This window comes from Cajanus cajan, chromosome 4, assembly GCF_000230855.2.
Source record: "Cajanus cajan strain Asha chromosome 4, NIPB_CcT2T_4, whole genome shotgun sequence".
NCBI classification, from domain to species: domain Eukaryota; kingdom Viridiplantae; phylum Streptophyta; class Magnoliopsida; order Fabales; family Fabaceae; genus Cajanus; species Cajanus cajan.
In genome coordinates this window covers 16,351,836-16,423,924 of record NC_138520.1, presented here as the reverse complement: position 1 = coordinate 16,423,924, position 72,089 = coordinate 16,351,836, and the positions used below count along the sequence as shown (strand labels likewise).

The 72,089-nt window shown below is 34.1% G+C and overlaps 4 protein-coding genes across 4 annotated transcripts; all 4 read right to left on the bottom strand.

Annotated features, from left to right (window-relative positions):
* Positions 1-19,855: 19,855 nt before the first annotated feature.
* Positions 19,856-22,868, bottom strand: LOC109815594 (peroxidase 55). The gene is made up of 3 exons (XM_083072325.1): positions 22,539-22,868; positions 21,015-21,206; positions 19,856-20,607 (listed from the first exon to the last, which is right to left on the bottom strand). The coding sequence occupies exons 1-3, from the start codon at positions 22,749-22,751 to the stop codon at positions 20,017-20,019; spliced, it is 996 nt and encodes a 331-aa protein (XP_082928451.1). The 5' UTR covers positions 22,752-22,868; the 3' UTR covers positions 19,856-20,016.
* An 8,395-nt stretch (positions 22,869-31,263) lies between these two features.
* Positions 31,264-34,054, bottom strand: LOC145956730 (peroxidase 55-like). Its single transcript, XM_083072323.1, has 3 exons — positions 33,709-34,054; positions 32,700-32,891; positions 31,264-32,103 (listed from the first exon to the last, which is right to left on the bottom strand). The coding sequence occupies exons 1-3, from the start codon at positions 33,967-33,969 to the stop codon at positions 31,528-31,530; spliced, it is 1,029 nt and encodes a 342-aa protein (XP_082928449.1). The 5' UTR covers positions 33,970-34,054; the 3' UTR covers positions 31,264-31,527.
* Positions 34,055-43,158: 9,104 nt separating this feature from the next.
* On the bottom strand, positions 43,159-45,269 carry LOC145956731 (uncharacterized). The gene is made up of 2 exons (XM_083072324.1): positions 45,034-45,269; positions 43,159-44,949 (listed from the first exon to the last, which is right to left on the bottom strand). Exons 1-2 carry the CDS (start codon positions 45,097-45,099, stop codon positions 44,656-44,658), a joined length of 360 nt encoding a protein of 119 aa, XP_082928450.1. The 5' UTR covers positions 45,100-45,269; the 3' UTR covers positions 43,159-44,655.
* Positions 45,270-47,896: 2,627 nt separating this feature from the next.
* LOC145957201 (uncharacterized) lies at positions 47,897-48,544 on the bottom strand. Its single transcript, XM_083073419.1, has one exon. It carries the CDS (start codon positions 48,542-48,544, stop codon positions 47,897-47,899), a length of 648 nt encoding a protein of 215 aa, XP_082929545.1.
* Positions 48,545-72,089: the final 23,545 nt, after the last annotated feature.

Below are 72,089 nucleotides of genomic sequence, written 5' to 3'. Positions count from 1 at the left end.
CGTTAAATAAAACAAAGAAAACCACAAGATATGGCTACTCAATCATTATAAACATATTTACAAATAAAAATCACATCCTTATTAAAGCTCTACACTCACTTAAGAAAAACAAAGCATGTGTACATCCACCAAGGGAACCAATCAAAATGTACATCCCATATAATAGCTTCTGTAGATGATTGAAAGTCATGTTGTAGTAAGTTCCAATTAGTCCAAGCATGTCGATGGGTCATGTGTCCAACTAGAGAATGAATAGCTAAAGTTGGACTTTGCTTTAAGCCATTGCCATGACACAATTTTTGTAGATTCCAACAATTTAGAAGACTCCTTACATCTTTCTTGAAATATTTTTTTTTCATTTATATTCTTCCAAAAACACCCAAATAACATTAAATCTCAACAATGTATAGTTGTATGGTCCAAATTTACTCGTTTTATTCTAATATAAAAGTTACTCTCACTAGATATGCCCCTAGATGTATAGGAAACATAAATAGTTAGGCGACCTTTTTTATACAAAAGTTAGAAGCATAAATGTTGATTGTTAGGGGTATATTTGAAAATTAATTAATTTGAAGTCAATTGGGATTGAAAAAAGTTGCGCTCACAAACTTTTCTTTTTCATTAGAATACTTGTTTTTCTTTTGAATATGACTATAAACAATATCCAAACATACACTAGATCTTATATGAATAACTAATATTAAAACAATCAAGTAATGTAAGAGTTTTAAAAAGTCAAATAACTTTTTTAAGTGTCATAACTTCAAATTTTGACCATCCAATTGTTGTGTGTTTCTGTTGTAGTGTTGTTACTTTGATATGTATCTTATATTTGAACTAAGCTACCTAAAGAGAACTTAAGAAAACACTAGAATACCATCATTCATACCCTCAAACACAAATTACAAGGTTTTATAGTAAGAGCAGGACAACATTATAGTAGTTTTAAAGTAGGAACGGGCCAACCATTATTGAAGTAAAACAAAATATTAGAAAGCAACTAAAACAGTATTAGCCTCCCATGCATTCAACCCATAACATAACCTATCATCTAACTTGGGGGTTGGATTTGCCTTACGAATGGGCCTAGATCTATAATCATTGTTGCCCCAAACAACAATTACCTTGCCTGCAAGGTTATGATGTGGCACAATAAAATTGGTTGAAACTCGTAAGTGTTGGATCACACTAGAATCCAATGATGAGACAAGTTTTGTATTTCTTTGAAGTTCATCCAATGGTGCATAAGAAACACGTGTGAGTAAAGCTTGAGTATTAGGAGAATGGAAAAGGTCAAAGGCATGCGAATGCGAATCACTCAAAATGGGTGAGTTCGGGAAATCAAACGCAAACGAAGGCAGAGGGTGAAAATGACAGAGAGGGTTTGGACCATCAAAATGACAAAGCTTTGAAACGTAAAAAATAGGATGGAGCCTTGCGGTGGCTTGTAAGTCCAGTTCATACACCACACTTTTGATTCAATGAAGCACGTGAAAAGGCTCATAATAACATCATGCTAGCTTCTATGCAGACCAACAAACTAGAGACTCCAGCGGTATGGTTGTAGAAGAAGAAACACCCAATTGCCAACCCGAAGGATACAATCATGACGTTGTTTGTAAGTGTAACACCCCAATTTTTTTATTATTATTATTATGGGTATTTTCGTAAATTTATTAAAAGTTTAGGGGTATTTTTGGTTACCAGAACGGGCCGTTCCAAAGATGGAATGGGACGTTCCAAAGGATGTAAATATGTTATTCTGCGTTGCTTCAGAACAGGCTTGGAACGGGCCGTTCTCCAAGTAGAACGGGCCGTTCTGCTTGGAGAACGGGACGTTCTCCTTGTAGAACAGGCCGTTCCAGAGGGAGAACAGGCCGTTCTACTGAGTTTTAGAACGGGCCGTTCCGGTTTTGGAACGGGCCGTTCCAGTTGAAAAATTTACGTAGGTTTTGTCGCCACCGGCCCGAAACGGGCTTTCGGCATTCGCGAAGGATGGTTGGACTCTTTTATTTGTTTAAAAATATGGATCGCTAGAATAACTTATTCTCAAACTGAGACCTCGTCAAACGAGCAATTTTATTAAAAGGCTCACCAATCCATGTTAATCCCAAGCGGGACCCTCCATGGATTAGCGGTTTTCATAAAAAGGAAGGGTTCATGGAGTCGCCACCAATGTTTTACTCAAAACATTGGAAAAAGAGATTTAAGGCAATCGATTCAAAAATCGACTTCGGCCATTACAACCAGAGTCGGGTAAGGGAGTCGGTTACGCGTGGGGAAGGTGTTAGCACCCCACAACGCCCCTTTCGGGTTCCCTATGACAGATTATTTAAAAATAATAGTGCGAAATTACTAAATTACCCCTATTTATTCTAAGCAATTATAAATTAACTATCTACATGATGACAGTTAAATATACACACAGAAAGCAGTAAAAGGAAGGTCTTAAGAAGAAACCTTTGAAGCGTGCTTTTTATATATCAAGTAAAACTGGGAAGCTTTTTGGCGTTCCCTCGCTCTACAAGCCCACTCGCTCCCTCCTAGAAAATTTTAACTATGGAAATCCGGAGGATTTCCCTTCGACTAAGTTCGAATCTCCAAGCTAAATGCTCGGAATTCCAGAACTTCGTCGGATCGACTCCCAGAGAGATTTCTAGGGCAGAACACTGCTCAAAAACCCCAGAATACTCAAGGAGGGAGTCAAAACTCAGTGGAAAAGTGTCCAATGACGTCAAATTGACGTCATATTTATAGGAATGAGGCGCAGTACGGCCCCTGGGGTCAATACGGGCGTATTGAAGTTTTTGAACTTCAATACGGCCGTATTGAATTCAGTTCGGCCGTATTGAAGTTCAAAGACTTCAATACGGGCGTACTGAGTTCGCCGCGGCCGTATTGCAGTTCAAAATACTCAATACGGCCGTAGTGAACCTCTGGGAGGCCGTATTGAGCTTCATTCCTCCCACTTTTCTTATTTTTGCTATCCTAAGACCTCTAGACCTACAGAGAACCCTCCTAGGGCCTTCCAGGAGTCCTTCTGGCTGATCTTCCTTCAGTCTTTGAGAGCCTTCTAGCTTTATTTCCGACCCGGACAATTTTAGGGGTCTACAGCTGCCCCCCCTTTACTTAGTCGGACGGCCTTTTGGTGTACCGGCTGACAAGTAAAGGAGTTGACCCAATTGTCCGGGTGATGTGCCGACCTTCTGACTTGTAATGTCTTCCGGTGGAAAATTGTTGAGTAGCCTCTCCAGGTGAGTGCATACCTCGGCGCTTCTGACATCCTCGGCAGCTGAGTTTACCCTCTCCAGGGTCAACTTCACTCGACGCCCGAGCCGGAAGTTGAACACCGACGTGCCTCTGGCGACGCTGGTGATTGAGTACCGTCTCTCCAGACCTAGCCTCACTCGACGCCCGAGCCGGAAGCTAGACACCAATGTGTTAACATCACACTGATGATTAAGTATTGCCTCTCCAGGCCCAACCTCACTCGCCGCCCGAGCCGGAAGTTGGACACCAACGCACCTCTGATGACGCTGATGGTTGAGTACCGTCTCTCCAGACCTAGCCTCACTCGACGCCCGAGCCGGAAGCTAGACACCAGTGTGTTAACATCACCCTGATGATTGAGTACCCGCCTCTCCAGGCTCTGCCGCTTAACATTTGGCAGTTGAGTTTGCCCTCTCCAGGGTCTGCGTCTTAACATCGGCAGGTGAGTTTACCCTCTCCAGGGACTGCGTCTTAACATCGGCAGCTGAGTTTGCCCTCTCCAGGGACTGCGTCCGTGTCTTCTGATCACTTCGGCAATGCGAGTTTACCCTCTCCAGGGATTGCGTCCGTGTCTTCTGATCACTTCGGCAATGCGAGTTTACCCTCTCCAGGGATTGCGTCCGTGTCTTCTGATCACTTCGGCAATGCGAGTTTACCCTCTCCAGGGACTGCGTCTTAACATCGGCAGCTGAGTTTGCCCTCTCCAGGGACTGCGTCCGTGTCTTCTGATCACTTCGGCAATGCGAGTTTACCCTCTCCAGGGATTGCGTCCGTGTCTTCTGATCACTTCGGCAATGCGAGTTTACCCTCTCCAGGGATTGCGTCCGTGTCTTCTGATCACTTCGGCAATGCGAGTTTACCCTCTCCAGGGATTTGAGATGATTTTTGTCTCCACAGTCCACTATGCTGCTTCGACAGTTTTTTTTTTTTGATTTTGTGCCGCTGAGGGCTGGATAACGCAGGGATCCGTCTAGGGGATGTGCAGTCATTCATAGGTTCCTGTGCCCCAACTTGCATTGCATTGTTGGTACCCATGGGGAATTTCTGAATCCTTGGGGTGTGGACACAGATGCTCTCTCTTTGAGTTGAGCGATGCCTTATGTTTGGCTGACGTCCTTTGACGTTGGTGGAGTATCCCGGTTGTCCTTATTCGGGTGACTCTTTTCAATTTTCTGATTTTGTAGCCTCTGTGTAGGCTGTTATCCACTAGGGAATTCTGTCATTCATTTCTTGACTGGCCTCTTCTGTTAGGCAGATAATCTTGATGTTCGGTGCTTGGCTGGATGCCGCATTCCGCTTGGGGAATATTTATTGAGATTTTTTATTTTTTCTCCTTTTGTAGGGATGCCTCTTGAGTAGGCAATTGGGGATTTGGGGACCTTGTGTATCCCAGAGTATTATTTAGGAAGCCTCTGCAGGCTTAGTCTCACTCAACGCTTGAGTCGGAGAGTTATCTTCCACTGAAGAAGTTTTAAAGTCCTTTGACTTGAATATACTGCTTGGATGATCATACTTCCATTGGAGATTTTGACGATCTTGCTTGATAGCTCTTGCTGGGGATTTTGAATCCAAGAGCATGAGTTGAGGTTCCCTCTGGGGAGTATTATTTCTGCGAGCCTCTCCAGGCTCAATTATTCTGAAAGAGTATTATTTCGGCAAGCCTCTCCAGGCTTAGTTATTCTGAAAGAGTATTATTTCGGCAAGCCTCTCCAGGCTTAGTTATTCTGTACGAGTATTATTTCGGCAAGCCTCTCCAGGCTCAGTTATTTTGTACGAGTATTATTTCGGCAAGCCTCTCCAGGCTCAGCTATTCTGTACGAGGCGATTGATTTTCTAAATCTTTTGCCTTTTTTGTCGTTTTTGGCTTTTTCTGTGTTTTTGCCTTTTTTTTTGGTTTTGGCTTTTTCTGTACAGAAATGTCTCTGAGGAGTATTATTTTGGCAAGCCTCTTCAGGCTTAGTTATTCTGAGAGAGTATTATTTCGGCGAGCCTCTCCAGGCTCAATTATTCTGAGAGAGTATTATTTCGGCAAGCCTCTCCAGGCTCAATTATTCTGTACGTTTTATTGATTTTCTGAATTTCTGCATTTTGTTTGCTGCTGTCATACACAAGCAATTTTTCCTATTTTTTCTATTTTATGCGACTGCCTCATGATGAGGTCTTTGAATGTGCAATTAATGTGCGTGATGCACAAAATGCAAGTTTAATTATTTAATGTTTTTAGAAAAAATGAATGGCTCCCCCTATCCTCTTCTTCTTGGAGGAATTTTGTCATCGACGTGAGGGAGGATTTCTGTTATTGCCAATACGGCCGTTATTCATTTCAGTATGCCCGTATTGAATTGAAAATTTGTTCATAACCCTAATTTTGGTACGGGCATACTGAACATGATACGGGCGTATTGTTTTTCTGAAGTTTATATATTTTTTTTGTTTTTTTTCAATAAACAGAGAATAAGTGATCTTCCATTACACCTATCATCTGTATGCATGTATGCAGTATGATGCACCTAATTCTATTTGATTCACTTTTCAAAAGAATTAACCGATGCGTTTCTCTGTTTGGATTTTTGCCATTCCTCTAGACGGGCTGTGTGCTGCCGATTTCTGTAACCGAGGAATGATGCATGTTATATTGAGATTTGGTGTCATCAACCAAATGATTTTCCTTTCCTTTAGAAGATGTGTCAACCCTCCTATTGACTACTATATCTCCATGTTTCCACTAGATTATTCAAAAATCGTTTGGGACAAGAGAGAAAAGAAGGAAAGGATATATTTTCAAAAGTTTGTGTTTTAGAAGGGATTATTTATTTTTTGAAAAATGGATTTTGTAAGAATGGCTTGGCCAATGGTAGGCTTAAGTGTTTAGGCTTGTTTGATTAAACACTTATGAAGTTAAGCACGTCTTGGTTATTAACATTTGTGATTTGATAACTTGGATAGCTTTTCTTGAGCCCCTTCGTTGAATTCAGTTGGTGGTACCATCATGGATTTATTCTGTTTTTCGATTGCCCTAACTTTTGCCTAAAACACCCATTTGTGGAGTTTTAGCGGGCTTTTGTTTTTGTTCATTGTAACCCTAATTTTTGCCCAGGTCACCCTTTTGTAGGATTCCTAGCGGGTCTTTTGCTCTTATTTTTGCGCAGTCCCCTTTTTTGGGTTTCCTGCCGAGCTTCTTTTATTTTTAGGATTTTTGTCCTGAATGGATTTCTTTTTATCCATGACGGCACTTATTGAGGCCAAGGAAAGGTGCTCCAAGTTGTCGTGCACACTTCCACACAAAATGATGTGGGTTTATTGATTATTAAGACGATTTTAACCTCACTTATGTTCATTCAAACAGGGTTAAATAATGCGGTCTAGAATTTTATTGCAAGCAAGAAAAGAAGCAATAAAGAATTAATAAAGAATGATTTTATTATAATCATAATGGAAACATGTGCCCTATCGAGGCTCGGGGGTCGGGCTGTCCCCGAGGAGTAATCTCTAATAGTCATCAGGTCTATACATCCCTATCGGAAGGAGAAAAACACTTGACGACGACGACCGGCCTTAACGCTTGTGAACTGGCCTTCCTAAAGATCTGGCTTAAAGAACGTCGAGAAGGATCTTGGTTTCTCTTCGTCCTTTGATCTTTATAAGGGTTGTATCCTAACCCTTGTTTCCCCGGATTATCCTTGATAATGGGTAGCTCCGGGATTCCTTGGGAGTCCTTGCCTAATCCTTGTCCTGGCAAGTATCCGTTCTTGGTGAGCATGGAGGCTACCTTCTTCATTTCTCGGGGAAACGTTTCGACATTGGCGATTTCCGATGCTTGGAAGGCGGTTTCTAAAGCTTCCTCCGCTGCATCCACGTAAGGTATGGTGGATGGTTTGCTGATGAGTATGTCATCTTCAGCTTGTACAGTCACCAGTTTGTCACCCACTATGAACTTGACTTTCTGGTGGAGCGTAGAGGGTACAGCTTTCGCATCATGAATCCAAGGTCGGCCGAGGAGACAGCTGTATGCGGGAGTAATGTCCATCACTTGGAATTCGACATTAAAGATAGTGGGTCCAATTTGGATTGGAAGATTGATCTCTCCCACCACTTCTCTTTTAGAACCATCGAAGGCTCGAACGATCATGTTGCTCGGGCGCATTTGGACTCCCTTGATTGCCAATTGCTTGAGCGTTCTTTTTGGCATCACATTCAAGGAAGATCCATTATCTACCAAGACTTTAGCGATGTGATACTCCTTGCACTTTACAGAGATGTGCAAGGGCTTGTTATGATTCGGTCCCCCAGCGGGGATTTCTTCATCGGTGAAGGTGAGGTGATCACTAGCCGTGATGTGACTAACAATCCCCTCAAACTTGTCTTGGGAGATAGTGTGTGACACATATGCCTCGTTCAAGACTTTCGACAGAGCTTGCCGATGCGGTTCGGAACTTAGGATCAACGACAACAGCGTAATCTTTGCTGGCGTCCTATGAAGTTGATCCACGATGGAGTACTCGCTCTGTCGGATAAACTTTAACAGCTCGTCTGTCTCCTCCTCGGATTCTTTTTCCTCGGTTTTCTTTTCTTTTTTTTTCTTTATTCTTGGGGGCTTTATCATGAAGATCTTCGGGAGTGTAGATCCTGCCACTCCTAGTCATGCCCCCAAGTCCAGCGATGTTAGAGATATCGCTGTCGGCAGAAAAATGGATGTCGTATATCCACGGCACAGCCTTATTCGATTCGTAGGGAAAAGGCCTTGGAGTAGTGATCCTTAACGGTGTCGGACCTTCCCCTTTATTCGTCTTAATTACCAACAACGGAGTTGACGTGTGTTCGCTTGGCGCGGTTGTTGGCTTACACTTGATAACGAACGGCGTGCGATCCATTCTTTGAACATACGCATCGATTAATTCTTTCTTTTTATTAATGTTTATTAATGATTTACTAGGAGGGATGTATGAAATGTAAACCTAGATCCCTCCATGATCTTTGATAAGAATGCATGATATGAGATGATGACGATGAATATGCATGCATTGTGTTTATTCAACTAAGCATTATCATGTTTTTAGGATGTCCCTAAGATGATGCATGATATTGCTTGGTTTGGATAAATAACCCTTTTTTCCTTCCTTTTTTTGGGTATTTTGTTTTTTGTATTTTTTTTTGGGTGAAAAGGGAAACTACCTATATGAATGTGATGAAGGTAGATGTTAACACCATGCAATGGAAGATTCTTATTCCTATTTATTCTTATTTTAAAAAGGAATGTTGTATGTTTAAAAGGTGCAATGTATGCTCAAACAATTTCACATAATCAATGCACAAACAATTCACTCATCCACGAACAGTCACGAGCGAATCACGAGGTAGGGGTATCCTGCAGAAAAGTGCATATTCAAGGTGGATCTAACTGTTCTCACCGGTCTGAGGCCCCCAAGGTGCCCCCATTATAGGGACCCAATTCCTCTCGTCGTAAGCCGATGGAAAGCTCCAACGCACTGTCGGACTCGAGTTCATGGTTATCACCTTGAGTGATGCTTTCCGACAACGGTCTACGGGCACCTATAGACCCATTCGACAACCGGCCGTACTAACATCCACTCCCTATGGCTTACCACTCATGCCCCCGGGTATAGAGGGAACTGTTGTGTGCAAAGGTTTGTGTGCAATTTATATTTCAAACAATTGCGAGAATTTAAACATACAACAGTTATTAAAGCCAAATAGATAAACATGTTATCATACAAGCAAGGGGTAATGAAGTAATTTTAACTATTATTTGTTAAAAATAATCTGTCACTAAATGGGACTGACTCTCGAAGCTTCCCCAGTGGAGTCGCCATCTGTCGCCACCGGCCCGAAACGGGCTTTCGGCATTCGCGAAGGATGGTTGGACTCTTTTATTTGTTTAAAAATATGGATCGCTAGAATAACTTATTCTCAAACTCAGACCTCGTCAAACGAGCAATTTTATTAAAAGGCTCACCAATCCATGTTAATCCCAAGCGGGACCCTCCATGGATTAGCGGTTTTCATAAAAAGGAAGGGTTCATGGAGTCGCCACCAATGTTTTACTCAAAACATTGGAAAAAGAGATTTAAGGCAATCGATTCAAAAATCGACTTCGGCCATTACAACCAGAGTCGGGTAAGGGAGTCGGTTACGCGTGGGGAAGGTGTTAGCACCCCACAACGCCCCTTTCGGGTTCCCTATGACAGATTATTTAAAAATAATAGTGCGAAATTACTAAATTACCCCTATTTATTCTAAGCAATTATAAATTAACTATCTACATGATGACAGTTAAATATACACACAGAAAGCAGTAAAAGGAAGGTCTTAAGAAGAAACCTTTGAAGCGTGCTTTTTATATATCAAGTAAAACTGGGAAGCTTTTTGGCGTTCCCTCGCTCTACAAGACCACTCGCTCCCTCCTAGAAAATTTTAACTATGGAAATCCGGAGGATTTCCCTTCGACTAAGTTCGAATCTCCAAGCTAAATGCTCGGAATTCCAGAACTTCGTCGGATCGACTCCCAGAGAGATTTCTAGGGCAGAACACTGCTCAAAAACCCCAGAATACTCAAGGAGGGAGTCAAAACTCAGTGGAAAAGTGTCCAATGACGTCAAATTGACGTCATATTTATAGGAATGAGGCGCAGTACGGCCCCTGGGGTCAATACGGGCGTATTGAAGTTTTTGAACTTCAATACGGCCGTATTGAATTCAGTACGGCCGTATTGAAGTTCAAAGACTTCAATACGGGCGTACTGAGTTCGCCGCGGCCGTATTGCAGTTCAAAATACTCAATACGGCCGTAGTGAACCTCTGGGAGGCCGTATTGAGCTTCATTCCTCCCACTTTTCTTATTTTTGCTATCCTAAGACCTCTAGACCTACAGAGAACCCTCCTAGGGCCTTCCAGGAGTCCTTCTGGCTGATCTTCCTTCAGTCTTTGAGAGCCTTCTAGCTTTATTTCCGACCCGGACAATTTTAGGGGTCTACAGGTTTGAAGGGCCCAGAACGGGCCGTTCTGATTTTGGAACGGGCCGTAGTGGTAGGTGGGCGAAAAATCCTATAAATAGGCCTCAAATCCTCTCATTTCTTGACACCTCTCATTCTCACTCTCTCTTCTCTTCTGTTCTCTCTTCCTTTCCTTTTCTTCTCTCTGAAGACCAAGAGGAACTCAGAGGATGACGTTCTGTCCCAGTTTTAGTTTCCGTTCCTGTTTAAGGAAAGAGAGGTGGAGGTTATGCCCTAGTTCCTATTTATCCAGGTACGGGAGAAAAGAGAATTATTTATATGTAGAGTTGGGTAGAGGAAGAACCCTAATTTTATAATTATTTCTGTTTGGAGAATTTTTGGTTTTATGTGATTCTATATGAATTTAGGATTATGAATGTATGATTTATTTGTAAAAATGATGCTCTAGGAGAGAGAACGAAATTATAGAAAAGTGCCTGTAATCTAGGTTTTGGGAAAATTGGAATATTTCTGTTTGAGAAATTGATGATCCTAGTAGATTTTGTATGTGTTGAGGATTAGAAATACATATTTAATTTGTAAGAATGATGATCTGAGAGGGAGAATGAAACTGTAGAAAAGTGCCTGTGAGTTAGGTTTTGGAACAATTGGGGGTTTCATTGTTGGTGTTAAAATTATATTAATTTATGAATGTTATTATTGTATTGATTGATAAGAATGAATGATCTTGATGTGAATTACTTGAGGGGTGTGTAAACCCTTATTTGGTTGGGCTTATCTGTTGTGTATGTGAGGTGGAATTGTGTACGTGATGTGAATTTGAATTATGAGATGAGATGTTGTATGGATGTGATTATGATTGTGATTGTGGTGCCTCACATCAGTGACTAGGGATGGCACAACCCCTGGGTAAGTGGTGCTACAGGGAGGGCGTGACCCTAGCATGGTGTGGGATGAGTAAGAGAGTTAACACACACCACTTATGTCAATTATGGCAGCCCTGGCATAGGATTAATTGCAAGAGATTGTGTGGATTGTAATGTGATTGTGGTTCCTCACACTAAAGGATCAAGGATGATACGAACCCTGGTAGTTGATGCTTCAGGGACGGGCGTACTCCTGGATAATCAGGGATGATACAAACCCTGGGTAGTTGTTGTTTCAGGGACGAGCGTACTCTCGGATGATCAGGGATGATACGAACCCTGGGTAGGTGATGCTTCAGGGATGATACGAACCCTGGGTAGGTGATGCTTCAGGGACGAGCGTACTCCTTAATGACTAGGGATGGCACGGCCCCTGGGTAAGTGATGCCACAGGGAGGGCGTGACCTTGGTTTGGTGTGGGAGGCAATTAACCTGTATCATTTGTGTCAGATGTGGCGAGGTCTTGGCATAGTGTTAATTGTAAGATTGGTGTGAAATATGGATGTGGAAATGATATTGTTAATTGTAAGATTGGTGTGAATTATGGATGTGGAAATGATATTGTTAATTGTAAGATTGACATGAATAATGGATATGGAAATGATGTTGTAAATTGTATAATTGGTGTGGATTATGGTGGATTGAGATATGTATGTGAAATGAGATATGTTAAATGTGAATTGAGATGTGAAGATGATGAATGATTGATATATATATATATATATATTATTAAATAATGAATTATGATGAGATTATATTGTGATGTGTTTGTATGTACTTTGCATATAGATATTTTCTTTTCTCACCGTATAAACTGTGGATATTTTAGGTGAAGAAGATCTGGTTACGAGTGGCATCTAGAATGCCAACAGTTAAATTATGGGAATGCTCTGATAGTGTGACATCGGGGCAGAGGATTTCTAGGACAGAATATTTATATGGATTTGGTATTGTAATAAATGATTTTAAAATTGTAAACTCTTAAATTTTACCTTTCAAGTTTTATTTTTCAGTCATTTTCTTATATTGAAGAAAGAACAGTTTTAAAGTTTTATGTGAACCCTTTTACGAACCCTTTGAAAGTTTATTCTTCTTAATTAAATTATATTATATATGTGTTGGGGTAGTAAGGGTGTCATAGTAAGCATAGTCTTTCATATGTTGTCTGGTTGTGATAAGGTGATGTTTGACCAGTAACAGAATCCCATCGTGTTGTTGTAAGATAGAATCAGTTGATGGAATAAAAGAAGAATGTTGGAGGAGGTCCAAAATAGAAAGGGGATGGCATTCATAGAGAAATTGAAATGAAGTAGTGCAAATGCTCGAATGATACATAGTGTTATACCAATATTCTGCTAAATGTAGAAAGGGAAATCAAGAACAAGGACATTCAAAAATGAAACATCATAGATAACCTTCCAAGCAACAATTCAAAATCTCTATTTGACCATCAATATGTGGATGGTAGGTAGAACTAAAATGAAGTTTAGTACCATAGGCCTTGAATAATTCCTTTTAGAATGCACTTAAGAAAAATGGGTCATGGTAAAAAATAATTGATCTAGTTAAATCATGCAACTTTCAAATCTCAACCAGGAAATAGTGAGCTAGTTGCAGAGGAGTGAACGTGGATGAAAGAGCCAAAAAATGAGCATATTTGCTCAAGAGGTCACACATATCCCAAATAGACATGTGACCAAAAGAACTAGGTAAGTGTGTGATAAAGTCCATCATGATATCTTCCCAAACATGAAACAGGTTGTGTATTGGTTGTAATAGTCCAAACTTCTTTTATGTCAAGTACTTGGCTTTTTGAGAAACTTCACACTAGCGAATGAACAACTTGAGATCAATAACCATGGAAGGATAATAATAAGAAGTAGTGAAATGACACGTGGTCTACTTATGACCAAAATGTCCAAGAGTGGGTGTTAGATGAAATTCAACCATTAATTGGTGACGCCAATCCTTAATATCAGGCACAAATAGACAACCTTGAAAATAAATCAAGTCATTAAACTAGGTAAAACATTCTTTGGTGGAAGAATTTGTCAATAATTTTATTTTTAAGAGTTAACCAGATGGATGAGAATGATAAACTGCTTCCATTGTGTGAGGAAAGAAGGGACTTGAGAAGAAATGGAGAACATCAAAAGGCTAGTAAGGTTTGGTCTGGACAAGGCATCAATGATTGCATTATGGTGACCAAAGCGATATACTATCTCAAAGTGAAAACCCTAAAGTTTAGTGATCCATTTCTGATGTTTAGGTGTGTGAATGGCTTAGGCTAGCAAACATTGTAAGCTCTTTTGGTGTTGACCCATCAAGTATTGCCTCCACTTCTTAATTATTTTAGTAACTAAAAACATCTCCCTAACATAAACGATTTGGATTGCATCTTTGTGCAGAGCTTTTTGTTGAAGAACGTTAATGGGTGACCATGTTGAGAAAGAACTATGCCTATAGCAATAGCAGAAGCATCCGTCTCCAAGAAAAAAGGAGAAGAAAAATCTAACAAGCCCAAAATAGGGGAATTATTGATGCATTATTTTTTAATTTCATAAAAGCAATTTAAGCTTCTGTAATCCATGTAAAAGTAAAATTCTTAAGTAAATCTATAAGAACGACAACTATGGTCGCATAATGACAAACAAATTGCCTATAAAATCTTATAAGACCCAAAAACCCATGATGGGTTATGAATGAAGTTAGCGAAAAAACACATAGAAAGGGGGTAGAAAATGTGTGTGCGTGTAAAGGAATTTTAAAGACATTTTCGCAAGAGTAATATACTTCGTCCAATGCATTTTTGAATATCAGATGGTTAGGCATAATTTGGTTAACACAAGGTCATTGCGTCTGAAGGGTTTATCGTCTGCTGAGGAAAATGGTTTATAATAATTATTGAAGTTCTTATATTTTCCTTTTTAAGATAGTTTCGTTTAAAAACAAGTAGTAGATAAATCTTTTCAGTGTAATATATTTGTTAAATGAAATTGCGTCTTCGTCTGAAAAATGGTTTTAACGATATGTAAATATTGGACGAAGTCTTTCACAAAGATTTAATCAGTAAAGAAGATTTGTTCCTAGTTAAACAAGAAAAATAATGCAATCATTTTATATTGGTTCGCTCAACTAAGCTACCTCCAATCTCCTTCAATTGAAGGGTTTCATTAGATATCAAAATTAAGAACATTGAGTATTGTCGTCCACTCCTGGACCTGAGTATTCTCGACCACTCCTGGCCCGTTAGCTTCACTCACCAACGCTAGTATTCTTAAACCACTTCTGGTTCTCCAAGTATTCTTGACCACTCCTGGCCCGTTGGCTTCACTCACCAACGCTAATATTCTTAAACAACTTCTAGTTCCCCAAGTATTCTCGACCACTCTTGGCCTGTTGGCTTCACTCACCAACGCTAGTATTCTTTGTTCAGCCACTTCTGACTCTCAGTGAGTATTCTTTGACAAACCCCTCCAGGCTTTACAAGTATTCTTTCCCTAGTCTCTTCAGGATTTTACAATTAGAGATTTTTGCTTTGGTCTGAGTGCATGAATGACTCTCACAGAGATGATTGGGAATTTCCTGCACTTTCTAAGGTTTTCTACCCTAGTCTTACAGAGACCTGTGTTTGAGAAGTTGGGTTACTCTCATGGAGAGGATACATAGGTTTACAAAACTCTTTAAGGTTTGTCCACAAGTGACATTTCGAGCACCTTAGTTTATTGAGATACAAATACAATATTTCATTGTACATATGACTATGAATACTCATCTCTGGTCTCTTTGTCTTGTGGGCTTGATATCACTATTTTTCTTCTTATCAAAGCCTAGGGCAAAGCCTATAATTATTCCTTCATTACTTCTTTGCCATCCTTTTTCGGTTTGATGTTATTGCATACTTATAGGCCTGTAAAATTTGCCCGTTGCATATGTCCGTTAAAGCAAATATAGTCGTTCATGACTAGTTTGATCCTTTCATTTAATACATTTGGTCTTGTATTAAATGTTGCTTCCTGTTCTTAGACATTGCTTGTATTCTTCTTTGTCCTGTTACCAGTAGTGTTTGACTTTATCTGAGACCTAGAAATTATTTGTCTTTTTCTAGTCATGCAGCAATATAGCCATTGTCTTTTTCTGAAAAAGTAATGCACTTTTTCTGACACATGCATGCTCTGCTTTTGCATGCTTCTTTTCTTCTTCTTTTCTTCTTTTAATAATGTTATAACATTGAGAATACTTATGTGATCGTAGATGATTCTTTGAGTAATCTTTTGAGACTTGATAAGTGCTTATGCGGTAGTCTTTGTCTGCGTCTGTTAATCTCATGCTTCTCACGTCTTGTTCTCCATCTGAGTATTTGACATAGATGCTTTGGCGTCTTATATGGTCTGGTCAACATTACATACAAACTTGTCTTCATCCAGAGTATCTTTTAGTTTGTTCTGCTCTTGGCCTTGATGCATGATTGACTTTCTTCTGACCTTAGAAATATGCCTCATCTGATTTATGCTTTAGAACAGTTGCACTTGATACAACTTTGTCTGGATATTTTATGATCATCTGGCGCATATTCGTGTTCCATCTATTCATCTTTTGATGCTCGGTTTCCTATGTCATTTGCTTCATCTGTCTTGACTTGTCTGGTCCGTGTCTTGCCTTGACTATTCTTCATAAGCTTCGTCTGATACTTCAGTGTCTCATTCTGGTGGTAGTCCTCTTCCGTCCGTGAGCAGACTTCGTTTTGATGCTTAACTAACCATCATCTGATTCTTTTATCTAGTTTGCACAATCTTCATGGATTATTGCATTTAATGCCTTTGATCTTGCATTAAATGTTTGCTTGCTGAATCTGTGCTTCACGAGGTCTTTTGTACCATTTGTTTGCTTCTATGACTGACATTAAGATATCTCTGTACTTTCTTGGTATTGTAGTGATGGAGGTGTTGTCCTTTGTTGACTGGTAGGTGTACTTGCTTTGACACACGCAGTTTTGATTTGTGGATAAGCGCTCGCCCATTTTTTTTTATCTTTCTTCTTCTGTTTTAATGTCTTCATGTGTTCTTCTAAGATTATATATGCTAGGTAGTTCGTCTCGTTGTGTCTTTAGACGCAATCCATTTTTCTTTATCTTCGTCTGTGTATTCGAGTCTCTGTCTGGTGTGTTTTAACTTAGTTTTTTCCATCATCTTGGTAGCTCATGTCCTTTTTCTTTATTTCTTTTGTGTCTGTGTTTGTGATTGTCTTTGTCTGATGTGTTCCCTTCATTTGCTCAGCCTTTATCCAGTGCTTAGCTCATGTCTCTTGGTCCTGGTATGGATGCATATCAACTTGCCTGTACTTATATCTGAAACACTAACACACTTGTTAGAAATAATAATACGTATTATATTTGTCTCATTCAAAACCTTGCTGGGAATTGTTTTCGTATTTATCTGATTCAACAGTGAATAAATGAGGAATGAGCTAGTCCAAAGTGGTTGTGAGCTTGTCTAGGCTAGGTGCAACACCCTGCCTTGAAATAATGTGGCCTAGATATGTCACTGATGGAACACCAAACACACATTTGGCATGCTTGGCATGAAACTGGTTATTTAATAGTGGCTATAAAATCAAACTTAAATGATCTAAATGGGTCATGAATTATTTTATATAGATCAAAATATCATTAAAAAAGTATGAAAAATTCTCTCAAATAAGGTCTAGGCAAATCATTCATGGTTGAATAGACAATGGATGGAGCATTTAATAAACCAAATGGCATAACTAAAAATTCATGATGGGCATCAAATGTCCAAAAAGTTATTTTATAAGTATCTAAAGGGACAACATAAATTTGATGGTAACCCAAATGTAAATCAATCTTAGAGAACACTTGGACAGTTCCAACTCCATCCAACAATTCATCAATGGTAGGGTTAGTGTTAGACTTTATAATTCCTTCCTTCCATACAAAAATGTCAAGAACCGTCTTTCTTTTTTACCAATAGCACCAAGGAAGATAAAGGGTTACTATTAGACTTTATAATGCCTTCCTGTAACATTTTAGTGATCAAAGTGGTCATAGTGGCTTTTTGAGAGTAAGGATAGCGGTAGGGCTTGACATTAATTATAGTGTTTGGTAATAAAGGAATATGGTGGTCATGTAGGTGGGAATGGGGTAGGCCATGAGGTTTTTGAAAAACACGGTCAACTTTAGAGATTAATTGTGTAAGGTGAGGATTAGTAAGAGTGGAAGGTAAAAAGATCGGAAGGGATATAGTAAAGGGTTCAACAATAATGGTAATAGAAAATAAATGACAAGAAGCAATATCATCTTGATGAACAAAATGACATATTTGATGGAAAGTAACTAGTGTTAGAGTTATTGAATCTCCTATGATAGTAATGGTCGACCCTTGATGAGTGAAGGTAAAGGAAGGAATAGAAAAATCTGCTTATATCGTACCTAATGTACACAACCATGCAACCCCTAAAAAATTTGCAACCTCAATAGGCAACAAGTATAAAGGTACATTGAAAACATATTCTTGGAAGGAAATAGAAACCTTAGGACAATAATCATGGCATGCAATATAATCACCATTGTCAACCATAACTTGAAAAGGTGTTATGGAGGTAAAAGGTAGATTTAGGTGTTGAGCAATGCGAGGATGAATGATGTTATGTGAACTACCCAAATCAATGAGGAGCAGAACTTGAAACCCATTAATCCAACCTTTGAACGACAATGTTTGTGGGGAAGTATGACCAATAAGGGCCAAGTTGGAGAGAGGTCTTCATCAGATAAGAGTAATAAAAACCAAAGGCTAGAGCACTTATCACCAAAAGCATATTTCTCATCACAATTATAACACAATTTGGTTGCACGGGGCTCCTGTAATTGTTGTGGTGTTATTTTTTTTATAGTTAGGGATGTAGCGATAAGTGTAGAGTTGGAGGTTGTAGTGTTTGATGTTGTAAGTTTAAGAGATGAAACAAATGAATTACTATGGATGAGGGTTGGAATTGTAGGATTGAGGGTACTGGTTAAAATGGTAGAAGTGTTGCTTAGAGTCCTACAACATGGCTTCTACTAATTTAGCCAAACTAATTGTTTGGATAACTGAATGTGGTCTCAAGATAGCCATCTCATTTTGAATTGTCGAAATTAACCCAAAAATGAAACAGTTTAATATAATGGCGGGGCATATACTACAAATCTTATTACACAACTTTTCCAATGTAGCCTGATACTAAAAAACGAAGCATATATGGAGTAATTCGAGTAAAATTGCCTCATGATTTACATATGTGGAAGGACCAAAATGTAAATCTAGTGAGAAGCTAAAGTGAGTTCAATTGCCCAATTGTTTATTAGATAACATCCATTTAAATCAGGTGAGAACCTCCCCTTTCTTATAGAAAGCTGCCACTAAGACTCATTGTTCCCATGGTACATGATACATCATAAAAAATTGATTAGCTTGAAAAAGCTAATCCAAAGATTCAAACCCTTCAAAATACATAATTGGAGCTTAGGGTGTGTCATATAGGCTAGAGAATCGATTTGATCATAGCCAAAAGGTTGATGAAAAGATGAAATGGGAAAGAATGGAAATATTAAGACTATATGGTTAAATGGTAAAGGAAGTAGGCAATTAGTAATAATTGGGGTGGTGAAAATAGGGCATGTGGAATATAACGATTGGTTACTGGTTGAAATCATGTTAGTGGGGGAACTATAGAAAGAGAATTTGAGGTGATTAGGGATTGGGAAAATTGTGGTAAAATGGAAAGAGGATGTGTGGTGGAGATATATGGGTCATGAGGTAGGGATATAGTGGAGGATGTATGAGATAAGTGTAAGAATGGGGGTTTCTAGATCTTGTCCATTAAAAACCCAAGAATGGAAGTGATTGATTCGAGTTAGGTTTCTTGAATAAATGTGTGTTGATTACCTTGTGATTGTAATGCAATGATCTCATTAGTTATCATTAGAAGAGTATCATCTAAATCTTTACCCATTTTGGGATTGACATCTTTAAAAACCCTAGGAGGCATGGAGGTTGAAACAATGAAAGCACCAATGATACGTATCTACTATTTTGACTTAAGCTACCCAAAGAGAACGCTAAGAAAGAAAAGGTTGGAATACCATCATTCATACTCTTAAACACCAATCACAAGGTTTTATAGCAAGAACTAGCCAACAAAAGAAGCCAAGCATTATTGAAGTAAAACAAAATATTATAAAGCAACTTAAATAACATTAGTCTTCTCGAGCATTCAGCTCATAACATAATCTGTCATCTAACTTGGGAGGATTACCTTACGAATGAACAATCACTATCATATTTTTAAAATATTAAACATTTTATCTCCATACTTTCAAAAATCATTCCAAAATATTAATTTAAATTATAAAATATTAAATTAAATAATTATTTTATAATAAATTTGTTAAAAAATATTAATATTTTGGAGGGTGATTCGGAGAGTACTATTAAATTATTACTCATTTTGCTCTTATACCTATTAGTTTACATCGTCGATCCATATCTATTAACAGTTCATTTCAAAATAATACTTAACATTTTTACTTCATCAACCAACTAAATTATGAGCGTGATTGTATAATTTTTTGAGCAAAAAAGTGCAATTAAATAAAAATAAAAAAGAAAATTCCACCAAATCGAGGCAAAACTAGTAAATCTTCACAATCATATTAGATTATCAAGACTATTAAAACGTCCATACCCGGTGCACATTGAATCCCTTTATTGAACACAACCATGCAAATGAAAGCTTATTTACGTGAACCTTTCCATGGTAAACATTATTCAACAACGAATCCACTTTCACAAACTAACCCTTCACAGTTTTTGAATTAAACGACGTGCAATCTCTCCTAATCTCTCCATTTTTCCCAGTCTTGACCCCAACCCTTCCAAGCTTCCTCATGGCTGCCACAAACGCTTCATTGAAGTCCGCACCGTTTCTCGCGAACCGCACCACCGTAGACTGCGACGCAGCGTCCGTGAACAGCACCTGGTCCGAGGTTAGTAACCCTTGTCCCGACATCAAGTTCGTGTAATAAACGTTGTCGAAGGCCACAGGGGATTGCGGGTCCAGGGGAACCACTACGCTGGGGTCGCTATTACGAGGACACTGAGCGATCAAATTTCCGGCGTAGGTGGGGTCCAGTGTGGGGTCCACGGGAGAGGAGCGCGAAAAGGAGTATAAGCGGTTCGTGAACTGGTCGCAGTGTGAGAACCCTATGGTGTGGGCTCCGGAGAGGGCTATCATGTCGGTTTGGGCCAGGCCGTGTTTGGAGAAGAGGGCGTTCAGTTGGCCCAGATTGAAGTTTGCTTTCGGAAGGTTTCCTTCTACGCGCGAGGCCTTAGAAATAAGCCCGTCTTTGCGCCCTAGCTCTACCTTGAATGAAGGCCCACCAAGCTGGGACAATTGCACTTAAACAAGTATCAATCCTACTTCCATTCAATTTAAAGTATGAGTTAATCATCGATGCCAGTATAAATTTTTTTTACACCAGTAACTAATTATATTTTTTAAAATTATTTATTTTATTATTATTTCATTAAATAAACAACTGATATATCATTATAAAAAAATATAATTGGTTGTCAGTGTAAAAAAAATTTATACTTGCAATGTATAGGTGATTAACTCTTAAAATATTGTGGGTATATAAAAAAAATATTCAAATAATATTATTTATCAAGCATAGAACCACTAAGATTGATTTAATAGTAAAAGATTAGAACAAAATACACATTATTTTAAGCTCGAACTTTAATAATATTATTGTAAATTTGGTAGATAAAAATTAAGGAATTGGGTACCAAGCCTATGACATCTCTGGTAGCGAGTGCTAAAATGTCTGCGCATGAAACGACGCCGGGGCATGCAGCTTCCACTGCTTGCTTTGCCTTGATAACAGTGTCAAACCCATCTCCTGCAAGAGAAAGACTTTCCGTGGCATCTTTTTCTGCGTCTCCATTTGGCGATGAGATCATAATAGAAGCATCACATCCCTACACCATCAAATTAATTCTTCATTAGTGTAGCCAACCCAATTTTCACGTTAATATTTGACTTGTATTCAAAATCTTATGTCCTCAATGAAGTAGCTAGTAGCTAGCATAGGATTTTTGATTAATTTTTTTTCTAGCATGTTCGTACGTTTAAGAGTAATTGGTCGAAAGTTAACAACAAATCAACTAAAGGAATTCTTGAATATGCCTCTACCTCGTACTCGACGATTTTTTTTATGATAACCTACGATGCACCGATACGATACGCGTATCGGATACGACACGTATCCGATACGGCGATACGCTTATTTTAAAATATATAGGATACGATACTTGTAAGATACGTGTTGTCATATATATCAATGTTCATACAACATAATAATTTTGTACTTGTAATTTTGATCAAAATTCATAAACATTAAATATATAATTACTATTTTGCAAATTCAAATTAAAAATATACTTATTGTACATTACTAAAAATAATTATAAACCATTTCATCATAAATTACTTTTTATTATTTACAAATGGAAATAATATTATTAAATTTCATTCCTTTCTTAAAATTATCTATGTAGAAGTAGAAGACAATTTTCATTTACAGTTTATCAAGGACCAATATTTCTATGTTTCTATATTAAAAATGTTTATATATCTTATTTAGTTGTAAAGAATATTTCATAATTTTTCAAAAATTTGAATACTTTATCGATATATATCACCGATAAGTATCGGTGAAGTATCTGAGAGTATCGAGATTGAATAAAATTTTCATAATATTTTCAAAAGTTAGGATACTTCATTGACACGTATCGGTGAAGTATCCAAGAGTATCGTGTCGGATACGTATCGGATACGGATACGTGAAGCAAATTGAAGTATCGGTGTTTCATAGATGATAACTAGGTGTGGGTTTGTGTGGTTATGACTGTTCTCTCAGCATATTATTCTCATCATTTAAGAACAAAAACTAGGTGGTCACGCATAGCATTCCAAATGTGATAAAGCAAGAGAAAAAAATTAGTGGATGACACGATCGGGATTATTAACAAGGATAAAAACAAATAAGCCTCCACCGTAGCCATAAAAGTCACGATCATATTTTGAAAGTTCAACTTAATACATGAAATTTAAGCGTAAAAAAGAAGGAAACTATAATGTCTAATATGGAAAATGCAAGCTCATCTTCAGAGGAAGGAAATGAAAAAAGCATAATTAACTTAAACGTCGTGATAATTCTATTTTCTTAATAAAAACTTGACACTGAAAAATTATACTATACACACACAAGTGAGGAACTAATAAAGAAATATATGAATTGAGAGGGGCACCTCAACAAAGCAATCATGGAAAAATAGACGCAGTGTTGCTTGTCCAGTGATGATGGTTTGAGAAAACTTGGTAGTCACTGCTTTAGTTACGATGGATTCGACCTTTGGACAAGATGAAGCATAGAAATTCTCTACTAATTGGCCTTCTCCCTTAGATATAAGCATTGTGAAAGCCATCAAAACAGACATCAATACTATCCTTATGATCTCCATTTCCCTTTCTCTGGTTGCTAGCTATGTAAGTGCGCTCTCCACAACACTATATACTAAATAGAAATAATGTTACTTATAAATTGTGAAGGAAAAATATCGTAAGACAGGACAGTGAATGATTTAATGAAGTACACAACCCACCACATATATTAGGAATGAAAGCAATAATACGAGGGAATAACATTTTTTCTAGAATATAAAAGAAGCATTAGGAGTGAGAGCAATAATAGGAGGGAATAACATTTTTTCTAGGAAATAAAAGAAGCTCAAAGGATTGACAATGACAAGTACTATAATGAAAGAATAATGTGAAATAAAGGATAGTTTGTTATACCAATTCTATTTTTCGTAACAGAAATATTGACAATTTAGGTGACTTAAGTAGGCTATTTTTAGGATGAGTACAAATGTTTTCTACCTTTCCCTATATATATATATATATATATATATATATATATATATATATATATATATATATATATATATATATATAGTTAAAAAGGGTGGTACTGGTAATGAGTAAATAATTCACTTAAAACGAGTTTAAACAGAGTATCGCCAAGTTAGATTATGATGAATTTATAATGTTATAAATTTAAAACATAATTTAGAGTTAATTAACATCTTAAGTATAGTTGAATATTGGAGAGTTTGTTACACTAAAAAAATTTATTTTCTCAAGAATTTGAAATTAAGAATGTTAGTTTTTTTTTTATGTTTAATTTGTTTTCCTATGATAATTTTTACATAAGTTTTTTTACATAATTGTTTTTATGGGAAGGTAAGAAACTAACCTTCTCTATTTAAAAAAAAATAGTTTTAATACGGTAAAAATATCTCACTAACTTTATTAGTTTATTTAATGTAGTGAAAATCTTTAATTTTCAAAATAGCATTTGTAAATATTCTCCAAAAACATCTATAACTTATACAAGCAAGAATAACCTTCCTATTATTCACTCATTGGTATTATTTTATTGGATTATACACATATGTGAATATACTTATAAAATATAATATAAGTATTTAATTAATAATTTTGATATTTTATTTTTATTAATAGAACTGTTTTAATATTTATTTTAATTATTTGACATTTTTGAAATATTATATAAGGTGTTTTAAGTAAAGGTTTTATTTAATTAATTAAGGGAGAAGGAAACTAGTAATTAAGGTTAAGTATTTTAACTAAAGGATGGTTAAGGGGAGGTTAATTTTTTTTTTATTTAAAAAAAAGGAGTTTTGATCAGTTTTTACACATTTTCTTTTCTTTGCGTATGCATTCTTCTTTTTACACTTAGAGCCTGAAGATTAGGAGTAGGAAAGGAATCACCCTGAAGTCGATCATCCATCTTTTTCTATTCAACAAGGAAAGGGGAAGTGAGAAACCTCACTTTGGGTGTAGGATGTATGTTGGGTAGTAAGATTGGTCTAAATTCTATCTCTGTTGTATGTCTATGTATGATGGGTATTCTGCAAATACATCTGTTTTGTCTATTGTTCTTCTTACATGTTCCTAATGACATGAATTGTTTGAATATATGATCAATTGTATATTTTAGATTATAATTGTATGATGAGATTCATGTGGGTTCCTATAGAAAACTCGAAGGGAACTTATTGTTATAGTTAGTGAAGATATTGATTGATATGTGTAAACTGAATAATTTGGAATGTAAATTGCACGTTATAGAGCATTTTTACTAATTATATATATGTTTATGCATGTAATTGGATGTGGGTAACTAGTAGTTGTTGAGGAGACGTGATTTCTAGGGAGGAAGATCGTGTTCTTGCTCAATGACACATGTTGGGTTTCTCAACGACAAGCCCCAGGGGGCTCAGCTTGCTCAACTAGATGTTGGCCGCTCAGTAAGAAGTCCCAAGAGACTCAACTCGCTTAGCTACATGTTGGTCACTCAACGAGATGTCCTAGGGGGCTCAACTCAATTAGCTAGATGTTGGTCACTCAGTTAGATATTGGTGGCTCAGCTAGATGTTGGTGGTTCAACTAGATGTTGTAGACACTAGTTTTTGTCCAGGATGAGAATTTGAAGATGGGAAGCTTCTAAAGCGAGATAAGTGACCCTCAAGAGACCTTGAGACTCCAAAATGCGTCGAGATGGAGTAAGCAACCTCCAAAAGACATTCCAAGGGTCAAACAACCAAGAAGCAAACTTGGAGGCATGAGAATGGTCGTTTTGGTCATGCAAATGATCGTTCCCATGATTAACCAAAATATTCGTTCTCATGGTTAGTATGGTCGTTCCAAATTGAACTTTTCCATGTAAAATGAGGTTGAAAACGACCTTTCCAAGGGGAGAACGACTATTTTGGGCCTTTGGCCTCTATTTAAGCGCGCATTTAATCACCCTCATTTGGGAACACTTTATTCTCTCTTCCCCCTTGACTCTTTTTAGAAGCACTTTGAGTAAAAAAGACTCATTGAGAGCTAGATTAAAAGATCTTTAGTCCGTTTGGCAGAGATTTCAGAGTTTATGTAGTATAGAAGTCCCTCTTGAGTGATAGAGAGGTTCTTGTAGAGCGAGGAGGTTGCCAAAAATTGCACCCAAACGGTTTTACGAGAAAACAATACTAAAGCTTGCTTCGGAGGTTTCGAAATCTCTCTCTCTCTCATATTTATTACTTTAGTTGTATGCTTAGAATAGGCATCATGTAGATAATTCATTACAATATATACATAATTATGGGGTAAGAATGTTAATCTTTGCTTTATTTTGTTAATAAACAAATCATAGGATACTATTTTAGGCGTTATAGGGTGCCTAATACCTTTCCCACGTAAACGACCCCCGTACTCAACTCTGATTGCATAAACCTTTCTTTTTCTAATGTTTTGAGTAAAATATCGGTGACGACTCCAAGAACCTTTATTTTCAAAACCATTGACAAAGGTTTAGTCCAGTTATCGGGCATTCCAATGTCAATGAAATTTTAAAATACAAGTCGAACAAGCCATCTTTTTTAGGTCGGGTTTCAACAGACGTTAGTTGATATTACTTTTTTACTAATGACTAGTTGATGTATTTGAGAATGTACGTGGGATATATGAGATAATGTGAGAAATATGTGATATGTGAAGTGAGATCGTGTGTATGTTATTGCATTGAGTTTGTTTTACATGCATCAATTGTATAAATTATGTTTTTAGGGTATAATATGGAATACACTATCAAGGAGGGTCCCTTATTTAAAAGTTAGGGAACCAACCTTGTGGATGGCTCGGTTTGGGAAGTCACAACCCTACCCTCATGTGTATGGGATGTAACTTGTGCAACTTAGCTATAATGTTACTTGTTATTATTTATAATATCATGAATGAACCAAGCGTGCTAATGATATTATATGTTTATGTTGTGTCTTGTATGTCTTGTTTGTGTTTGACTATCTAATTTGTATTCTTACACCGTGGGTTAGAGTGAAATGTTTCTCACTTCCTTTATCTCTGTTTTTAGTCTTGTATTGATTCTACATGTGATGATCATCATGATGATGAAGATATTGGTGATGAGGCTTAGGCTTCATGTTGGATTTCTTTGATAGAACATGTAACATCAGGACATAGTTAGGACTAGTTTAAGACTTTATTTTGTTGGTTCATTTGGAAAATATCAATTTTTAGTTTCTTTGTAATTCTTTTAGTTATGTTATGTTATTTGTTTAAGATACAATGTGATTTTCTCTACTTGTTATGATTTTGAGTTACTTTATTATGTTGAGGATATTTAATTTTTATATTTTTATGTGTTATACCCTACAAGATACAGGGTGTCACAATACTAATATTAAGGAAATAATATTTGGAAGAGTACATACTAATAGTCAAAAGAAAGTACATGAGTTAGTTGAAAGAGTATGTATAACATTGTAAGGAAAGTACATGAGTTAGTCGAAAGAGTATGTATAACTTTGTATTGCAATAGTTAGGAATTATGTAATGCACTATTTGTGAATTTTAAACTTAGAACCATTTTTATAGTCATATTTTAAACTATAATTTCTTTCTAGAAATTGTTGGTATGTTAGTTTCTAAATCGCACATTCATAAACTTATTGATGGAAAAAATTCATCTTCACACAATAAGTTTACTCATACATCTAAGGATCTTAAACAAAACACACATTGTAATTTTATTTTGTGGCTCTATATATATAGAATAAATTTGGAGTACAAAATTTGAATACTATAATCCTCCTAATTTAAAATAAAAAAATCACTAAAAGATATTAAAATAATTTAATAAGAATCTATAAATCCAAATAATATCCTATAAATTACAAATTCCAAAAATAACTCTTGAAATTTTCATTCACTCAATTTATTTGAAATTTGAATTACTTTCCCAACAAATCTTTCCTTAATTAAAATTTCCAAATAACTAGCTCATTAAAACATTTATCTTCTCAAAACTTATCTATCCAAATGGCAAAGATTTTTCTCAATCTTTTGCCCTTGCAATATCAAACTTCTTCAATTGTGTACTTTGCATCCCCATTTTGAAACAACATACTTGTAGTCTTGTGATGTCATCTCTCCTAATGAAATTATATTGGATGCAACACAAGGTTCATGTCTCATATTTTCAAAAGTTTGGATGATATCGTTGTGAAGCTTCATTCTCACAGTCTCAATGTCTTTAACCTCTATTTTCCCACCATTTCCTAACTTGAATTGATCAAAATCACTGTTAGTCTTTAAAGTGTGAAACATTATTTGGTCTCTATAAATGTGCGTTGAGACAGTAGAACCCATTATCCATTTTGATTTAACAACTTCCTTAGTAGTTTCCAAATAGACATCTTCATCGTCATGAATGTTTTAGGTTACATTAGCTTAGGAGTTGTCATTATCTCTCTTCATAATTCTCAACTTTTGAAAGTTCTTTCTCATTTCTTTACACATTGATTGCACATGACATTTCTTCCCACAATAATAACATTGCATGTTACTCAAATAATTTTATAGACATGATTGAAAATTTGATCTTCCTCTAAGCTCATCTTGTCTCCATGAATTACTTCTCCCTTGCTCAGAATGTTGAGCAGTTAATGCATGACCTTTAATATCAATATTCTCATTTTTCGTCATTCTTTTATTTTCTCTTAGAGTGAATGTTACATCATCTAGCTTCAATGATATTTTTCCTACAAGCAATGTCTGAACTAAGTATTTATAAAACTTTGGTAGTGAAGTCAACAACACCACTTGTTCTTCGTAAAAATAAATTTCATTTATATTTAACAATTGACATACTAGTTGGTTGAAATGATTAATGTGATAATGAAGATTTCCTCACATCTTTATTTTGAGTTAATATAACTCCATCTTCAAACATGGGCGATTGGTCAATGACTTAAACGCATAAATACTCTCCCACAAGGCTTTTGGTACTATCTTTTTTTAACACGTTGCACTTAATCTCGAGAGTAAGAGCTAACTGAATCATGTTCATGACCTTCTTTTGGATTTGACTTCATTCTCTTTCATTGATAGTATTTGATTTTTCATTTTCCAAAGTATGATCAAGACCTTACTACACTAAAATTTCTTGAATGGATAGCCTTATATTATTGCCATAATATAGTATATTCTCTTCTATTGAGATTTTTTTGTTTTCCAAATGAGAGGAATGAAATCATAATAAGGTATTATCATGGGATCTTGTGATCATCATTCTTACTACTTCTTGTCTGGTTTCTTTAATGATAAAAGGAAATTGTCTGGTTTCTTTAATAATGATAAGAGGGAAGTGGATGCTTTTGAAATAGTAAGGAGTTAGTAATTTTTGTTATTTGACAAGCTTACATCTTTACTCACTCATGCCCTTGTTTTTCTATTTTATGTCTCTTTACATCTATGAAGTTTGGTTTTAAAATGGTGGTATTGTATTGTATAACTTCTATAAACAATTTTTTATGATAAGAAACTTGGTAGAAATTAAGAGGAAGCAAGATCGGGATAGGATTTAAATTAAAATTGTTAAAATTGTTCTGAATACTTGTTGGCTTGCATCCGTGGAAAAAATAGAGAAAAAAATTATGAATAATGGAATTCTAGTTTATATCATTAAAATGAAAGTATTTTACATTGACCATAAATATTTTTATTGTAATATCTTATTCATAGTTGGATTTTCATCAATCCTCTCTTAAATCATGATGATTTGCCTTTAATTGTCACAGTTTAAGATTTTTATAGCTACATTTCATATAGTGTATTAAATTTAATATTCGAAACTTTTAAATCTAGAGAAAAATAGAGATTTTAATATTAACAACTAATAAATCACCATTTAATAAATCAAATTAATAGTACTTGAAAAAAATAAAAATAAAAAATACATTTAAAAATTATAATTATTAAAATAAAGCGTTAAACTATATCATTATTTTATTGTTTAACATTTTATATTACTACATGTACCTAAGAATTGTCAAGAGATTTGGAGATGTTCTTATAAGTCTAACCATGTGGTTGAAGATCCATTTAGGAAGACAATTCAAATTGTTGTATTTTATTTATTTTTTACCTTGTTGAACAAGTTTGTGCTATGTTATGTGTATTTACATTGAAAAATTCAATAATTCATTGGAGTTAACTTTAATAAAATTTTACTTTTATAAATTACTCCAATAATTCATTTATTTGTATCTACTTTTAATATTTAATAATGAAAAAAAAGCTTTTATAAATATTAAATATTTAATAGATAATTCAAAATTGATTAAATATCATTTTTTTTGAAAAATAATTTTTAGCGACCGACCATGTGACAAATGATTTGATGTCTAAGTAGGACTAGATTTGAAATTTTTAATTAGAAAAATGACATATACTTATCAACTGATTTCGTGACAGAAACTTCATTTACTATTTTCATCCCAACAGGTAAAACGACCGATTTGGCAGCGACAAACCTAATTTTGTTAGTGATCGACCTATTCATCAATTGTTAAACAACAAGATATCCCATTTCAATCCCTAAAACGGCTTAGTGATTAGGCTTTTCACAGTTAACTTGTTTGAGTCGCAATTTTGATTGCTACTTGGTTTAGCAACTAATTGCTCAATTTAGTGACCAAAAGTAGGTTCACTAAATGTCTTTTTTTAGTGAATTACCTTTCACGCACTACCTCTTGCCCCTTAGACTTTGAAGAAAAATACCTAAGTTTCACAATTTTGAAATCAAAATCATATTATGTTGATTTTAAAATAACTATTGTAAAAAACCTCTTTGACATAAGTTAAAATTAGAACCTATGCAAAAGGAAGTTTTACATCCATTATTTTAGAACAAATGTAAAATAGTTATTTCAAATTATAAAGATGTCACTACGTCATTTTCTACATGAATTGTATAATAGCTAATGTAAAAAATATATATGTTAAGCAAATCAAACAAAGATACATTTTTTGAGAGTTTAAAACCGCTAGAGTATGTGAAGCAAGTCAAACAAAGATCCATTTTTTGGGAGTTTAAAACCACTAAAAAATGTGAAGTAATGGCCTACATTTTCTAGTGTCAAAAATCAATAATTAGATAATATCCGCCACAAACCATTTTTTGCAAGTGTTAATATAACAGTTATTAATAATGCTAGAAATGTCATTTATGACAATTTTTAATCGTTAGAAATTGAAAATTAAACTAACCACCACAAATCATACATTTTTTGTATTGAAAGTGGATTGGGGTAAGAAATGGAAGAACAACCCCTAAGGATTAGTTACTTGAGGAAGAAAAGTTTTAGGAAAATATGGGCTTGTTTGATTCAACAATGACTTCATTTGTTCAATACACATCCTCATCATATTATATATGTTTCAAGCATAGTCATTATAGGAGTGAAAAAAAGGATGTAAGATAAGATATCTAGAGTAAATTTGAGCTTGCTAAAAGGCAACTATAAGAAAAAGGCTTTGGAAGAACATATATATACCACAACATAATGAGAAAATGTATTATGAACTACGATAACTCCATATGAGCCTAAACCAACCCTTACTCCATCATCAAGTACCACTTTAGAAGACCATGAGCACAATGTTAGTAGTGATAGTCAAGATGATTATATTGACGAGATAATGATGTCATCATTGTAGTGACAATAGTAATAAAAACGACAATAATAATAATAATAATTGTAAAATAAACAACAATAAAAATATATGATAGCAAAAATATGATAATGCAAGTAACACTAGTAATTAATGATGGTATTTACACTACTAACATCATAGTTATTATCATCATCATTGTTAATACTATTATTATTATTATAAATAACAATAATGATTAATGATAACGATAATAATAATTGTAAAAATAATTATAATAATGATCTTATGAGATATGTGTATATATAATTAAATTCATTAATATATAGTTGTTAATTCTCATTTAAAATTTCTGTGAGTGGTCATATCTTATAATTGCACATTTCCAACTTATTATATTGACAAGCATTATTTATATTCACGACGGGCCACTTGAGCAAATATTAATTTGCATCCATATAAATTCATCATCATACAAAAAAGATTGTACATGCATTACATTACCTAAAGCCCTAAACAAGCAATGAATTAATTTGCAAAACCCACATCATATCCCCACTGCACAATTAATAATGAATCCCTTTATTGAACACAACGAACCAAAACCTTATTTACGTGAACCTCTCCTTAGGTAACAACATTATTCAACGTATGAACCCACTCTCACAATTCACAAACCAACCCTTCACCATGCATTCACGAATTAAACGCCGTGCAATCTCTCCTAATCTCTCCCTCGCTCCCAGTCTTGACCCCAACCCTTCCAAGCTTCCTCATGGCTGCCACAAACGCTTCATTGAAGTCCGCAGCGTTGTTCGCGAACCGCACCACCGTAGACTGCGACGTAGAGTCCGTGAACAGCACCTGGTCCGAGGTGAGTAACCCTTTTCCGGATACCAAGTTCTGGTAATAGACGTTGTCGAAGGCCGCAGGGGATTGCGGGTCCAGGGCAACCGCTACGGTGGGGTCGGGATTTCTCGGGCACCCCGCCATCAAATCTTGCGCGTACGAGGTGTCCAGAGTGGGGTCCACTGGATTCGACGATGAGAACGAATATAAACGGCTCGCGAACTGGTCGCAGTGTGAGAACCCAACGGTGTGGGCTCCCGAGAGTGCTATCATGTCGGTTTGGGTTAGGCCGTGTTTGGAGAAGAGCGCGTTGAGTTGGTCTAAGTTGAAGTTCGCTTTTGGAAGGTTTCCTTCTACACGCGATGCTTTGGAAATAAGCCCGTCTCTGCGTCCAAGCTCTACTTTGAACGAAGGCCCTCCAAGCTGAGACAAATCAAATATGAATTATTGTTTGAGTTTAAATTTAATGTTTAATTTGTCCACATGCAAAAGGTAACAAAAAAAAAATTATACACACTATTGAACTGGTATTAATTAGTTTTAATTAGAATTTACTGAGAAGTTATAAGAATTATTATATTGTTATTCATGAATAATGATGGGTTTATATGTATATTAAATTAAAATTGTTGACTTTTTTTTAATAATTATTTCCAAAGATATATATGATTTTTTGTTTTTATATTTAACTTTTTAAAACCTTTCTTCTACTATTGGGCAAAATCTCTATCATTACGTAAGGATGAAATAAAATTTCATTTAATATATATGAGAGAAAATGATGATGAGAGAGTGTGAAAAGAGTTTGTACTTCTCAACAAAAATGAAAGCTATTATTCATTGCATTTGATGATGTATTGCTACAGCCTACAGAATTGGACAACGCGTGTAGACAATATCAACATAGTAAAATTCTTGTAATGAACACATGATTAAACGATGGTGTGCATGAACAAATCAAAATAAAGTCTTGAAATGATTGTTGATTATACTTTTGTTAAATTAATAAAATTGCTTACCAAGCCTATGACATCTCTGGTAGCGAGTGCTAAAATGTCTGCGCATGAAACCACGCCAGGGCATTGAGCTTCCACTGCTTGCTTTGCCTTGATAACAGTGTCAAACCCATCTCCTGGTAGCGAAAGATTTTCTGTGAAATCCTTCTCTGCGTCCCCATTTGGTGACGATATTATAACAGATGCATCACATCCCTACACCATCAAAATTAATTCTTCATTGGTAAAGCCAACCCAATTTTGGCATCAATATTTGGGTTAGATTCAAAATTTTACACTATATATCTAAAGTTTAATTTCAATTGCCCTGAATGAAATAGAATGGGATTTCTTGATCAATGCTTTTCTACCATGTTCCTGTGTTAAGTCAAGTCTAGTTGGTCAAAAGTTAACAACACAACAACTAATAGCTAGGATTGTATTTTATACCTCAAAGTCAATGACTTTTTAATAATCCATGTTTCAGCCAATCACAATATTACATATATTTATGGTTTTTAATTTATTTCAAAAATTTAATAACACTCTATTCCATGTCAAGTAAATACCAGTTAGAAACTAAGCTATTCAGGACAACCTAATAACGTGATCACTATAAACAAAAAAATAAATACAAAGTCACATATAGCATACCAAATATGCGATATTGCAGAATTTTCTACTGAATGACATAATCAGGCATTAACAAGGAAAAGGAAGAATAAGCCTCCACCAACCATAAAAGTCACGATCATATTTTGAAACTTCAACATCATACATGAAAATTAAGAGAGTAAAACCAACTAGAAGGAAACCATTATGTCCAGAAAATGCATGCTCATCAGAAGATCAAGGAAATGAACAAAGCATAACTTGACGGGGAAAACAGTCTATACATATGAATCAGTAGCGTAGTGATAATTCTATTTTCTTTATATCAAAACAAAACTTGACACTGAAAAACTATATTATATAACCAAAAAAAGGGTTAGAAACTATAGAGAAATATATGAATTGAGAGAAAGGCATGCACCTCAACGAAGCAATCATGGAAAAATAGACGCAGAGTTGCTTGTCCAGTTGTGATGGTTTGAGTAAACTTGTTGGTCACAGCTTGGGTCACGATGGATTCGACGTTTGGACAAGTTGAACTATAGAAATTCTCCACTAATTGGCCTTCTCCCTTAGGCATAAGCACCATCAACAAAGCCACTAACATTAACACTAACCTCATGATCTCCATTTGTTGGCTAGCTATGTAAACGTCTCTATGTACAACTCTATTATATATCATTCAGTTATGTTTATATATATATATCTCCCTTTCCGTGTGGTTGAGGATAGCCTAGTTGGATTTGTTAAAGGTCATAATAAAAAGAAAAAAGAATGAGACAAAGTTGATTACTCGGTAATTAACCCCAACCTTGTGCTATATAATATATATAGCTGGAATAAGCTGTCTTGGTCCAAGTAGTCATTTTAACTTGCCAAAGTGAAACCTTCCTCTTTTGAATTTTCCAGATTGGGTCTTAGTAAGTTCAAGTTGTTAAGGTGGGTGTTATTGGAATTAAAAAGATAATGCCTATTGTTTTATATTCAACTTTTTAATATTACTTAAAAAATTATGAAATTTGAAATTTTATAATAGTACATTAAATATTTATAGTGTTGTGAGTTGTGACACATATAAGTACATGAACAAAACGGTTCCCTCAAATTCATAAACTCTGTGTTATTATCATTTACATTACTCCCTTTATTGTTTTTAATTTTTTTTTCTGATATACACAAAATATTTTACATCACTTAGGAATTGAGATAAAAAATTATTTATAATTAAATATTTTTATTCTTTAATTCATTAATAATTGAACGAGTATCAAAGTAGATAATATTTCATATGTGATGATCTTATAATAATATCAGCAGACTTGAAGTTTAAAGATAATTAATACTAAAAGGAAGGCTCAAGCTGATTCTCCTTAGTCTCAATTAAAGGCTTGTTTGATATACTTAAAATGTTTTACATTTTTTTTAAGAATTAATTAAAGTTAATGGTTGTTTATAAATATATCTCTCCAATAATTTAACCTATCGAGACATTTTTCAAAGATAAAATTGTGATGATAAATGAAAGATAAAGTAAACAATATCTCAAATTACCTCAAATATAATATTCCTAACAAGTTTAGGATACTTGAAAACAGAATTTTGTATAGAACATTTTGTATTAACAACATTGTAGATGGTTTTGTAATTATTTTTTCTATACAAATGACTTTATAAAATTTACAAAATATTAAATATTTTTCAAAGCCAATTCTTCATATCTGATTACATCATATTTCGAAACGTTAAATATTTTTCAAACCCCATTCTTCATATCCAATTATGGTGGAATTTTATTACTAAAAAAGTATTATTTTATTGCAAATTTTTCTAAAAAACATATTTAGAGGAATTTTTTGTGGATTTTCTTGCAATAATAATTTCACAAAAAAAAATGTGAATTTATTTATGAAAAATAATTTTCAAAAATTTCTTATAAATTTTTTATGAAAACTAATCTACCACAAATTTTACTACTGTTTTAGTGACTATAGGAATTTTTTTTTTCTATGATAAAAATTTATAGAAAATGTTGTAAGAGTTTTCTTTTGTTTCTTGTAGATATTCTTAAATAAATAAATTTGAAAGTAATATTTATTAGTATTATAATGAATGTTAGGAAAATTTCGTAAGTAGCTTTTCTTGCCAATTTTAATTCACAGGAAACATGAAAAAAATTTGTTTAAATTTATAAGTTTAAAAATTAAAATATTTTAATTAATAAAAAATTATTTACTAAATTATTTATGAATATATCACTATAATTAATTTTAGTTTTAAATTTAATTAAATTAAATATATAAAATTTATAAATATGATAAGTTAGTAATAATGAATTTTAATTTAATGATAATTTATAAAATTTATAAATTAAAAGTATTTACTTAAAAAAAATATTATTTTCTAAATTATTTATAAATATTTCATTAAAATTAATTTTAATTTAAAATATTGGTAAATTAAAAATTAAATGATTAAAGGTATAAATTAATAATAATGAATTTTAATTAAATGATATTTTTCAAAATAAAATTATTTAATAAAAAACTAGTATATATTTTTTAGAATATTGAATGTTTTAAGAGTTAATATAATTTATAATAATATAATTTTGTAGTTCAATATAATAAATTGATTTTTTTTCTATGGACATGGTCTAATTAATATTTAAAGAAAATCTCAAGTCTCACGTCGATTATAAATAAGACAATTAAAAGGTATATAAATGGGATGAATTCTCACGTTACAAATTAATTTTATAGGATTGAGTTAAACTAATAACCGACATTCTAAGAGTTCAAAAGGTTATAAATCACATGTTGGAGGCATGAAAGTACGTACATTCTTGATATTTTTTATGAATTCGTTGTGAACATTTGAAAGACAAAGGTTGAAGAATTATTGATGGTGTGATTTGGCACTAATAATGGCAAAAAATTTTGTGAATTTGAAATTTGCAAGCAAAAATTTAGTAAGAAAATTTGCACAAAAATTACTTGTGAATTTTAAATTCACAAGAAAGTTACCTACAAATAATAAATTTGCAAGAAATTTTGTAAAAAAAATTCTTGTGAATTTAAAATTCATAAAGGTATTACTCAGAGATAAAATTTCATAGAAATCATGTTTTCTGTGAATTTTTATGCAAAATCTGTATGAAAAATCGTATGTAATAAGAGAAAATTTTAGTAATGTTTAGATAACTTAATGAGTATTCATAAGTAAAGTGAATTTCTTGTGAATTTAAAATTTGCAAGAAATTCAGCAAAATAAATTTCACAAAAATTACTTATGAATTTTAAATTTGCGAGAAAGTTACCTACAAATAACGAAATTACTGAAAATTTTGTAGAAAAATTTCTTCCAAATTTCAAAATTTGCAAAAAAATATATTATTCGCAAAAGTATTAACTAGAGATAAAGTTCTACAAAAAAAATTTATAAAAATCACATTTTCTACAATTTTTTATGCAAAAACTGCATGTAAAAGTTATAATAGGAAAATTTATAGTAGTATTTAGATAATTTAACGACTATTCATAAGTAAAGTGAATTATTTTTTCTACTCACTTATTAACAAAAATGAAAGCATGTATTGAATTATTACTATTAGAATTAGTTTAGTGAAAGGAACTTCAAATAATATAGACGAGATTTTAACTTTAAAATCTTGTTGTCTTCATTGTACATTAAAAAAATGAGAATACATGGAGACTTAAAATAAAATATACAAGATTTTACGATTGAATATTGTTGTCGTCATACATAAAATAAAATGAGAGCATATAGTAAAGGATTACATGTACTTGTTATTTAAATATGCACAAATGTTCTTAATTATATATAAAGTAAAGTTTTAAAAGTTGTTAATCTACAAACTAAAAAAACCCAAGTTGTTAATCCACAAACAAAAAATAACCAAATTTTGGAAGAGGCATAAGGAACTTTTTTTTTATTTTTTTAGTAAATGTCCCTTTTAATACTTCATTTCAATGCTTTTAAGTATAAATAAAAAAATAACAAAATTTGATTATTATCATTTTTTATCATTGTAAAAGTATGAACAGTATTTACCTTCGAAAGTAGTGATTAATCTTAATTAAGAAGCGTAAATAAAAAGGTAAATATTTTCTTCACAATATATTTTATTTCATATCTAAGACTAAAGTAACTTAATTAAAAAAATACAAGACGTTACCACTATTGTATACAAGTGTTGGCACAGTTATTACTTAAGTTAAGTTGTATATTTGGTCTCCTATAATATCAAATTGACAGTTTTGGTCTCCTAATTTTTAAATCCACAATTTTAATTCCTTGATTTTATAAAATTTATAATACTAGTCCTCTTATCGATTATTTATTTATTGATCGTTAAAATTATTACATTAGTCATAATTAAGATTAAATAGATGACATAATAATTAATATTTAATAATATTTAAACTATATTTCACTTTTACTTCTCATTTTAATCACATAAGATAAAATGAGAAGAAAATGAGATGAAAATAAGAACTAAAAGTGTAATTTAGCATAAATATAATTAAATATTATTTAGCTTGTTATTTATCTAAGGTTAAGTACGAACATTATAATTTAACTATTAATTAATGAACATGTAGTAAGATGATTAAAATTGCAGATTTTACAAAATTGAGAAATTAAAATTGGAAGACCACAATTAAGAATTTAATATTAGGACGTGTTTGATACATGACAAATTTTTTCATGTCTGGCAATCATGATTTTTAAGAATCATAAATTTTAGAAATCATGATTATTTATGATTCCTAAAAATCATGAAAGTCTATTTGGTTGGTCATAAATATTTTTGAAAATATTTTTAAATGTTATTTGAGAATCAAGAATTTTTATAATATTAAATAAATAAATAAATAAAGGTACATGACATTTTTACCGTATTAAATTTTTATTTTTACCTTAGAAAGTTAATTTTCACCTCTCCAATAAACATTATTTTGTGGAAAAATTGTACAAAAATCATTTTCAGATAGCAATATTTCTTAGTGAAAAACCCCTTTTGTACTAGTGAATATTATTTTTTAAATAAAAAATAAAACTCAAAAAACTAATATTTCCGATGTCAAATTTTTGAGAAAGTGAAAATTTATATACCAAACACATTTTTATAGAAAAATAAAAATACAATTTATCCTACTACTTATAAAACCATGCCATCATGTGATTTAAAATATATATACACATAACACTACATCATCATTAAGCATTTAAGATATGGTTGCTTAGCATATTGAGGCAGATCAATGGAAACTTGTCCTTGTCATAGAGCCCCATCAACCCAGTGAGATTTAGCCACATTGTGACTTTCCATAATATTATATAGTTTTAGACTTTTAGTATACAACCTCATCCACAAGCACATTAATCTTGCCTGCCCAATAAATCCAATACACTTTTTGTCGATTTATTTCGACATTTATGGTAGTATTTAGCAAAATTAGTGTATAAACTAGTGGAAAGTTTACAAGTTACATGCAAGTTAGAATCTTGAAATAATCATATAAGTTATTGAATTGAAAATCTTATAAATATAAAATAAATAAAAAAAATGTTTTTAATTATTTGATGCGAAAAGAAAATTTAAATTAATTATTAAGGATAAAAATGAAGAAAGAAAACTAATATCTAATATACTAACTTATTTTTATAAATTAATTAAAATAACTTATGAAAATAAATTATAAGTTACTTAAAATAAAATTTTGTACCAAATATAATTTATTTTAGTCAAATTGAACTATAAGTTCTTCAGGTGCTTTGTCAAACAGATTCTATATCAGAAAAAACTTTTTAATTAAGTTATATTGACGTATATGGCATACACTCCCTTATTAATAATCTGTTTTGGAAAATTTATTGGAATGAAATTAATCGTCTGTTTCACTATTAAAAGGAAGAGGAACAAAAATAGAATGCAAGATGCGAGTAATTTGTTCCTTTTCAGTGTATCTGTTTTACCCACGCAACCCAGTCACTTTAGATAAAATTGTCATAAAATGTTATCAGTTGCTCGACAGAAGTTATATAATGCAGACAAGTTATTTCTCATTTCTCACTACCCTTAATTAAAATGAGAAGGAAAATAAGAGAAGGGAAAAAGTACAATATATATATATATATATATATATATATATATATATATATATATATATATATATATATATATATTGTATTAGGTATATAGATTGTATGGTGTGCTCACTCATGTTAAATTATTATATTAAGGTTAACATTTTACGTTATTATTTTAATTTAAAGGAATTATATATATGAACATTATTATTTTTATCAATAATTAAATAATAATTGTTATATTCAAAATCACTAATATATTATTATTGACATTTATATAAAATATTGATAAATACTTACTAAATTGTCAAAAATTTAATTTAATTAAATATATACATAAAATAATGACTAATAAATAACGACTAATATTTATTAGTCACAAAATTATGTAATATGTGATTGATTTAATAACAAACACATATTTGTCACCACAAAATTGTGATTAAAAGATATTTTTATATAATGCAAGTAAATGATTTATTATTTCTTATATTGTGTCGGATTTGGCCTTTTTCTTTTTTTCTTTTTTATAAACGTTGAAACCTTCCCTTCAAAATTCAAAGATATAGCCACACGGGTTTGGATTAAATAATTGATTTCATTTTGTGTTGAGTATTGTTAATAGTTACTTGCTCATTTGGTTGAAAACTCAAGATGTAAACTAATGCGTGTAATCTTACAGTGCGTTGATTACCAGTTACTAGTTGATTTTGACGCCTTAACCAATCTTAGATTAAGCTTTGACATACGCACCCTATGTGGATCGTCTTCAAATTTTATTCAAATATATAGCCACCTTTCAATAATGACTATTCTTTTATTCAGAGATTAGGTATGGAATTGATTTTACCATTTCTCGTTTTGTTCCTTTTTTTCTAATTAATCAATATCATTCTATCCACGTAATGAATATAATAGTTAGTATGTAGCCATCAAAGCACATTCAACGCATGCACCATACCTGAACTCGTCAAGTTTTCGTTATTTTCTTCTCTTCGTGGAGCTGTGGATTCCCTCAACGTTTCTAGGCATTAATTTTTGCCAACCCATACTCGTGACGATTTGATTTCTTGGATGTTTGAAAAATTGAAGTTAGCTAGAGTGTAGAGCTGGGTAATGATTTTAATTTGTTTAAACTGCTATGTAAGACTGGTAAAAATAAATCACTATGTAAAAACAGAATTTATTTACTTTTTCAATTGGTGTTAATTAAAGGTGGTTTTATCAAATGGTGTTTAAATTGCTAAAAAAGAATTAAGTAGCTTCAACGACATACATATGTAAATATATACTTCATTATTGAGTCGGCTAGACTGAAAAGTGTAACATCTTAAACCTCTAACTAGTCAACTAAGGATTAATAACCTCATAGAATGCCATCCAACAATAACAAATTTAGATTGATCAAAAACAACTATATGTTGGATAGTGCTTTTAAAAAAATAATATCAATACATTTTGTTAATATCTTCATTCATCACATGTATCACGTGAAGTAATTAATACTTTTTATATACTCTTTCATATTCTTATTATAAGATTAAAATAACTAATTTAACGAGATTAAAAAAATCATCAAATATTAATAAAAGATGTCATCACAAAAGCAAAAAGGCAGAAAGTGTAACGTGCTCTACAGAGTTGTGGCCAACAAACTTGCATTCTCATTCATTATGAAAAGGGACTATATATATACACATGGAGAGAGAAGAAAAGCTGATAACAGAAAGTTGTTATATAAAAGACAAATAATGTGAGGAAAACGTAAACAAAAAAAGGAGAATTAAGAGCCCCCCTCAAGCTGAGAATGGATGTTGTACATTCCCAGCTTGGAACAATTTTCTTCAAAAAGAGCTGGAGACAAGGCCTTGGTAAACACGTCTGCAATCTGAGATGAGGAAGAAACTGGAAGAAGCTTAATAACACCAGCAGTAGCCTTTTCACGCACAAGATGACAGTCAATGTGAATGTGTTTTGTGCGTTCATGGAAAACTTGGTTTGAAGCAATCTGGAGAGCGGATTGACTGTCACAAAATAACAAGGCAGGTTGGTTGAATGAGACTCTAATATCTAATAATAGATACGTGAGCCACTGGAGCTCACAAGTGGTGGACGCCAAGGCACGATACTCAGCTTTCGAGGAGCTTCTAGAGATAGTAGCTTGCTTCTTAGAACGCCAAGAGATGATAGAGTTGCCAAGAAACACACAGAAACCAGTGACCGAGCGACAGGTATCAGGGCAACCAGCCCAATCAGAGTTGTTGAACGCCTTAAGATGTATGCAGTTGGTAGCATCAAGAAAAATACCAAGTCCTGGATCACGTTTGAGGTATCGAAGAACACGAAAAACAGCTTGCATATGAGCTTGAGAAGGATTAGAAACAAATTGACTTAAATGTTGCACTACATATGTGATGTCTGGGCGCGTGGTTGTGAGATAAATGAGACGACCAACGAGGCGGCGATAAACGGAAGGATCCGAGAGAGGGCTATCAGAAATAACATGCAAACGAGTAGAATAATCCATAGGTGTAGAAGAAGGGTGTGAAGTAAGCATCCCATTATCAAAAAGCAAATCAAGAGTATATTTACCTTGACAAAGATGAATGCCAGAAGAAGTTCGGGCCACCTCTAAACCCAAGAAATATTTTAAATCTCCAAGATTCTTTATCTTAAATGTAGAATCAAGAAGGAGAGTAATGGAAGTAATTTCAGCAAGATTGTTGCCCGCAAGAACGATATCATCAACATAAATGAGAACAACAGTCATAGATGAAGCTGAACACTTAAGAAAAAGAGAGTGATCTGATGTTGAAGGTTTAAATCCATGTGTCAGAAGAAATGAAGAAATTCAAGCATACCACTGTCGACTCGCCTGCTTGAGACCATATAGAGAATGCTGTAATTTACAAACCTGTCCAGGCTTGGTTGCAACAACACTTGGAGGCAATTGCATATATACTTCTTCATGAAGGTTGCCATGAAGGAAAGCGTTATTAACATCCAATTGTTTGAGAAACCAATTATTGATGGTAGCAAGGGCAAGAATGAGGCGAGCTGTTGTAAGCTTTGCAACAGGTGAGAAAGTATCAATGAAGTCAAGCCCTTCCATTTGGGTATACCCTTTTGCAACGAGACGAGCTTTATATCTTTCAATGGATCCATCCATATTATGTTTAACTTTGAAAATCCAGCGGCACCCAGTGGCTGTTTTGTGGGGAGGAAGATCAGCTAGAACCCAAGTTTTGTTAGCTTCAAGTGCAGTGATCTCATCATGCATGGTGTTAATCCAACAATCATGTTTAGAAGCTTCAACGTATGATTTTGGCTTAGAGACAGATGAGAGAGACAGAACAAAGTGACGAAAAGTTGGTGAAAGACGAGCATAAGAAATGTTGTGTTCAAGAGGGTAGCGAACTGTAGAAGCTGAAGTGGTACCAGTTAATGTTGATGGGGTATGAAAATCTTTGAGATATGTAGGAGGGCGACGAACACGAGATGAACGTCGAAGAGGAATGGGACTAAGATCAGAAGGTGCTGGTTGGGTATTTGTAATAGGAGGTTCATCAATAAGAGATGGTGAGTTAAAAAAGTTTGGGTTAAGAGTGCAAGAAGAGGATGGGGTGGTAGAATCATGAATGGAAGGAAAATAGTTTTCATGAAATACAACATTACGGGATACCTCTAGGTTACGAGTATGGAGATTATATAAAAGATAGCCTTTCGTGAAAGGTTTGAACCCAATAAAAATTGAAGGATAAGCACGAGGGTCAAGCTTTCGGCGATGGGAAGTGATAGTGCTTGTGTAACACAAGCATCCGAACACTACAAGAAAATGACGATTTTGCGACGGTTATGTGGCCTACATTGCGATGGTTACAACTGCCGCAAAGACAACATTACGACGGTTTGGGAACCGTCGCAGAGTTGTCCGTCACCAGCCAATTTTGCGACGGTTATTAAAATCGTTGCACAAACCGTCGCAAAATTTGAATTGCGACCCTTTCATCAACTGTCGCACGAAATGCCTCGAAATTAATATTACGACCCTTGATGTACTTGTCGCACGAACTACCTCTAAATTAATATTACGACCCTTTTTCTACCTGTCGCACGAAATGCCTCTAAATTAATATTACGACCCTTGATATACTCGTCGCACGAACTGCCTCTACATTAACATTACGACCCCTCACTTAACCGTCGCACAAACTGCCTCTGTATTATCATTGCGACAGTTATTTAGATGACGTGATATTTAATATTTATTTTTTAAAAATAAATTTTATATAATTTTTTAAAATTAAATTATTCTTTAACTGTTGCAATTATTTTCTAAAAATTAATTTATACTTTTAAATAAATTTCATATCACTTTTTAAAAATACATCAGTCGTTATTTATTTTATTTTATAAATATTTTGTATCACAATTTAATAGAGGTTAATGCATACTTATATTAATATTATATATTTCAATACAAGTAAACATTAATTAAATTACAATTTAGGAATTATTATAATTATATATACAACAATCATTTTATATATTTTTTGTTATAATACTTGTCTAACTATTATTTTTATTTAAACTGTAATACTAAACAAAAATAAATAACATAAGTTAATAATAAAATAAAATAAAATTCATAAACATATAGAGTATTAAATTATGCTTCTCATACAACATTAAACAAATTCAAATAAAACACAGAAGTATGTATTTAAATTTCTTAATTAGAGTGCATAAATTAAAAACAAAAAAATAAACTAAACAGTGCTAGGTGAATCTAAGTCATGGCCTTCAGGAATATGACTCCCTTCAGAGGAAGGCTTTCCATTTCCGGGTGATTCCAAGTCAGGTGCCTGGAACAAAACAAAAAATTAATAAAAATAAGTAAAAATCAAAAGCATACTAGTGTCAACATTTATCAAGTATATTCAATTTTTCCACCTCTCACTGTGAGTACAAAATAAGCAGCAACATACACTACAATTCATCAAGCATTATAACAATACCATCAACCATTATAATTCCAAAGCCTTCAATCACACCATAAACCTCCCCAGAATGCAATACCACTAATAACCCATTAAACATAAGAATACTCAAAATTCTTATAAATATAAGTTACCCATTTTAATGTAGACAAAATTACAATCAGTATCCAGTTATTCTTATTGACATAACAAAATACAACTAACAACAATACAGGTCATTCTATGCTTTCAAATTTTAAGAAACATAATAATATTTACTTTACCTCATTCCCCTTAACACGTTGCATAAGAAATGCGATCGGCTCCTTTAAGACATCGACTTCTACAACTTGTGCCTTGAGTGAGTCAATTTCAGCTTGCATTTGTTCCATCTTTTCATTAGACTGAAAGGAAGTAGTTGATGATGTTGCATGAGAAGAAGATCCAATGATTTGAGATGGTCTAACTCCAAGTCCCATACCACGTACATAGCCAGGATGTTCTTTCCCACAAACTCTCTCAAAAGCTTCATTTTCAGAACAATTTTGCATTTCATTTTGCAACTTTTCCTGTAAATAACATTAAACATAATAACATTTAAACAGTACTAGACCACAAATAATAATGAAGTTCAAATAACACATTAAGCTTACATGTAACTCTCTAGCCTCTTCATTAACAAAATTTCCATCAGGCTTTTTGTGAGAAACTTGATACATTTCTGCTCTACTAAATTCCCGGCCATGTAACAACTCCTAACAATAAGCATCATGTAATGATTAAGAATACAAATTATCAATAAACATATTAGCTAGTTAAAATAAGAAATTGAACCATATATACCAACTCATGGAAATGTCACACGAAGATTGGAAATGTCACATGGTTGTTTATGAATTTTTTCATGTTGTGATTTATGATGTAAGAAAGGAGTTGGAATGCAATTAATTAAATATGCTGCATGAATGAGTGCAAAACACAAAAAAGTTGAAGGAAGTTTAGATTGAAATAACAATGCACGCGTAACATTTAACAAATGTTGATGTTTGCGCTCAACAATGCCATTTTGTTGGGGAGTTTCCACACATGTAGTTTGATGTATAATCCCTTTTGATAAAAAATATTGATGCATGAGGAATTCAACACCATTATCAGTGTGTATGCATTTAACATGAGATTCAAATTGAGTTTCAACATGATTGATGAAATCAATGACAAGTTGACGAGCTTCACTCTTAGAAATCATAAGAAATACCCATGTAAAACGCGAGTGATCGTCTACAATCGTCAAAAAATATTTATGACCGTGTAGGGAAGTGATGGAACATGGTCCCCATATATCTAAATGCAATAACTCAAAAGGTTTGGATGCATGGGAGTTGCTTAAAGGGAAATGGAGTTTCTTCTGTTTAGCATGATGACAAGTGTTACAGACAAACAATTTATCACTTGATAGAAAAGGATAGCACTATTTCATAATGTGTAATCTGTCATGGGATAAGTGACCCAAACGAAAATGCCAAAGATCTATGGGTAATTGGGTACAATGAGGATGGGTAATAGTAGTCATAATAGAAGCAGAAAAACTAGCTAAAGTATAGAGACCATCAGAGACATTAACTGTACCAATCTGATTCTTGGTGATCGCATCCTGTATCACACAAGAATGAGAAGAAAAAATTAAAATACAATTGAGAGAACGAACCAATTTGGAGATGGAAATAAGGTTAAATGTAAAACTAGGAATATATAAAACATTAGTAAGATAAAAGGAATTAGAAAAATGAACCACGCCAAAATGAGTAGCAGTGACATGGTGTCCTGTAGGCAACTTAACAATGACAGGATCAATGGTGACATATGAAGAGAAATGATTTAGAGATGAAGTGACATGATCCGTAGCACTAGAATCTAGGATCCAAGAAGAAACAGAGAAAGGGGTACCTGGTGTATGGGAAGAAGAAAGAGTACCAATCTGATTAACATGAGATGTTGAAGTTCCTTGCTCTGGTTGTTGGATTAAAGCTAGCAAGGCTTGATACTGTTGAGGAGTGAAGCAAACATCTGAGTTCTTGGCTGGTTGTTGGTCACCTGTAGCAGCACTTGGATCAACAGTTACAGAACTGTTAATATGAGCAGATTTAATAGATGAGTGGGGATGTCCAGGAGGGAACCCATGCTTACGATAACACACCTCAATGGTATGACCACTACGTCCACAATGAGTGCAAATTTTGTTACTCTTAGAATTTTTGCTAATCTTACTATCACCAGCCAAAGGAAAACCATTTTTCTTGTAACAAACACTTGCAGTCATTGACGGACGCACGTTGAAGCTTGTGGGGGCAGTTGCCCCCACTAGCTTTTCAGTTTTGATTTTTAATAATATATATAATATTATATTATTTTTATTTAAAATTTAAAAACTAAAAAAATAAATAAAAACAAAAAATTATAAAATTAAAACTAAATTTAAGTTTTCTTGCAGGGACGGATGCACTAACTTGTGGGCCCCTATTAACTTTTCAGTTTTTTTAATAATATATATAATATTATATTATCTTCATTTAAAATTTAAAAACTAAAAAGAAAAATAAAAAACTAAAAATTATAAAATTAAAACTAAATTTAAGTTTTGTTGCAGTTATCTTTATGTGAGAAAGGAAATTTTTTTAAAAATATTTTAATATGTTATAATAATTAACAACAAATTACATGTTTTAAAAAAAATTGTTATGCATTTAAATTGTAAATCAAGATAAAAAATATTATAAATTAAATAATGTATGTGTTTTAAGTTTAAAAAAACCATAAATTGTTATTAACCTCTTTTTAGATATTTTTTTTTTGTTTTATTTTTATTTTTTCTAATTCTTTTTATATTTTGAGGTTCTCCTCTACCTCTAACATATTTTAAAGTGTAGAAGAGTGAAATTAGAAGAAGAAAAAAAATAAACTTTTTCTTCCATCTATACTCCTTCTTGTTTGAATAGCTAAACTATACATTTAAAGTAGTCTTTGAGGTTAGTGTATTTAAAGTTATTATTTTTATATTGCTTTATTTGAATTAATTTTTTTATTTTCAATGAGAAATTCAGTATTTTGATTTTTATTTACTCATTCTATTTTTATGTTTAGAAGAAACATTGTATGTTATGAACATTACATTAATTAAAATTATATTGCTTTTAGTTGTAGCAATGGAAAGGTATTTTAAAAGAAAATCATCTTCAGAACAACCATCTTCTCCTCAAACACATGTTGAAAAAGAAGTCAAATTGGGTCCACCAACCAAAAAAAGATTTTTAGAATGTGATTTGGAAAGGCTTCCTGATGATCCTTGTTTAAAAATGAGAGAACCATAGAGAGAGAGGTTTTTGATAGTATTAAAAATGAGCAAATCATTCAATGTTTTCAAATTATGAAAACTCGTAGAGAACAATTATGATATATATTTATCTTTATAAAAATTTTATTTTATATTTTAAAAATTTATGTATTTAAATATTGTCCCCACTACTTAAAATTTCTGGATCTGTCACTGCTTGCAGTGTGACCCTTGCGGCCACAGTAGGTGCATGTGTTGGTAGATGTAGCAACATTGAGCATAATATCCTTTGAATTAGAATTAACAGTCATCAGAGGAGAAGGGTTGAGTAATTGGCGTTCTTGTTGAGCTACGTATGAAAATATTTTTGAAATGGGTGGTAAGGGGTCCATAAGCAAAACATGAGATCTAATATTACTGTAAGAATCATTCAAGCCTCGTAAAAATTGCACAGCTCTATCTTCCAATTTTTGTTGAGCAATGATGGAAGAAGCAACACAAGAGCATTTAACATTACAAAGACAGACAGGATCAGCTCTAAAATTCTCAATTTCATCCCAAATGATACATAACTTAGTGAAGAAATCAGTTACAGACAAATCACCTTGTTTCATAGAAGAAGCCTCATATTGTAAATCAGAAATACATAGATGGTCTCCTTGGGCATAGCGGGATTTTAAATCCTTCCATATTTCATCCGCTTGATCCATCCACAAGATACTCTGGCGAATGAACAGGGAGACTGAATGAACAAGCCAAGATACCACCATGTTGTTGCAGCATCTCCATGCATTGAACGTGGGATCCGATTTGGGTTTGTTAAGGTGCACTACCATCAATGAATTCAACCTTATTTTTAGCACTAAGGGCAGTAACCATGGAACGACTCCATGAGTGATAGTTGTTAGATTCAAGCAGAGGAGAAACAAGAGCAATGGTTGGGTTCTCACTAGGGTGCAAATAAAGAAAATCATGGACGCTAGGTGGTTGGTCCATGTCGTCACTCATGATGATAAGAGTGAAACAGAGAAGAAGAAAAAATAGCAGTAGGAAACGTCAGCTGTATGCTCTGATACCATAATAAAAGATGTCATCACAAAAGCAAAAAGGCAGAAAGTGTAACGTGCTCTACAGAGTTGTGGCCAACAAACTTGCATTCTCATTCATTATGAAAAGGGACTATATATATACACACGGAGAGAGAAGAAAAGCTGATAACAGAAAGTTGTTATATAAAAGACAAATAATGTGAGGAAAACATAAATAGAAAAAAAGAGAATTAAGAAATATTTTCAAATTTTTTGCATTCCAAAAGTAAAAATAGGAGAGTATTTATAATTTAAAAGACATATATTAAATGAATTACACTTATTTGTTGAACTAAAAAACACATTCAATAAGTTTATTTTTTTAAAATAAAAACTAATGTTTGAAACATAATAGATCTTATAAAAAAAAAGCATCAAACCAATTTGAATATTTGAATCCTATAATAAAGATTAGAGGAGTATACGCTACAAGAATACTATCATTTAGTGTGAGCCAAAAGTTGGCCGTAGGACAAAAAAGTTGACACAAATATCAATTTTAGCACTACATAAGCATCGGTCTCAATGTAACACTAAAACACTTTTTACTAGTAACTTTTCATCGATCAACACACATGGATTCTACTTGAACTCTACCTAACCGATGTAAAGCCTGTCATAAATTCCAGCTAATACTAAACAATATATTTTTAATATTTACTCATGATTGAAAGAGTATTAGTCATGCTGATAATATTTGCTTAAGAGTTTTATTTTTTTTATTAATACTAGTATCAAACTTAGCAAAACCTAAGTCGATGATAATATTTTTAAATGAATATTGTATTTAAATTATCAATCCAATATATAGTTAACATAATTCAATATAGTGACAATGAATGCTAGAATCTAGAATTAATACAACAAAATTAATGGAAATCAATACTATTAAAAAATTATATGATAATTTAACATAAAATTAATCTAGAACTAAATTACTAATCCAATAATTGTTGTTGGACCTTTTAGCTTTTTCTCTAATCGATTTTGTCCCAAAATTAACCACATTATATGTCGAGGTTGGAACTACATTGGAAAAAGCCTAACAAAACATCTCATAAGATATATGAGATATCTAAAAACTGAGATGATAGTTGAAGATGTTAGAATTAAAAAAAAAAAGAACTAGATTTTTCTCATAAACAAGTTAATACAAGTAAGTTAAGATATCAAATCTACTCTTTTGCATCAGCATGAGCACAACTTAAACGATTAGACATAACAGACTCATACAACACATTTAGAGATACCAACACAAAGAAAAAGGAGATAGAGAAAGGACTTGAGAAATTAAGGCCAAAGCTCCTTTAACCTATCCTCTGGTATATTTATTGATAACAACAATAAGATATACTATAGTAACTGACATGGGTAAAAAGAAAGCATAACGAGAGAGGTTCCTAGTTCTCTACAACTACTAGAAACAATTAAAAGATTATTATTAGTCTTAAATAATAATTTTTTAGTGACATGGGTAAATGTATCTTGTTACTATAGATAGTACTAATTAATTTCTTTTAAGTCATTCTTAATTATATAATCTCACATCTATACAACTTTTAGATTCCTCCCATTGTAGTATATTCGAGATGTAACAGAAATTCTCACTTTACTAATAATTATTACAAAGAGATTTTTTTCTTTCTTTTTCCCTTTCTTTTTAATTGTTACATTAGGTTTGGGTAGGTTGATGAACATTGCAATTCAAAATTATTTTTGAGGTTATAAGATTAGAGTTGATTAAATTCAAATATCCCATTTGCAGAAGAGGTAAATGATACATAATCTCAAAACAATGTCCAAATTCAAACTTCAAATTAAAGCATGAAATAAATGAGTAATTTACACTCCAAAGAGTATATATAGGTTTAAAACCAAAAGACTGAAATGTAAAGATCCAAAAAAATATATATAATTTACCCCAACTTCTAGTGTCATGTCCTATCATATCAAGGTACCCAAAACAACATCAAATTAAGGCTTATGTCTCTCCTCCAATATTAGCATCTTATTAATCTTCATCTACAAATGACATTCAACCTAAACATAAACAAAACAAAGAAAATAAGTGAGATACATCTCAATCAAGCTTTTAATGTGAAACAAAGGTCAAGTAGCTCATAGGTATAAACATATCAACAAACAACAAATATAATTCAAACACATATATCAGGATAATATATGTTATCTTGTCACCAATAGCACAAAAATGATATCATTTACATAGATATGTACACTAATAAATTGTGAGTTTATGTCTTTTCAAAAGAGAGTGGTAACAATTTTTCCTCTTGAAAAATTATTTTCCACAATAAAAAAACTTTTTCATACCAAGCTTTAGGAGCTTGTTTTGAACAATATGAAGCCTTTTTTTTTAGTTTGAAGACATGTTTAGGAAAAGAAGTATTGTCAAAACCTATGGGGTTGTATAACATAAACTTCTTCTATTATTATACCAATATTCTAGAAGTAATTGTTTACATCCATTTGATGCAACTTCATATCATGATGACCAATGAATGAAAATCAAATGTGAATGACTTCAAGTCTAACTACATGAGCAATTGTTTCGGAAAAGTCTATGTTTTCATATTGTGAGTAACCTTGAGCCTCTAACTTTGTATTGTCTCTTATCATGCATTTCCTTATTCGTCAAGTTTATTTCTATATATGCATTTTGCATACATAATTCCAAATAAATAAGATTTTTACTAATAAGAGTTAACACACACATATATGATAATTACTCAAAAATACAAATGAATAGGTCATAAATTTTGAAATAAAAAATTAGTTATATAAACAATCAAATAAACTATAGAAAATGAGTTATTGATAGAAGACATTAGGTTAAGATGAAAAAATTGAGGGAGAATTGAACTAAAAATAAATTATTAAAATTTACTCCAAAAATTGGTAGCAATTCATATAATGTGATTGGTGTTATAGAGGTTTGTGCAAATATTTCAACTAAAAAAATGGCTATCAACGTAACTATTTATAGAAACCCTTATCTAATATTGGAATTATACGATTTCAACATAAATCCATTAATTAGTAATTGTAAACCTATTTATGATCTATCTTAATTCGTGTCATCGATAATCACTTAAAACAACCTTCCAACAGGTGAAAACGTATTCATGAAGTGTCTTATTGTTACCTAATGTTTACCTACTTGAATGTATCAATATTCCTCTAATTCTATATTTGAAAAGAAACATAAGAAAAGTCTTTGAGCTCAAAAAACACTTGCAAATAAACTTATATTAACCTCTCCATAAAAATTGAAACTCAAATCTTTAAGTAAAAAGGCAAAGACTTTCATTCATTAGTCAAAAAAAAATAAAAAAGAAAAAAAAACTCCATTCATGTTCATCCTTTTTGGAACAAAAATAATATCACACTACTAAAAAAATTAAAATGTTCATTGGTCTAATTGATGTAGCGATTGGTCCTCAAGTCTCAAGCTCTCAAGTTCAAGTCTTAAGTTTAATAAAAAAAAATGACACTGGAAAAGACAACCCTAATACAATCTAGGTCTCAAGGGAGATTGATTCTCAACGAAGTCAGTAGATACTCCTTCCAATAACATGGTAATTAAAAGAACAAAATTGTAAAACAGCAACCAAATTTAATGTTTAAAATACATTTGTCTCTAAGTACAACCGAATTTTCATTTGACCATTACATTTTGTTAGCGACTAATTTTGTGACCAACAAATGTTGGTAACAAACTTATTAGTCACTATGTTCATTGTTGTTCAATTATTTTTTAAAAGAACAAGGTTTGTGAGTGCATTAGCAACGAAATTGTTACTAAATGAAAAATACTATAACACCTAACTTTCTATTGGTTGTTAAATATAAGAATTATTCCTAAAATTAGGATTGGTGATAATTCGATAACTAACCTATATGTGCTAAATTGGTGCATAGAAATTGAATGTATTTTTGTAGTTGAAGTCATTCAATAATTATGACTGAGATTAATTTGATTGCTAAATATAAATTACATAAAAATAAAATTTTGGATTTAAAAATAGAAAAAGTGTTATTGATTTTTGGGTGAATGAATATTATTTAAAAGGAAACTAAAAACCTCAAGGAAAACATGTTTGAGTTACATAAATAATGAGCTTATGAATAACAAAAATATGAGCAAAATGAAAGACATGGAAATCATAATTTGCCAATAAGGCATACATTGCTAATCTATCCACAGGTTGATTTGTCTTTTTTAGCACATGGTTCCAAATAACTCGTTTAGAATTATTATGTACATTATGAATTGATTTCATAATGTTAAAATAAGGGTGTGAGTTGCAACATCCAAGAGCTGGTAGTCGTATTATTAGTTGAGAGTCAGAATTTATGCAAATCCTCCTATAGCCCTTGGACCAAGTAAATTGCAAATCTAAAAGGATTGTTTTAAGCTCTTCCACCAACATTGAGCAACCTCCCAAATTTGAAATATAGCCAGCAATAAATCTTCTCGTATGATCTTGTAAAACATAACCACACCCCAATTTACTTCTACCCTCTGTAATTATACCATTGCAATTAATAACAACTAAACCTTCAACAAGAATCATCTATTTAATATTCAAAACCTTGGAGATTACTTGACTTGAACCTTGGAGAGGACTATAAATGGATGCACTCATATTATAAGCTTGAGCCATAGTGCAAGCTTTTGTGAAAACATCATAGATAGTTTAGCTATTTCCTTGAAATATCATAGAATTTTGCAGCCACCAAAGCACGTTTAGAATACTGTCTAACAAAAGACTTCATTTCACACCATGCATAATCACATAGTTGGAAAACCTTTTGTAAGCTAGCTACTCCAATTATAATCCATTTAGAACTCAACTTCTTGCTCAATACGTATAAAAACTTGCCATACTAGTTTGGCATGATAGTAGTCCCGAAAAAGATGGATTAAAGATTCTTCTTGCTCTCCACATATGACACACATGTTGGAACTACTTAACCCCCAACACATTCTTATGGAATTAGTAAAAACACATTTATGGCTTAGTTTCCAAAGTAATCTGTGAGTTTGTTCAGGGTCTCTCCATCTATTAACTAGTTTAAATAACACTTGATTAAGGGATTCAACAACTTGATTCACAACTTCATGGGTTGATTTCATTGAAAACAACCCATCACTAAATGTACTCTAGCCTATTGAATCTTTTTTCTCTATTTTAGGAAGAACTATCATACCCAAAACTTTCTGAACAATGTTCTCAAGAATATAATCCTTGAAACTCATAGACCCTAAATACCATCAACATATAAATAATCAACAATATAGTTATGAATTTTGGACTATGGAATATTAGTGGATGATGAGTCAATAAGCCTCCCACATTCTCCCACCTAGTTATCCTTCCAGAAACTCATTGTCCTACCATTATCTCCTATTCTCCATATGATATCTCAGACGAAGATATCTCAAATACTACAAATTCAATACCATAAGTTACTACCTTGTCTCTTTGTGTTAATAATCTTGGGCAAAAGATTTGAACCACGATTGTATTTTGCTCTAATTATCGAGGACCGCATCGGAGGCTCTAAAGTACATAATCTCCAATATGCTCGCAACATAAAGGAATTATTGATATCTCTCATTGATCTTAATCTCAAACCTAAATGCTCACGTGGTTGGCAAACTCTTTCTTAGGAAACCAAATGCATTTTCCTTGCACTAGAATTGCTACCTTAAATAAAATTTTTGAAAGCTTTATCAACCTCACCTTAAATAGACAAAGGGAAAATTGTCATCTGCATAACATATGAAGGCAATGCTTGTAACACTAACTTTGCAACGGTGACAAGACCTACAAATGAGAGCAATTTTGCCTTCAACGCACTTAAGCATTGTTGGACCTTCTAAATTATAAACTAAAAAGTGTGCTAAGAAGCCCTAAGTACTTTCTTAGCTCCTCAACCCATTATATTCCCATCTCTTGGCTCAATTGTTGTCGTACATGCACCCCATCATTCTTTGAACAATACATCATGGATTTATCAAGATTTATTAGCAAAAGTATTATTGATGGTAATAAATTTCATGGCTTATAACCTATACAACTGATGGAATAACACTAAGGCTGAGAAGACCAAGAGGTGATATATTAAAGGAGGCAAGAGGAATGGGTTAGTGAGGCCACTTTTGGACCTTAGCTCCTAAGTTCTTTTTAATCATAGAATTTATTTTACTTGTATTTCCAATTTTACCCTTGTATTTTGGGGTGTTTAGGACTTAGAATTTATTTTCCCTTGTATTTCCCTTTTTACCCTTGTATTATGGGGTGCTCTAGATGATTAGGGTTTTTAATTTTGGGCTAAGGTGTTAACTAGAAGGGTGACGCATTTTTTTGGTGCTCATTGGATCTATTTTTGGTGTTAGAAAGGCTTAGGCCCAAGTGGAGGGCAAAGGTTGCATGGTCTTATCATGCACCTAGATATAGCCAATCTAAACCCAAAGATTCCATCCTTGGCCACCAATTTGCATCTAGGGTTCATTTGCATTTCATTTGGAATGCATTTGCCTACTCCAAATGCAACCCTAGATGCCTCCCCTCCTATAAATACCCAACACCCCACACCTTGTAAATACTTTGGATATTGAATATAAAGAGAGCCTTTAGTGCCTTTATATCTTTCCTTAGTCACCCTTGGCTATTTTCGGCCAAACCCTACCATCTCCATCTTGAGAGAAACAACCCTAGAAGTGGCCTTCATCATCATGAAGTGAGCCAACCCTAGAGTACCATTCTCAAGCATTTCCTCAAACACCTTCTACCCAACCTTCATTTTCGTCCATTCCATCATCATCCACCCTAAAACCTTGGTCCACTTTTGAAGAACTTGATCCTTGGAGAAGGCGTCCTCCTCCTTGCTCATCATCTCAAGTTCATGCAAGTAAGGATGCCATCAAGTGGTATCTAGAGCCTTGGTTCTTCAAGGGTAACAATCTCTTTATCTCTAAAAATATTCGGTCATGTCATGTCTTCCTTACATGTCTCCTAAGTGTGCCTAAATGAATCATCTTAATTTCCATATTTTGATGATCCATAAATCTCTTCTCATGTGTTGATTCATACCATATGTTCTTTGTGAATCATCTTGCCATTTTAGGCTTTCTTATTTAGGTTCTTGCTTTTTTCTTTAAATTTTTGAGTTGCTGGAAATTTTGGGCTGCATGTTATACATTAATGTTTCTATTTTTTTAATCCATCCGGTTTTGTCATAAGCTTGTCTCTTTGAACTACCTTGAAAGAAATTCCAAGTTTTTTATGCTTAGCCTTTGAAATGAACAAAAAATGACATGCATGCCACTTGTTTGATAAAATGGTCGTGAGTCCTTGATGTGCTTTAGAGAGTCAATCATGCATGCTAATTAGTTCTAGCATGTTCTACATCACTTAAAATATCATGTGTGATTAATTCCTTTACACATACTTACTTCAAATTTTCGGCCAATTTTTTGTGTATTCCTTGGTGAACTTGTATGCCTACATGATGTTTGATAATTTGAGTGTGAAATTGATTTCAATATGCCTATCTTTGCTGCTGGACGTGGGCTATTAAAAACTTAAGAAAAACACTCAAATTTTGTCTCATTGAGCTAGTGTAAGTTGCTAAAAGAATACTCCAAAAAGTTGCTAACAAAACCACCAAAAACAAGTGTAAAACCCAAGCAAAGGAATAGTATAAAATTTAAAAGAAAAAAGAGAAAAGTGGCTAGACTTTGAACAAAAAAAAAAAAGCCAAGACTTGGACAAGCCCAAAAAGAACAAAGAAACCAAAAACAAGAAAAAGGGAACCTTTGCTAGACTTGTGGAGTTTTGGACCAACTTTCATACCATAGCACTTGGAGTTAATTCTTGGACCATTGGACAATACTTAATGGCCGAATGAGACAATAAATCAAACATGTTAAGTGCATAATTTTTCTTTTAAGCCTACTTGCTAAATTCTATTCTAGTGCCATTCTAGGAATTACTCTTTTATGTGCTTTCCTTTTATTAATGTACCTTAATTTCAGTTTTTGAGTCTTTCTTCTACTCTTACGTTTGTCTCATAAATTCCATTTGAGTTTAGCCTTTTCTTAATTGTGCCTTTTTAGTTTTTCTTTCTTGGCCTCTTGTACTCTTGTGTTGTGTTTTCTTCTTGATCTAGGTGGGGAATGTTGAAGATTGAAGAATCTACATCTGGAAGATGTTCCCTAGAAGTTTTAGTTTTGATGTTTTGCTCATGTTGCTTTTTATTTTAAGCCTATGTCAAAAGGATAATGTATTGTTTGTTTAAAAGATTAGGCTTGTATGTGTTTGTTTGTTATGTGTTAAAAATTAGTAATTAACATGAAGGTGAAAATATCATAATACTCATTTTTCTTATTTCATTCATTGTTGAGAACATGAAGTATTAATTTACTGAGTGTTTGAGACTTTAAATGAAAACTTGAAAACATCAGAAATTTTCTGAGTTAAGGAATAGATTACCTGAACTGGTAATAGATTACCTGACTCATGTTGAAAAACTGATTGATACTGGAATAATCGATTACCATGTGTGGTAATAGATTACCAAACTGATTCTGATGATTTCAAGAGGAAAAAGGATCGTGTTAATCGATTATCTCTTTAAAGTAATCGATTACCTCTGTTCCAAATGTGAGTTTTGTGTTATTTTGGCATCGTGTTAATCGATTACCATGTTAGGTAATAGATTAAAACAGGAGCTGAAATAATTAGTTCAGTTATTCTAACTCGTGGTAATAGATTACCATCACAGGTAATAGATTATCTCCGTTATGAATATAACTGAAATAACTGTTTCCTTGCACATGAAAATTGTCTTTAAATAAGATTAAAACTGAAGCTTTTAGAAGAGAATTTTTTCACACACGGAAAGAAGAGAAATACTTACACGAACAAGAGAGACTTTTTTTTAATACACATTACTGCAAAAGAGAAAAAGATTTTCTGAAAAAGAAAGAAAGAACATATCTGCTGAAAATCAACTTTTGGAAAAAGAAGTGTGCAAGATCAATTCAAGAAGATGAAGTTCATATAGAAAATTCATTCTAAACTGGTTTACGTTGTTGAAGATCATATCTACACGAACAGGTGTACTCGTTTCTGATCTTTTGTTATTGTTTGAATGGTTTTAACTCTTGAGATTAGAGAATCTCTGGAAGAGTTGTGTAAAGAGAAATCTTGAGATAGGTTTTTCTCAAGTAGGATATTGTGGGATCAATATTCTTGGGTTATATGTTTCTTGTGGAGTCAAGAAATGGTTTGTTAATCTTGGGGGTGTCAAGATTTGCTTGTTAAATTCATTGATTGGATATTGCTTGTGCAGGGTGCATGTAAAGAATATCAATAGTGGATTTGACTGGATTTAGAGGTGTATCTAAATCTGAAACTGGATGTAGGCCTTTGGATGGCTGAACCAGTATATATCTTGGTGCATGATTTTCTTAACTCTTACACTCTTTACATTCTGTATAAGTTTCTTGATTAATGTTGTATGAAGAAAACATTATCTGCAGAAACTGAACTTTAAAGATTCTTGGTAATTGATAAATTCAATCTTTACATATCTTGTATTAATTGTGTTATTCAAATCTTGTTGGATAAGTTATGCATATATAACTCTGAATTACTTTTTATGTTTAAAGGTTTGTTTTAAATCAAGATTTGTTTGGTAAAGATTTAGAAAGCAAACAAGAAAAGGAAAACTAACATAGAATCTATTCAACCCCCCCTTCTAGATTCTAACCGTAGGGACCAACAATTGGTACCAGAGCTGTATCTTGTAAAACATTCAAGACTAGATCTTTAAAAAGGTTAGATGGCTGGTAATCAATTACCGTTTGCTGAAGGTGCTTCTATAAACAGACCCCCATTGTTTTGTGGAGATAACTATCCCTTTTGGAAAGTTAGAATGAAAATTTTCATGGAATCTGTTCATAGAAATATTTGGCAGGCTGTAATCACAGATTACAAAATACCCACTAAGATAGAGGGAGGAAAAGAAATTGAGAAACCATATGATAGCTGGGATCAAAGTGAAATTAGAAGAGCAGAGAATGATGCAAAAGCTTTAAATATCATACATTCTGCACTAAATTCTGATGAATTTTTTAGAATTTCAGCTTGTTCTACAGCAAAGGAAGCTTGGGATTTAATCCAAGTAACACATGAAGGAACTCCAGAAGTGAGAAGAGCTAGAAAGAACACACTCATTCAGGAATATGAAACCTTCAGAATGAATCAAGGTGAAACTGTCATGGATATGCAAAAGAGGTTCATTCACATAATAAATCACCTAAAAGGATTAGGGAAAGACTTCGTGGAAGAAGAAGTAAATGTCAAAATCCTGAAGTCACTAAACAGAAGATGGCAATCAACTGTCACAGCAATTACAGAGTCAAAGAACTTAGCTCAGATGACAAGTGCTGAGTTATTTGGAAAGCTAAGAGAATATGAGATGGATCTGTCAAGGATTGCTGATGAAGAACAAAAAGATAAAAAGGCAAAAGGTCTGGCCTTAAAGGTAAAAGAATCCTCAAGTGATGAAGAGGATAGCAGCAATGAAAGTTCTGAACAAGAAGAATTAAATCTAATGGTGAAGAATTTCAGAAAATTCATGAGAAGGAAGAACAACAATAAGAGATTCTCCAGTCAGAAGAAATCCTTCAAGAAGAATGAAAACTCATCTCCAAAGTTCAAATGTTTTGAATGTGGAAAAGCTGGACACATGAGAGCTGACTGTCCAAGCCTGAAAAAGAATGAGGAGACGAAACAAAAGTTCAGATCAAAGAAAAAGAAAGCATACATAGCATGGGAAGAGAATGCCTCAACAACTTCAAGTGATAGTGATGAGGATCAGGAAGCAAATCTCTGTCTCATGACCAAACATAATTCAGATTATGAGGTATATGATTCTGACTCATCTATTGACTCGTATGATGAATTGCAAAATGCATTTGCTGAACTGTATGCTGAAGCAAAGAAATTAGAAAAATCAAATAATGTTTACAAAAAGAAAATGACACACATGAGAGATAAAATTTCTGATTTAGAGAATGATAACAGGAAACTACTTTCAGATATCTCTAAACTAAAGTCACCATGTGAGAACTGTGAAACATTGTATGCTGCATTAAAAGCAAAGGATAAAGAAAAACAGAATGTTAATGTTATGAAATCCATTAATTCCCACTCATGTAACTATTGTATGAAATCTGGTCATAACTACTACAGATGCATGATAAGGAAATTTGGCATTCCTAGTGGAAAATATAAATGGATTAAGAAATTAGATTATGTACTCACTGATTCTCCAGGACCCAAGATCCATTGGGTACCAAAATCAAATTGAATAACTTGTGTTGCAGGTGTGCTTGAGAGCAAAGCAATCAATGTGGAACTTAGACAGCGGCTGCTCAAGACACATGACAGGAGATAAAAGCAAATTTATCTCATTACAGGAAAAGATGTTGAAGAATCAATGTATAGAGGGATCATTGGATCTCTTCTGTATCTAACAGCTAGCAGACCTGACATCATGTACAGTGTATGTGTATGTGCTAGATTCCAATCAAAACCAAAGGAATCACATCTGAAGGCTGTAAAGAAAATACTGAAGTATTTGAAAGGCACAATCAATGTTGGATTGTGGTATCCTAAAGGTACTTCTCCATCTTTAACTGGTTACTCTGACTCCGATTTTGCTGGTTGTAAATTGGATAGGAAAAGTACAAGTGGAACGTGCCACACGTTTGGAGAATGTCTCATATCGTGGCAGAGCAAGAAACAAGCTTGTGTAGCACTCTCAACTGCTGAAGCTGAGTATATAGCTGCTGGAAGCTGCTGTGCTCAGTCAATTTGGTTTAAACATCAACTTCAAGACTTTGGATTGAAGATTGATCACATACCACTGAAGTGTGACAACACAAGTGCAATTAACATTTCAAGGAATCCTATTCTACACTCAAGAACTAAGCACATTGAAGTTAGACATCACTTTATCAGAGATCATGTAGAGAAAGGAGACTGTGACATCAAATTCATAATGTCAGAAGATCAACTTGCTGACATCTTTACAAAGCCTCTACCAAAGGAAAGATTTTTCAAGCTAAGAACCAATCTTGGTATCATTAGTGAGTCCAATCTATCCTAAATCTCATAATTAAAGTATGATTGTGTGAATATGCATGAAATTGCTAAGCACTTATAGGTTTAAACTTGATGTATGTGCACTCATAATAGGAAATCACACAAAACACAGTATGCCCTGTATCTGCACACATTTCTCTGTGATAAATCGATTACCTATCGGGTTAATCGATTACCATTGGAAGAAATGAAGAAATTGCTGAAAAATCAACAGCAGTAATCGATTATCAATTTTCAGTAATCGACTACCTCTGCTACTTTGATGCAATTTCTGATGCATACCCACTGTGATAATCGATTACCATGCGGGTTAATCGATTACCACTCACTCACTTGCATAATTACCCTGTTTCAGTTGCGAGATAATCGATTACCAACTGGGTTAATCGATTACCTGACGCGAACCCCTGTTTTTTTTTTAAGTACTCAAAAACCCTCTTTAAATCTGTTTCGAATTCAAATTAATTCAAAACTCTCTCCATTTTTGCTTCAAACTAAAACGAACGAAACCCCTGGTTCCCTTTTCTATCTCAAAATCTCTTTCAAAACCTAACCCTAAGCCCCATTCATGGAAAGTCTTGGCAAAGGAAAGCGTGTAAAGCACAAAGCCAACAGAGATTACCCTCGTCCTACTACTCAAGGTCAAGGTACATCTAAAAAGAAGAAACAAGAGTCCTCTCGTCTAGAACCTGAAGAAGAATATTCTCATTCGTGGTTATCAAGGAAGTCTCAAGAGGAAACTTTCAATGAGTCTTTTGCTTGCAAAGACATTGTGGCTCCAATGGTACTCTACTCGTCTTGGCTTATAGAGCAAGGTTTTACATTTCCTACTCTGTTATCTAGTCAAGGAGTTAGCAAATTTGTTGGGTTAAGTGGACTGTACTACCCTGATCTTGTTAGGGTCTTTTACTCAAATTTGGGAAGAGATGAAAATGGTGCTTTGGTTTCAGAAGTTAAAGGAATAAAAGTTACTCTATCTGCTGATGTATTTTTGAAGATTGGTGGATTAACCAGAAATGGTATTAAACCTACCTTCAATGAATTAAAGATGAAAAATTTCTCAATAGATAAAGATACGTTTTTTTATGAGTATGCTGAGGGATGTTTCAGCCTGGGAGGCTAATAAAGAATACAAAAGAAAAGAAAAGAGGAAAATTACATATAATGCTGGAGGTCTACGAATGGAAGATAGACTCCTACATTATGTAATTGTCTGGATTCTGGCAGCAAGGGGGAGCAATCACGCACAAATCAGTGAAGAAGATATGGCACTGCTCGCAGCTTTTAAGAACAACATTCAAGTTGATTGGGTATATGTGGTAGAAGACATAATGCTAAAGACAAGGAGGTTAATGGACTGCAAGTGTCCATATGCTGTGTTCATAAGCAAGGTATTGGTGTTCTATAAAGTTCCCTTAACTGGTGAAGCAAGAGAGGTCACCAGAGATGTTCATGATATCAAGGATAGAGCTCTGAAAATGATGAAGCTAGTGAAAACAGATGCTGGTTGGATAGCAAAGGAAGATGTTCCTACTGCTGAGACTACAGAGCCGTCTCAACCTGAAGTTCAAACTGAAGAAGAGGAAGGTGCTGAAGAGCCCAAGCCTCTTTCTACTTTTGAGCTATCTGTTCTGGCAAAGCTAGATGACATCAGAGAAACTCAGAGAAGAGATTATCAAGAGCTGAAGGCTTGTTTTGAATCTATATCTGAACGACTGGATGCGATGAACATACCCTACCCTGAAGAACTTTAGTTATGCATTACATTTTAGGCACTGCATTTTAATTTGTTCTGCATAAATACTTTGATTTATATTTCAGACTTAAAGTTTGTAATAGTTGTAGTATTTGTATGCTTCTGAACATTTTTAATGCTTATATGATGAAAGTCTTATTAAGTGCTTGTTGTTTTTGTTGCATAAGTATCATGTTATTTCTCTGTTTACTCTGTTTTTTTTGGTTTGGTTAAGCCAAACAGGGGGAGAAATTCATGAGAAACTGATTAAATGTTTATATGGTTGTTTATGTATTGTATAAGAAAGAAATGGAAATAGAACTGCATAATGCTTTGTATGGAAGTTTTTGTTCTAGACATATGCAGGTTCAAATTCAAGTTCAAATTTCAAACAAACAAGTGAAACAAAACAACATGATGATCGTGAAAGTCAACATGAAGAGTTTGGCTCATCAAAACCAAAAAGGGGGAGATTGTTGAAGATTGAAGAATCTACATCTGGAAGATGTTCCCTAGAAGTTTTAGTTTTGATGTTTTGCTCATGTTGCTTTTTATTTTAAGCCTATGTCAAAAGGATAATGTATTGTTTGTTTAAAAGATTAGGCTTGTATGTGTTTGTTTGTTATGTGTTAAAAATTAGTAATTAACATGAAGGTGAAAATATCATAATACTCATTTTTCTTATTTCATTCATTGTTGAGAACATGAAGTATTAATTTACTGAGTGTTTGAGACTTTAAATGAAAACTTGAAAACATCAGAAATTTTCTGAGTTAAGGAATAGATTACCTGAACTGGTAATAGATTACCTGACTCATGTTGAAAAACTGATTGATACTGGAATAATCGATTACCATGTGTGGTAATAGATTACCAAACTGATTCTGATGATTTCAAGAGGAAAAAGGATCGTGTTAATCGATTATCTCTTTAAAGTAATCGATTACCTCTGTTCCAAATGTGAGTTTTGTGTTATTTTGGCATCGTGTTAATCGGTTACCATGTTAGGTAATAGATTAAAACAGGAGCTGAAATAATTAGTTCAGTTATTCTAACTCGTGGTAATAGATTACCATCACAGGTAATAGATTATCTCCGTTATGAATATAACTGAAATAACTGTTTCCTTGCACATGAAAATTGTCTTTAAATAAGATTAAAACTGAAGCTTTTAGAAGAGAATTTTTTCACACACGGAAAGAAGAGAAATACTTACACGAACAAGAGAGACTTTTTTTTTAATACACATTACTGCAAAAGAGAAAAAGATTTTCTGAAAAAGAAAGAAAGAACATATCTGCTGAAAATCAACTTTTGGAAAAAGAAGTGTGCAAGATCAATTCAAGAAGATGAAGTTCATATAGAAAATTCATTCTAAACTGGTTTACGTTGTTGAAGATCATATCTACACGAACAGGTGTACTCGTTTCTGATCTTTTGTTATTGTTTGAATGGTTTTAACTCTTGAGATTAGAGAATCTCTGGAAGAGTTGTGTAAAGAGAAATCTTGAGATAGGTTTTTCTCAAGTAGGATATTGTGGGATCAATATTCTTGGGTTATATGTTTCTTGTGGAGTCAAGAAATGGTTTGTTAATCTTGGGGGTGTCAAGATTTGCTTGTTAAATTCATTGATTGGATATTGCTTGTGCAGGGTGCATGTAAAGAATATCAATAGTGGATTTGACTGGATTTAGAGGTGTATCTAAATCTGAAACTGGATGTAGGCCTTTGGATGGCTGAACCAGTATATATCTTGGTGCATGATTTTCTTAACTCTTACACTCTTTACATTCTGTATAAGTTTCTTGATTAATGTTGTATGAAGAAAACATTATCTGCAGAAACTGAACTTTAAAGATTCTTGGTAATTGATAAATTCAATCTTTACATATCTTGTATTAATTGTGTTATTCAAATCTTGTTGGATAAGTTGTGCATATATAACTCTGAATTACTTTTTATGTTTAAAGGTTTGTTTTAAATCAAGATTTGTTTGGTAAAGATTTAGAAAGCAAACAAGAAAAGGAAAACTAACATAGAATCTATTCAACCCCCCCTTCTAGATTCTAACCGTAGGGACCAACAGGGAAAACTTCTAAAACACTACACACTTTCTTGGTGGATTGAGTGGAGGGGTTGTCCGATTGGAGTTCAAGGAACTTTGGAGGATCACACCAATTCAAAGAGTGCAAACACCATTTCAAGACTAACATTGGGTGTTCATTGTGAAGGGGTGGAGAATTGAAGACTTGGAGACTTCCTTTTTTTTCTACTTATTTCTTTCTTGTTAAATTTTGGCCTCTTGTGTTTTTGGCCTCGGTTTCATTCATTTTTGGTTTGTAATTGGCCATTTTTAAACCTTTTCAATTTGGTGGTAGTTTCGTGTAGTTTGAAGGTGATTTGAAAACCTTCACCTAGGAAACCGACTAGCATATGCTTTAAGTGCTTTCTTTTACATTGTTTATTTGTTTCGTTTAGAAGGCTTCATTTGCCTACTAGGGGGGCATGCACATCACACACCTTAGTATTGTGAAAATTGTTTTTGTGAGAAAAGTGTGAAAAGGCTTAGTGATTTTTACTTGAAAAGACTTGGTTTTTAAGTGATTCTTAGTAGTCCACCTCCCTTGATAGTTCACTTTGTACACTTAGGCCTTTTCATACCTATCTTGCACCTTGAAAATCCTTTTTTGTGAAAATCCTTTTATCACTCACTCTTTGTGAAAATTTTTTCAAACCTTTTTGAAAACACTTTGTGAAAACCTTTTAGGATCAAAGATGAGTGATCATTCTAGTGTCCATGGTCATAACTCTTGTAGTACTAGGTCTAGTGTTAGGGAATAAATTAGGCAACTCAAAGAGTACCTAAGAAAAAAAGAAGAGGAAAATATAAAAAGAGAGGAAGAATTGAGAAGAAAAGAAAAAGAGTTTGAAAAAAATAATGAGGAAATAAAACAACTACTTGCAAAATTAGTTGAGAGGAGAGAAAATAGTGGATCCCAACCTAGGATTGTTCCAACTAGATCTCAAAAAGGCAAAGAAGTTAGAGTTCCTAGGAGTATGCATGAGCAAGAAAATACAACAAGAGAGGAGGAACTTAGAAGGAAAGAAAAAGAAAAGAAAATAGAAAAGAAAGAAAAAATAAAGAAAAGTATAGAGAAACTTAAAGAGTGGCTAGAAAATGAAAAACAACAACCAACACTCTTAGAGAAGAGTAAGGAGGATAATGTTTCTTTCAAAGGGCTTATGCTTGAAGAGAGTCACTTTCCCATTGAAAATGATTTTAAAAAGACTTTTTTCATTCATCAAGACCTTAACTCTTTCTCTCACGTTGCCACTAGTCATGAAGTGGAGATTCAAAAACAAATCCTTTTTAAAGAAAAAGAATCTCAACTTCAAGATTTAGTGAAGAAGAAGTGGACTTCACTTAGTCCCACTTCTTGTGCTACCTCCTTGGTGGTGCCCAAGGAAGATAAGCCTTCTTTCTTTAAAACTCTTTCTACTTTAGTTTTCTTCATAAAGCACCCAACTTTTGGTTTGTATGGTTTGTTGGATACATCTCATGGTGTTGTATCTTCTATTTTTGATCTTGAAGGAAGTTCAAACTTATTTGAACTTAACTTGAATACTTTCCTACAAGACAAACTTAGATTATATGAGTTTCCTAGACTCCTCTTAACACCTTTTTCTCATATGTATCTAACAAATTATGCAATACAAAGTTGTTTAGGTAATTTTTTAGTTAAGTTTTCTTTATTTTCCAATACATACCTAGGTCATTACATTGGGGACTTCCAACAAGATATTTTAGTTTTTAGGACTAATACATTAGTGTGCGATAGTTTTAGTCTTTTTACCTTTTTAGGTTTTAGTTATTGTAGACCCCTAAAATTGTCCGGGTCGGAAATAAGACTCGAAGACTCTCAAAGACCGAAGGAAAGTCAGCCGAAAGGACTCCTGGAAGACCCTGGAAGACCCTAGGATGATTCTTCATAGGTTTAGAAGTCTTAGAGTAGCTTAAAATAAGGATGTGGGAGGATTGGAGCTCAATACAGCCTCCTAGAAGTTCAGTACGGCCGTACTGAACAATTTGAACTACAATACGGCCGTACTGAAACCAATACGGCCGTACTGAAGTTGCCGGGCCGTACTGTAGTTCAAAACTTCAGTACGGGCCGTATTGATGTCAGAGGTCGTACTGCGCCTCACTCCTATATATAGGACGTCATTTGGACGTCATTCCACACATTTGGACACTTTTTCCATACTTTTGGACCCTCTTGCTGAGTATTCTGGGGTTTTTGAGCAGTGTTCTGCCCTAGAAGTCTCTCCGAGAGCCGATCCGACAAAGTTCTTGAGTTCTGAGCATTTAGCTTGAGGATTCGAACTAGTCGAAGGGAAATCTTTTTGATTTCCATAGTAAAAATTAATCTTTAGGGAAGGAGCGAGCGAGCGTGTAGTGGGAAGGAGCGCCAAAAAGCCTCCTAACGTCCGTTTAAATATATAAAAGCACGCTTCAAAGGTTTCTTTTCCAAATCCCTTCTTTTACCGCTTTCTGATTGTTGCATTGCATATTTAGAATTTTCATCATGTAAATATTCCGCTTATAATCGTTTCTAATAAATAGGGGTAATTTAGTAATTTTACACTGTTATTTATGAAATAATCCGTCATAGGGAACCCGAAAGGGGCGTTGTGGGGTGCTAACACCTTCCCCGCACGTAACCGACTCCCTTACCCAACTCTGGTTGTAATGGCCAAGGTTGATTTGCGAAAATCAATTGCCTTATCCCTTTTTCCAATGTTTTGAGTAAAACATTGGTGGCGACTCCAAGAACCCTTCTTTTTGCGAAAACCACTAATCCATGGAGGGTCCCGCTTGGGATTAACATGGATTGGTGAATCATTTAATAAAATTGTTAGTTCGATGAGGTCTCAGTTTGAGAATAAGTCGTTCTAACAATCCATCATTTTTCAAACCTTTAAAAAGAGTCCAACCATCGTCGCGAATGCCAAGGTCCGTTTCGGCGGGTGGCGACAGATGGCGACTCCGCTGGGGAAGCCTCGAGAGTCAGTCCCATTTAGTGATGGATTATTTCTAAAATAATAGTTTAAAATTACTTCATTACCCCTCGCTTGTATGATAATATGTTTTATCTATGTGGCTTTTAATAACTGTTGTATGTTTAAATTTCGCACTTGCTTGAAATATAAACTGCACACAAACCTTTGCACACAACAGTTCCCTCTATACCCGGGGGCATGAGTGGAAAGCCATAGGGAGTGGATGTTAGTACGGCCGGTTGTCGAATGGGTCTATAGGTGCCTGTAGACCGTTGTCGGAAAGCATCACTCAAGGTGATAACCATGAACTCGAGTCCGACAGTGCGTTGGAGCTTTCCATCGACTTACGACGAGAGGAATTGGGTCCCTATAATGGGGGCACCTTGGGGGCCTCAGACCAGTGAGAAAAGTTAGAACCTCCTTGAATATGCACTTTTCTGCAGGATACCCCTACCTCGTGATTCGCTCGTGACTGTTCGTGGATGAGTGAATTGTTTGTGCATTGTTTATGTGACATTGTTTGAGCATACATTGCATTCTTTAAACATACAACATTCCCTTTTAAAATAAGAATAAATAGGAATAAGAATCTTCCATTACATGGTGTTAACATCTACCTTCATCACATTCATGTAGGTAGTTTCCATTTTTTCACCAAAAAAAATACAAAAAACAAAATACCCAAAAAAAAGAAAAAGGGTTATTTATCCAAACTAAGCAATATCATGCATCATCTTAGGAGCATCCTGAAAACATGATAATGCTTAGTTGAATAAACACAATGCATGCATATTCAACGCCATCATCTCATATCATGCATTCTTATCAAAGATCATGGAGGGATCTAGGTTTACATTTCATACATCCCTCCTAGTAATTCATTAATAATAGTAATAAAAAGAAAGGATTAAGCGATGCGTATGTTCATAATGGATCGCACGCCGTTTGTTATTAAGTGTAAGCCAACAACCGCGCCAAGCGAACGCACATCAACTCCGTTGTTGGTAATCAAGACGAATAAAGGGGAAGGTCCGACACCGTTAAGGATCACTGCTCCAAGACCTTTTCCCTACGAATCGAATAAGGTTGTGCCATGGATATACGACATCCATTCTTCTGCCGACAGCGATATCTCTAACATCGCTGGACTTGGGGACATGACTAGGAGTGGCAGGATCTACACTCCCGAAGATCTTCATGATAAAGCTCCCAAGAATAAAGGAAAAGAAAAAGAAAAAGAAAAAACCGAGGAAAATAAAGAATCCGAGGAGGAGACTGACGAGCTGTTAAAATATATCCGATAGAGAGAGTACTCCATCGTGGATCAACTTCATAGGACGCCAGCAAAGATTACTCTGTTGTCGTTGATCCTAAGCTCCGAACCGCATCGGCAAGCTCTGTTGAAAGTCTTGAACGAGGCATACGTGTCGCACACTATCTCCCAAGACAAATTTGAGGGGATTGTTAGTCACATCACGGCTAATGATCACCTCACTTTCACCGATGAAGAAATCCCCGCTGAGGGACCGAACCACAACAAGCCCTTGCACATCTCTGTAAAGTGCAAGGAGTATCACATCGCTAAAGTCTTTGTGGATAATGGATCTTCCTTGAATGTAATGCCAAAAAGAACGTTTGATCAAGTGGCAATCAAGGGAATCCAAATGCGCCCGAGCAACATGATCGTCCGAGCTTTCGACGGTTCTAAAAGAGAAGTGGTGGGAGAAATTAATCTTCCAATCCAAATTGGACCCACCATCTTTAATGACGAATTTCAAGTGATGGACATTACTCCTGCGTACAGCTGTCTCCTCGGCCGACCTTGGATTCATGATGCGAAAGCTGTTCCCTCTACGCTCCACCAGAAAGTCAAATTCATAGTGGGTGACAAGCTGGTGACTGTACAAGCTGAAGATGACATACTCATCAGCAAGCCATCCACCATACCTTACGTGGATGCAGCAGAGGAAGCTCTAGAAACTGCCTTCCAAGCATTGGAGATTGCCAATGTTGAAACGTTTCCCTGAGAAATGAAGAAGGTAGCCTACATGCTCACCAAGAACGGATACTTGCCCGGACAAGGACTTGGCAAGGATTCCCAAGGAATTCCCGAGCTACCCACTATCAAGAATAATCCGGGGAAACAAGGGTTAGGATACAACCCTATTCAAGATCAAAGGACGAAGAGGAACCAAGATCCTCCTCGACGTTCTTTAAGCCAGATCTTTAGGAAGGCCGGTTCACAAGCGTCAAGGCCGGTCGTCGTCATCAAGTGCTCTTCTCCTTCCGATAGGGATGTATAGACCTGATGACTGTTAGAGATCACTCCTCGGGGACAGCCCGACCCCCGAGCCTCGATAGGGCACATGTTTCCGCTAGAATTATAATAAAATCATTCTTTATTATTTCTTATTGCTTCTTTTCTTGCTTGCAATAAATTTCTAGACCACATTATTTTAACCCTGTTTGAATAAGCATGAATGAGGTTAAAATTGTCTTAATAATAATAAACCCGCATCATTTTTATGTGGAAGTGTGTGTGACAACTTGGAGCACCATTCCTTGGCCTCGACAAGTGCCATCATGGATAAAAAAGAAATCCTTTAAAAACAAAAATCATAAAAACAAAAAAAAGCTCGGCAGGAAACCCAAAAAGGGGGCTGCGCAAAAATAAGAGCAAACAACTCGCTAGGAATCCCACGAAAGGGTGACCTAGGCAAAAATTAGGGTTGCAAAAATAAACAAAAACAAAGGCCCGCTGAGACGCCACAAAAGGGTGTTTTAGGCAAAGAAATAAGGACTATCAAAAAGCAAAAGAAGTCCATGATGGTACCATGAGCCGAATTCAAAAAGAAAGGTTCAAGGGAAGCTATCTAAGTTGTCAAATCACAACGTCAATAACAGGACTTTCTTAACTTCATAAGTGTTTAATCAAACAAGCCTAAACACATGAGCTACCTTGGCCAGCCATTCTTACAAAAACCATTTTCGAAAAAATAATCCCCTCTAAAACACAAACTTCTGAACAAAAAATATCTTTCCTTTCTTTTCTCTCTTGTCCCAAACGATTTTAGAATAATCTAGTGGAAACATGGAGATATAGTGGTCAATAGGAGGGTTGACACGTTTTCTAAAGGAAGGAAAGGATCACTTGGTTGATGACACCAATCTCGATATAACACGCATCATTCCTCGGTTACAGAAATCGGCAGCGCACAGCCCGTCTAGAGGAATGGCAAAATCCAAGCAAAGAAACGCATCGGTTAATTCTTTTGAAAAAATAAAATCAAATAGAATTAGGTGCATCATACCGCATACATGCATACAGATGATAGGTGTACTGGAAGATCACTTATTCTCTGTTTATTGAAAAAACCAAAAATCAAAAAAAAAATCAAACTTCAGAAAAAACAATGCGCCCGTACCATGTTCAGTACGCCCGTACTAAAATTAGGGTTATGAACAAATTTTTAACTCAATACAGGCGTACTGAAATGGATACAGCCGTATTGGCCTTTAGTTGCACATTTAAAGACCTTATCATGAGGCAATCGCATAAAATAGAAAAATAGAAAAAAATTGCTTGTGTATGACAGCAGTCAACAGAAAAAGCCAAAAAACGACAAAAAAGGCAAAAATTCATAAAATCAACCGCATCATACAGAATAACTGAGCCTGGAGAGGCTTGCCGAAATAATACTCCCTCATCATACAGAATAACTGAGCCTGGAGAGGCTTGCCGAAATAATACTCCCCCATCGTACAGAATAACTGAGCCTGGAGAGGCTTGCCGAAATAATACTCCCTCATCATACAGAATAACTGAGCCTGGAGAGGCTTGCCGAAATAATACTCCCCCATCGTACAGAATAACTGAGCCTGGAGAGGCTTACCGAAATAATACTCCCTCATCATACAGAATAACTGAGCCTGGAGAGGCTTGCCGAAATAATACTCCCTCATCATACAGAATAACTGAGCCTGGAGAGGCTTGCCGAAATAATACTCCCTAGAGACATCTCAGCTTGCACTCTTGGGCCGAACTCCCAGTCAAAGCTTTCAGCGCAGGATCAGCAAGATTCCCCAATGGAAGCATGATCATCCGAACAGAATATCCGAGTCAAAGGACTTTGACTTCCTCAGTGGAAGATAGCTTTCCAACTCGAGCGATGAGTGAAGCTAAGCCTGAAGAGGCTTTCTAAATAATACTCTGGGATACATAAGATCTTCAATCCCCATTCGCCTACTCAGAGGCACTCCTTCAAAAAAAAGAAAAAAATCAAAAACATC

What these genes read in the sequence shown, in the direction of transcription:
- LOC145956730 (XM_083072323.1), bottom strand. Translation starts at nt 33,969, where the DNA reads ATGATATATAATAGAGTTGTACATAGAGACGTTTACATAGCTAGCCAA. An exon ending in TCCATGATTGCTTCGTTGAG is followed by an intron (nt 32,892 to 33,708) that starts GTGCATGCCTTT and finishes TTGATGGTGTAG; the next exon opens with GGATGTGATGCATCTGTTAT. An exon ending in CCAGAGATGTCATAGGCTTG is followed by an intron (nt 32,104 to 32,699) that starts GTAAGCAATTTT and finishes GATTTGTCTCAG; the next exon opens with CTTGGAGGGCCTTCGTTCAA.
- LOC145956731 (XM_083072324.1), bottom strand. Translation starts at nt 45,099, where the DNA reads ATGTATCAAGTTTCTCACAAAAAGCCTGATGGAAATTTTGTTAATGAA. An exon ending in AAGAGGCTAGAGAGTTACAT is followed by an intron (nt 44,950 to 45,033) that starts GTAAGCTTAATG and finishes TGTTATTTACAG; the next exon opens with GAAAAGTTGCAAAATGAAAT.
- LOC109815594 (XM_083072325.1), bottom strand. Translation starts at nt 22,751, where the DNA reads ATGGAGATCATAAGGATAGTATTGATGTCTGTTTTGATGGCTTTCACA. An exon ending in TCCATGATTGCTTTGTTGAG is followed by an intron (nt 21,207 to 22,538) that starts GTGCCCCTCTCA and finishes TTGATGGTGTAG; the next exon opens with GGATGTGATGCTTCTATTAT. An exon ending in CCAGAGATGTCATAGGCTTG is followed by an intron (nt 20,608 to 21,014) that starts GTACCCAATTCC and finishes CAATTGTCCCAG; the next exon opens with CTTGGTGGGCCTTCATTCAA.
- LOC145957201 (XM_083073419.1), bottom strand. Translation starts at nt 48,544, where the DNA reads ATGGTAGTGCACCTTAACAAACCCAAATCGGATCCCACGTTCAATGCA.